Source organism: Cryptomeria japonica, chromosome 9 (genome assembly GCF_030272615.1).
Source record: "Cryptomeria japonica chromosome 9, Sugi_1.0, whole genome shotgun sequence".
Taxonomy (NCBI): Eukaryota; Viridiplantae; Streptophyta; class Pinopsida; order Cupressales; family Cupressaceae; genus Cryptomeria; species Cryptomeria japonica.
This window is the reverse complement of record NC_081413.1, coordinates 519,683,252-519,755,340: the sequence shown is the minus strand read 5'-3', so window position 1 is coordinate 519,755,340 and position 72,089 is coordinate 519,683,252. Positions and strand designations below refer to the sequence as shown.

General features: G+C 35.2%; 1 protein-coding gene across 4 annotated transcripts; it reads right to left on the bottom strand.

Annotated features, from left to right (window-relative positions):
- Positions 1-17,281: 17,281 nt before the first annotated feature.
- Positions 17,282-60,180, bottom strand: LOC131066902 (bifunctional 3-dehydroquinate dehydratase/shikimate dehydrogenase, chloroplastic). Of its 4 annotated transcripts, none has more exons than XM_058001787.2 (11): positions 59,642-60,180; positions 58,578-58,906; positions 45,009-45,114; positions 35,219-35,437; positions 23,388-23,734; positions 19,628-19,691; positions 19,293-19,401; positions 18,969-19,115; positions 18,488-18,636; positions 18,082-18,244; positions 17,282-17,982 (listed from the first exon to the last, which is right to left on the bottom strand). In XM_058001787.2, exons 2-11 carry the CDS (start codon positions 58,784-58,786, stop codon positions 17,939-17,941), a joined length of 1,557 nt encoding a protein of 518 aa, XP_057857770.1. In that variant the 5' UTR covers positions 58,787-58,906; positions 59,642-60,180; the 3' UTR covers positions 17,282-17,938. The 4 variants fall into 4 exon arrangements, with proteins under 4 accessions (XP_057857770.1, XP_057857769.1, XP_057857767.1 ...); XM_058001786.2 differs by having other exon boundaries at positions 58,578-58,901; XM_058001784.2 differs by having other exon boundaries at positions 58,578-58,901; positions 59,581-60,179.
- Between the last annotated feature and the right edge of the window lie 11,909 nt (positions 60,181-72,089).

Genomic DNA, 72,089 nt, shown 5'->3' with positions numbered 1-72,089 from the left:
TTGTCTAAGTAGCACTATATTTGCTTGATCAAATCCTTCTAAGCTTCAATCTGCCTTCACTCAAAGTGCAGATCCATTCACCGGTTTGGCAACTACACACTCAACAGGTTTTCTACCAACCTTGCCAACAACATTTACAAACAACTTCATCGACCTTAAATACAAATCAATTAGGTCGGTAACACAACAAAAAACTTATTCTCATCATTGAGATTACAAACAAGTCGGTTCAATCTTGGCCGTTAGAAATCATGATAATATCTTCACATTCTTCAAGAAAATTCCAACTGCTCCATGATCACCGCTCCAGTGGACTTTGTAACTCATCACACACTGTACATTAGATGCAATCCACTTTGCTCCTTCCCTAGACAATAAGCAAACGCGCCAAAACAACTTTGAATTTATCCTTATCCAATGATCACACGTGTCTCCATCATTACCCCTCATCAGATAATAAACCAACAAACTTGATCAGTTAGGGTTTAACAGTTGATAGGGTTTACCGGTCGTATTACATAGAAATGTTTAATCCTTTACACCGGTTCACCGGTTCAACTCACAAACTTTACATACCACTTTACAACATCTTCCACACAGCTCTTCTTATCGGTTACTAGCCAATATTAAAAACAACAATATCAACAATAACATGAATACCATTTACCGGTTCAATTGACATCAATGACAACATATCATTAATGCACTCTCTATGCAAAATGCCAACAAACTCAAAATGCCAACATTAATGATACATGAATGCATTAGTCATTTTTTATGTTTCTATGAGAACTATAAATATGTTTCCTTTAGAGCCTCTTATTATGTCACCTACTCCTAAGGCCCATAGATTTCCATGAGAGTCTCCTTCAAAATTGAGCTCAACCATTGAAGATGGTGGAAGTTTCCATTTTATGGTTCTTATGTCCATCACTGAAAGATCCCCAACCTGATTCTAACCAAATCTGATCCAAACCAACTATTTGTTTTGCTAATAAGTCTATGGCCAACATATATTTGGATGGTGTTTGAGTGGATTTTGTTTTTGTTTTGATTGGTTTTGAATTTTTATGCAAGATTCTCGAATATGACATAAAGAGACTGTTGATTTAAACTAATACAATGCATAACACACAAGGAAGGTAAATAAGTAATTGTCATTTGCTTAAAAGTGCAGTGTACGTACCATTAACATGAACTCATAAGTTTGATGCAAGTTTCCAACCCATAGAAATATAGAAATCAGCTCCAATTAATGTCAAAACCCTAAATACATTCTAGGGTTTGAAACCCTTATACCCAAAATGGAGCGGCTAACTGAAATAGAGCTGGAAAAAGATGGAAATAACTTCTAAAAGGTCATCCCTACAATTGATTGAAGAAAACCTTCCCTCTAACTGATAAATTTGCTCAAAGATTCCGAAAAGAGGTTGTCATATGCACATTGAAGCTGAAATTTGATGGAAACTAACACGTAGAGAGATGGGTTTTCGTCCAAATCCCCCAATTCTTCCAAGAGTTGGCGTTCTTGGAAGCCCAAGCTGCTGAAGTTCTCATGCAAGCTGCTGATCTGAAAAATGGAGATGTAAAAATGAATCCAAATGATAGGCAAAATGCCTTTTTTTTTTTTCTTTCTATTTTGAGGTTACAATTTGGTCTTAAAATCATAAAATATCTGTGAGGGTCTAATTTTTCATTGTGAACTTGACCCCCTTTTAAAAAACAACTTAAGTTACTAGGTTGGGGGGCACTTTTCACTATTCCTGTTATGTTTCTCTGTTATTATTCACTTTTACTATTCACATAAGGCCAACTTTAATATTTCAATTTTAATTATGGTTTCACCCCAAAAATCAGAACTGAAAGGCTCGTAAAGCTCCCTACTGAGCTCCACAACCCTCGGTTGGGTCCCCAAACTACCTTGCTGACCTACGTGACCCCAATTATAGGCTAGTCCCAGTTCAACTTCCTATCACCTAGGACAGGGACATTACAATCCTCCCTTCCTGGAATTGCTTGCCCACAAGCAATACATCACTGTGCCACCAGGATTCCACAGTAACCGTAGGTACAACACTATATGCTTCCGCTGCTCCATTCTAACATAAATTCCACATAACTTCCATACCTAAAGCAAATCACCAAGATCATTAAATACCAATGCATCGTTGAACCCAGTTCCTAGATCCCAAACCAAAATATCGAACCTGCTAAATGAGATGGAGGGGAAATATCTCAACCAAACACCATGAAACAACCACCCATGGGAGTAGACCAACAAGAAAATGTGGAAATGAACTCCCACAAACCAATAAACCAACATAAATGGCCACTTAGTATCGTTGTTGTAACTCAAACCAACAAATTGAATGATGTCACATATATCAGCATACCAATGCAAACCATGTAACCCCATTTCATACTCCACGTTCATCCAACAAACATACTTCCATACACTCCCAAGTAGCCGAAGTGCTCATGTATTCCATGAAAAATCAGGAAGTACAACATAATTCCAACTAGGACAACTGCTATCCCTTGTAGAATCAAAGAATATAAAGTCACCAATCAACAAAGATATCGTTGCCATATCAAGTGAAATAGGTGACAAACTTAGAGTGGCTGGCCCACTAAGAAAGTCATCAACCATATCACTATCATCACCGAGAGAATGATCAAATGTACCTCAATAGGAAATTCTGAATTAATCAATTCATGTCTCTCATCATCAAATGAATGGTGAACATCACGAACATGTTGAAGGTGAAGCTTGGCTTGTTGAGCCACAATCTTAGCTTTCTTTGCCTTTTCTAACCATCCCTCATTCAACATTTGGGATTGCTCTATAACAACTGCTCCAAAGTGTCTAAAATCAGTCTTATGATGATGAGATGCATCATATAAATTATCATTACCAATGCATGCATCTTTTATTCCAGCACTTATGGACTCTTCTTCACAAGTTTTTCCAAATGTAAGGGTAGCACTATCATAAGAATGAGGAAGAAGAACATCACTATCCAAAATCAAACCTTTAAGATCCTCTTCTATGCTTGCATTGTAGTCATCAAACAACAATGAGTCTCGATTCATCTCATGGTTTTCCCAAGTGATTAGAAATGGAAGTGGCTCAAAGAAGTCTTCATCTCGGATGCTATGATATTCAAAATCAGTCTGCTTGCATTCTAAACTTGTCATTTCATTCTCAAGTGGGAATAGATAGTTGTTGTCTACAAACTGAAAATCATAACCTTTGTCTAGCTCCATTAAATTAATTTCATGTTCCTTAACACAACTTGAATGTTCTTCATCAAATGTTGGCCCAAAATACTGATTTTCTAGACCTCTTGCATTATCATTTTCCTTTATAGAAGTAGCTGTTATAAGTGACTGATTTTCTGAATTTTGCAAAATAAATCAAACATTATCAAAATGCAAGATCTTTGTAGCAAGAAACCTCTTAGTCTGTTTATTCATCTTTTTAAAACAACATGCTTCATAAGATCTTAATAATTGTCCTTCCACTGTAGATGATGCATGAATAACCAAAATGAAATTAAGTATATTCCATTTCACAGACATGGATATATCACTTGTGGCCGGTCCATCAAGTGTGTAAATATTATCATCATTGTTTTGAATCTTTAAAGAACTCTCTAAAAGAGGAAACTCATGATCCTCATGATGAAAACTAGGTAAACATTCTGAATTTTCTAGATAATATCTCTTCTCTTGTTCACAGAGAATAACATGTTCTTCTTGTTTGTTTACCTCGAGAAGTTCTTCCTTTGCATGCTTAGCTTGTATACATTCTTCCCTTGGAAGTAATAAGGATCTAAAGTAGGTTTTCCTCTACTGTCTTCTTTGCTACATGAGAATGCAATGATCTTTGACTTCTTGCAAGTGCTATTTTTTTGGGGCAGCAAGTGTCTTAGCCTTCACTGCTCTTTGTCTCCACTTATTGCACATGTCCTGTGTCTTTTCCACGTCATCCATGCTAGCATACAAAAAATCAAATCTTATGTGACTTATATTCGCATCAATGGAAGATCTTAGGCTTCTCTCATGATTATGTGTTATGGTTGCCATCTCATGATTTAATGAAGGTATGTTGCTGTCATCAAACAAAAAATCAGAAGTATTGTCGTATCTTCTCGTCTTATCTTTATGGAGATCATCATGGGCTATTGTCCCAAGGTATGTACCATGCTGAAATTCTCTCTCACGGGTCGTAGTATCTCCAATCACATTGTGGTCTATTGTACCACTCACTAGTCTATTGTTACAAATGATGAAATTAGTCCTCTCCATTAGGACAACATGATATCCATCCAAAGCATAGGCGGTATCCTCACTAATCAAAATTATTTGGTCCTCCTGTGGGATCACTAAGTGAAGTGTCTCAATCATCTCATGATAATCAATGTGTGAAGGATAAGAAACAACATGCTTGTGTGAGGAGTCCTCATAGATTTCCATCCTCCCTCACTTCATGGGTAGAAGGCCATCAACTAAAAGTGTTCCCAACTGAAGGGTATAGGCATCATGGTTGTGGGTTAACTTGTCCTCTTTCATGGTTCTTGATGCAAATGCAAAAAGGCAATCTCTATCCAAAAGAAGGTGCACATAGTTGTTCTTCCTCTTTGTCAAATCTTCTTGCAACACTTCACGATTCTGGGGTCTATCCTTCCCCCACAAATCTGCCACCAACTAATAAATGTGATCAAAATGGGATAAGGTTGCCATGACCATATCCTCCTTCACCTTCAGCTGATTCATCTACGAATGTGAATGATAGGACTGGTCTTCCTCATGCAAAATATTAGCTCTACCATCATGTTCATCCCAAACAACCTTCTCCATGACATCTTCCTCTTTTCCATGCATGTGAGCTAAGTCATAAACATACTCAAACAAAGGATTATCATGATAAGAGTGAAATGGCATCATAACAATAGACTCATGCCTATCTACAATTGCTGATATAGAATATTGGCAAAATGAATTTCTCATTACATACTTACCTTCCCACTCAACATGAATAGGATCATTATCTCCACAATCTTCATTGGATTCAAACTCACATGAAGACACTATACTACTATTCCAGCTCAGAAAGTATGATTGATGTTCACACTTTTCCAAGTTACCTTGGTTGTCTTCTCTTGCTTCTCTCTTCATGGTGAGTATCTCCTCAAGAAGTATTGGTCTAAGAGGAGTAGCAAGTTGAACATCATATGTCTCCTTAGTTAGTTTAGGTGTCCCAAACTTGTTCGATGCTTCCATCTCTATGGCTGCTCTATTTTTGGATTCCCACCAACTCCATGGTGTAAGGTTCATGACGAACCACACATTGTCAAAGTAGAGAATCTTTCCATTTGGCAATCTCCTAGTCTCTATGAACAACTCTTCAATGCAATGAATCTCAAAAACCCTCATCAAATTCTCTTCTAATGTAAACATGTGTACAAGATCATGGAAGCTAAGGTTATAATAAGCTGCCATACCATGTACAAGGCTAGGAATTATGATCTTTCCTTCACGTTTCTCAAGGCTCGGGGATCCACAAGTTGTTCCACCAACCAATGGACGTGATGTCAAGGTACATAGAGACTCCTTCTCAAGCAGCTGATCCCTAATAGTGTTGTCTTCATCATTGTGATCAATATGAAAACCATGTGATTCTTTTTTCTCCAAGCTAGGGTCTTCATATGTTGACTGAATTTTGCTCTTCTTATTTTCACAGGTAGGCTGCAAGACACATTTGTTCTCTTCTTCTACCATAGGATTGACATAGGCTGATTGATTTTTGTTCTCCTTAAGATGCAAATCAAATGATAACACATCTTATTGCATTTCTTCTACATATCCTACATGTGGCTGATCCAATATGGTATCTTCATTAACCTTGTGGTCCTTATGAATGTTAATACCTTCATCCATCCTAGGGCTTCCACATGACTGAATTTTGTCTTTATCATGATCATTTGTAGGCTGCAAACCGCAAGTAAAAGCTTCCTCTTTCTTCTCCATCCTTTCTTCAATGGTGACTTCTAAATTTTTCCCTTTCAAGAATGTTCCTCCTGGCTGCAATTCCTTACTCTTCTCATTCATTTCAATTTCTGACATCATGCTTAGAATCAAATCCCTCTTGAACTTTCCCTTCTTTTCTTTTTCTTATGTAATACCTATAAGAAGATTCAGTAGCCTTGAACCTCCCCATGGTCACTTAAGTACTCATAAAAAATTATGATAACCTCCTCATTCATAGGAATAATCAACTTTGACAAATTTTGATATTCCTGAAATGTTAGAAGATTCTTCCTCTTTTGATATCTGTTATACCACTTAGCAAATTTAGTGTCAGCAATTTCATTTTCCCATTCTTCTGTTTCTGTAAACAACCTCAACATCCCACAGGCTGGCAGGATTTTGGTTCTGATACCACTGAAAGATCCCCAACCCGATTCTAACCAAATTTGATCCAAACCAACTATTTGTTTTGCTGATAAGTCTTTGGCCAACGTATATTTGGATGGGGTTTGACTGGATTTTGTTTTTGTTTTGATTGGTTTTGAAGTTTTATGCAAGATTCTTGAATATGACATAAAGAGACTGCTGATTTAAACTAATACAATGCATAACACACAAGGAAGGTAAATAAGTAATTGTCATTTGCTTAAAAGTGCAGTGTGCGTACCATTAACATGAACTCATAAGTCTGATGCAAGTTTCCAGCCCATAAAAAAATAGAAAGAAGCTCCAATTAATGTAAAAACCCTAAATACATTCTAGGGTTTGAAACCCTTCTACCCAAAATGGAGCGACTAACTAAAATAGAGCTAGAAAAAGATGGAAATGACCTCTACAAGGTCAACCATGCAACTGATTGAAGAAAACTTGCCCTCTAACTCATAAATTTGCTCAAAGATTCCCAAAAGAGGCTGTCATATGCACATTGAAGTTGAAATTTGATGGAAACTAACACCTGGAGAGATGGGTTTTCGTCCAAATCCCCCAATTCTTCCAAGAGTTGGCATTCCTGGAAGCCCAAGCTGTTGAAGTTCTCATGCAAGCTGCTGATCTGAAAAAATGGAGATGTAAAAATGAATCCAAATGATAGGCAAAATGCCTTTTTATCTATTTTGGGGTTACTATTTGGCCTTAAAATCATAAAATATCCTTGAGGGTCTAATTTCTCATTGTGAACTTGGCCCCCTTTTAAAAAACAACTTAAGTTACTAGGTTGGGGGGTACTTTTCACTATTCCTCTTATGTTTCTTTGTTACTATTCACATAAGGCCAACTATAATATTTCAATTTTAATGATGGTTTCACCCCAAAACTCGAAACTGAAAGGCTCATAAAGCTCCCTGCTGAGCCCCACAAGCCTCCCAAACTACCCTACTGACTTATGGGACCCTGATGATAGACCAATCCTAGCTCAACTACCCCTCACCTAGGAAGGGGACATTACAATCACACTCTTAATAATTTGAGTGGTATTAAGGGAAAGGGGGATATTCATAAAACTTCATTTTTTGCATCCCAATTTGAGAACTTTGAGTTGTTACTTATGTTTTTGTTGGCTTGTGTTACAATGTTCTTAGAAATGAATTTCACTAACTAGTGAGTGAGTTCATTTATGTTTGAAGATTGTTTCCAAAAGATTTTGTTGTTTCTTTTAAGCCAAATATTTCAAATTAGAAGAGAAGGGACAAACTAACAAATGCAATAAAAAAGTCAAACTAGGGTAAAGAAAGGGCCAAGAAACAAAAAGTTGTAGTAAATTATTTGGAAAGGTGCCATGCCATTTAAATTTAGAGATTAAATAATGCCAACAATTATCAAGAAAGGAGAAATATAGGAGTGAATGGTTCATGTCATATATTGTTGATCCACATAGGATATAATTGAAAGTAAGAGAGATGCTCAACTTTTTAAGTCTTCTTCTTATGAAAATCCTATCATTTAGAACAAGCCAAGAGAAGGTGCCTACCTTCAGAATGTAAAACTTATTCCAACACAAACTTGTTAGCCAACTTTTCACTACTACTAAGAAGGTTAGAGCATGGTAATCGAGTTTGACTAAGTACTAGCCTATTTTGGAAGGCATCCATGACAATCCATCAAGCTTGTTGGAGTAAAAAATTTCCTTTCTCAATAATTCTTGTGAGGATATTTTTTTGCTAGAGGTGATAGGATAGTCTTACAGTTTTTTTCATTTTACATTTGATGAAAGAAAATAAACTAATAATTATGTGTAGCCTTTCACCTTTTCACCTCATATTTTTATGAAGACTTACTTTCCTTTCTTTATTTCTTCTATGTTATTCAATAGGGTGTACTCATTCCAAGAGACTTCCCCCAAATGACATTTTCTCCATCATGAATTATCCATGAAAGATGGGGGGATAATGTTGTGTCTGTAGTTAACTATATTCCAATTTTTTAGTTAGTTGGGGGAAATGCCAAAGTGAATATTATTTATTTGACCATGGTAACTATGTACTTTGCATGCATATTTTGCACCATTTGGAATTTAGTTTTGTGAACATAGCTCAAGCAATTTTAGTTCAAAGGGCCATGTTTTAGTTTTAATCTTGTCCCCATCCTATGATTTGGGTTGAAAATCTTGTCCCAAGAGGTTAGTGTAGTATTTTTCTCCTTTTTAGAGCTTCCTTTCCAAATGATTCTCATGCTTTTTCTCTAAGTCTACAATAATACCTTTTAGTATTCTTAAAATAGATATTAAGTAAATTGGAACCACCACTAACACCATCCTCATCACGACTAGATGACCAACCAATGTAAGTCATCTTCATTTTCAAGAGGAAATTAATTTTTGAATGGTTGAAGCCACGTTTTATTTTTCTTCTAAAAGTTTATTTTTTATGCTTCTTGAGAAAAGTGGGACGCCCAAATATTGTGAGGGTAGTTTGTTTTATTTTAAGCCCATAAAATTAGTAACTTTTTGTGACATGTCAAAGAAGTATCATAAAAGAAGATCTTTGAATTGGTAGAGTAGATTGACTAGTCTAAAACTACACAATAGTCTTGTAGTACTTTGTTGATAATTTTAGCTTCCCTTAGAGTGGCCTTGCTTAACAAAATGTCATTAGCAAAGAGAGAATGTATGGTCAAGGATGGAAATCTTGGGATATTAATATCTTTTTAGTCTAATCTTGATACGAACTTATTGTTGACCTACCAAATGTTAGTGTAAATAAGTTCATTTCCAATTAATTAGAATATTACTATTGATAGGTTGACCTGTTCACACTTATTAAGTCTCCACCTAGAGAGTTTTTAATTTTTGTCTGACTTCATGTTTTTGATACACATGTACTCACCATTTGAGACATATATCTCATACACACTTAAAACATTCTCGCATTTGTCATATGAACTAACATGTGTTCCATATTTGGAAGGACAATCGAACATTCAATCCTACTTTAATACCTCTTCTATCTTGCCTTTATATGTAAAGAACTCATTGTACATTTTGACACTCTCATTTTATTTAATAGGTATGCTTGTTTGTGCTCATTATTCACTTGTGAAAGTTATCTTCGTCCTTACATTTTGACCTCACTTCTCCAACATCTTATCATAGTCAGGAATAACAAGTTCCTTCTCACAATACATTATTCCAACATTCATCCCTATAAATGAAGTATCATGGAACCAACATTGAATCCCCCAAAAAACATAATAAACAAAGAATATTCTTACATTAGTCAAATTCAATAACTTACATTATAAATTTTTCTTGTACCATGCAGTACCATATACAAGTTCTCAACTCCTTGGCAATTGCCTTTAGATCAACTACAAAGCCCCTCAGATCTTACTCACCAACTTATGAATTATGTTGGCTAATGATGCTATTGCCAATTATTTGCCAAAACTGTGATCACCGCCGTGAGAAGAACCACCATGATGAGACCCACACACAACTCAAGCAACATATTGTCCATGAAGCCTTTATTTTTTGAATCCCCATTTTTCTCTCTGTTGAGTTGATGGTGTAAAGCAAGTTGTGTATATAAGTGGCCTCTTATTATGGAGAGAATCCTCTAGGACTCACAACGTCAGCCACTCTACTCCATCTATTTTGCAGTGTTTTTCTCTACATCTGTTTCTTGTTGTGTGGTTGAGTCTCAAACATCAATATTGTTTGAAATCATTAACAACATAATAAATATTGTTGTTTAATTTAAAATATAGTTATTATTGTTTCAGATTTTGACTGTGTGTAATTTTTTGTATAAGACATCATGATCTATCATTAGAATAAAAGAGAGCTAAGAGAGACATAAAAAAATGTTATAACACATGTAAGCTTGATCTTCTGAAACCCATTTATTTTGTAGACTTTTCAACGTCTTCAAAACAATTGACATTTAATTTTATCCCCACCATTTCACAAAACTTTGTTGTAATAGTTTGCAAGATGCTTGTTACATTTTAGCTAACTATAAAATTTTGTTAGCAATTCAAATAAATTACCTAGATAACATTTTATGTTAATTGTGACAGTTCACATTTATAAATATGACATTTTTTTTCAAATTGACAATCAATTTTTTAAAAGGAGGGATTTTTTTTTAATTTTGTGATAATTTGTGAAATGGGAGTTGTTTTTTTACAAGTTTATAGTTAACAATTAGCTTGTTGTGTCATAGATGTTGTGGTGAAATCGATTTTTTCAAAATAGTAATATTTTAACTTTCTTTTGGTCTCTAAAGTTCAATGTTTTGATAGTCATAACTTTCACTCTAACTATAAAACATTGATAAATTTTTTTGAAAACTATCAATAATTTTGCAAAGAATTTTTTTTTGCATGTAAAATTAAGATTTGGATAGCCAATTCTATCAAAAATTATAAAAAAGGTATGTGTTATAAATGTCGCCGATCTTAAATCAACTTTAAAAAGATTGCAGTTTTTTGGGGGGGAGGAGGTGGGGCGGGCGTGGGGGGGGGGGGAGGGGGGGGTGGGGTTTGATTTTAGTTATAATTAAATTAAGAGGTAATATAGGTATTTTTCTTTTGATTTTGCTATTCATATGTTCATGTCTCTCGCATTACATCTCTTGCATTTGACTATTATTCATAATCCTCATAATAAATGAAAAATCAAATGTGGATATTTTGTGAAGAAAAGGCATACAACAAAAGATTGTATTTATCATTTAATTAATGAAATAAAGCACTTTCTTATTTATCATGGTATTTCTTTACCTAATCATTTAATTCCAACACATGCAAAAACATCATGTGGTCTTACTTAGACATCTCGCGATACATCAACATCATTTGGAGATGAACAATGTAATAAAGAATACTAGGACATTGACATCATTTTTTCAAATCCACCACATTGGAGATGTAGTTCTACTAGACATATCATCTTTGTTTGTAGAGTCTCACATTACAAAATTAGAAGACAATATTGAAGAAATTTGTCTTCTTTTTTATGATGGCCACATCAACATTGTTATCCCCTCGTATACATCTTTTGATCGAATTCTATATCATCCTTCACATGGACCATTTGAGCAGTATTTGAAGACACCATCTAGGTCTTTGGATCATGTGAAGAATTCAAAGGCATTCATCTTACTTCCTGCACATTCCTGGTATTTGTTTCTTCGTGAGGGGAGAAATATTGTTCATGGATAATCTTTAGCATCCAATGTTGAGCATCTACTATCACTACAAGAGGCATTTTGAGAGGAGGTTGCAAGGATTCTCTTGTCATCTTAGTTTTGATAGGAAGCATTTCCTAGCATGGAGTTTGTAATAGTATAAAAGTGTTCCTACAAAGGGAAGGATTGTGTTCCCTTTAGAGCCAATTCCACAACATACATTTAGATATCTCCAACTAGTGAAACTGGTGAAGATATCTAATTACAAAGATGGAAAGAGTAGACGATAGAGTCTTCAGTCTAAATCTAAGCATCTTGGTCAAGGACACCAACATGATGTGCAAACATCAATGTGACACACTGTAGTCTTGTACAGACCGTGAACAGAAAAGACTCAAAAGCACAAAAACCCAACTCTGTGTTTTAATGACCTACAAAACCTAGGAGTTAGAAATGTAATAGCAAATACAAAGATAAAAGAATAAAATAAATAACAAAATTTAAGGGATTGAATGAGAGGAACAAAATCAATAAATACAACAAACCTTTGTGCATTCGAATGCCTTCAATAAACCTACACACATACAGAAGAGGAAAAATATTGGGGTTGTATAGGGGTTTGCTTCAGTCAAACCCCCACTTTGGTGTTTCCACTTCCATGGACAACCAGATAGATAGATAGATAAAAAAGATAAATAGATAGAATGATAAATGATCAAATAGATAGGGGATGTGATAAATACCAATTTTCTCAAAGATGTGAGAAAGATATTACCAACAAGGCTTGAGAAAGCCAAGAGAGATGCAAAGATTGTTGTAGCAAGCTAGAGATTGTTGTAGCAAATGAGTGAGCAAGAGAAAGTTGTGAGAGCTAAGAGAATACAAGAGATTTCTTGAGAGAACCAAGAGAGATTCAAAGAGTCAGAGAGATTGCTAGAAGTGAGAAGATGGATTGAAAAGAGAGAATAGGAGGGAAAGAAGAGGTTAGCTAGCTGTTTAGGAGAATCTAAGCAGTTTCCATCGGCCAAGGTAGGTGACAAGTGTTGAAATATGCAGAATCAACATTTGAATGTTAAGATATCGTGGAATGAATTCACGGTGCACGAACATTTGTGCGATGCACTAGTGTCCAAATGAATCAAACTCAAAAACGACAAGTGGCAAGAGAAACACATGGTTAATGCAAAATCAATTGTTGAAAGGTAGTTGTTGAAAAGGTGTCTTGCGAATCATGAAAGGGAAAAGGGTTGATGCAAGGGCTTTAATGAGCCTACTCAGATGCTAGGGAAATGGACACTAAAGTGGGTACAAAAGTGTAGGTGGAATCACAAAGGGGTATGCAATTTTCGACACTGCAAAGTTCTTTCCTTCTTTCCTTCTTTTCTCTCCTATGAGGGTTTTTTTTTATTATACATTGTGCTAGAGGTAGTCCTTAGAAGATCACGACGAGTCCTTCCTTCTATCTTCTATCCTCATCACTTGTACATTCACGTTATATTATTTATTTTTTACATAGGAGTTCTTATTTAAAAAATTATCTTCTTTACTCCATTTATGAAAAATTTATTCATGAGTCCCAAACATGGCCTAGTAGCTGAGACCTATCAACATTGTATTTATCCTCCCTATGTTGCACTTAAGGGGGGTTATTACAGTAAATAGGGTCATTTCACAACTAGTTAGCATATCACTCTTTCTAGGTTGACCCATTTGCACTTGTTAAGTCTCCACTTAGGGACTTTTTAATTTTTGTCTCACTTCATGTGGTTCAAACACATGTACACACCTCTTGAGACACATATCTCATGCACACTTAGCACATGCTCTCACACTTGTCATATGAGCTAACATGTGTTGCACATTTGGTGGGGCAGTTAGACATTCAATTCTACCTTCTTACCTCCTCTATTTTGCCTTAATATGCAAGGAACATTGTAGATTTGACACTCATTTTATTTGATAGGCATGTTACTTGTGCTCATCATTCACCTATAGAAGTTATTTTTGTTCTTGCATTTTGATCTTGGTTGCTTCAACACTAAGGGCCTTGACCATTATGATAAAAAGGAAAGGATATATAGAATCTCTTTATCTTATCCCTTGAGTGAAATCAAAGTTATCAATCATGTTTCCAAATTAAAGAATAAAAAACTTCATACTTGAAATAAAATAAAATATTCATTTGCACCAATGGTGAGAAAACCCAAAACTTTTTAATACCAGCATTATAAAAATTTAATTTGCTTTGTCATATGCTTTCATCATATGTAGCTTGATCACCATGGCTAATAGTTTGGTAGACTAAATAGAATAAAGGACTTCATGAGCTATCAAAGCACCCTCTAACATTTCTCTACCAGGAATGAAACCTCCTTGTTTTTAGAGATGATATGAGGGATGATATAAGACAATCTCAGAGGATTGGCTTTAGAAAAGATCTTATAAATGATGTTATAGAGAGAGATGAGTCAAAAATCAGCAAAAGTTTAAGGATTTTGAGACTTTGCAATGAGGGTAATGAAGGTGAAATTCAATTCCTTTAGGATGTTAGGATTTCTTTTGGCTTCTTCAACTACTCACCAAATATCCTTGTTGATAAATCCCAACATTTCTACAAAAATAAAGTAGTAAAATGATCAAGTCCGTGTGCTTTGTCTAGAAGTAAGAAAAAAAGTGCATTTTGAATTCCCTCAAATGAATTTGAAAAGAAGCATCTTATTTTGATCTTGCGAGATTAACATGGGTATATTCTCTACAAGAGAGCAATCAAGATCCAAGACATTTTGAGTAGGAGAAAGAAATAACTTGAACTTGGAAGACCAATTGTGTAGTGAGGAGTTGGCCTTAAGAGGAATTGATAGAAAGAATGGACCCTAATTGCCTTCTTATTTTGAAGGAAGAAAAAGAATTTGATATTCTTGTATCCCTAAAATAGCCACAATTTAGTTCTATGCATAGGTTCAAGTCAACATTTGTAGAAGCGAACTAACATAGTACACAATCAAATTCTTATATCAGTGACAATAGTTTAACATTTAATAAAATATGGCATTATGGTAAAATGAATTCCAAACATCAACATAGTGACATCTTCATCACATTTAGATCCATGCAACTTGCATTTACTTCATTTTATTTCAAGATTTATTGGAACATTTACTTAAAACTCTAATATCACTTCTAGTTCATTTATGTAGGTTAATTATGTGTCTAGTTGACTGCATTACTTAATAAGCCTAGGTATTTATGTAAGTGGTTTATTTTCCCTTACAACATTGTACTTATAAATTTTGGAGTACTAACATTAGATTCCTTTTAAGATTCATGGTTTCCATTGACTTGCCTTGTAAATGATGAATCATTATTTGGTCCATTATTTCCTTGGCTACTTTGTTGAAGGCGTAGAAGGTTCTTATGATGGTCTCATCTTTACTAGGCTCTTGTGTGGGCACCTAAATGTTTTTGCTGTTTTCATCTATGTTCATGATGATGATGATCCCTATTCATGAGATTATTTCCAAGCAACATAATTATCTTCGTTACATTGATAGACTTTGGAAAGTAGAACTTAATCTTGATTGCGACTCCATATGGCTCTTGCCATGGTGATGTGTATTGCTCTATTTATTGAAGTTCAATTATTGCTCCTTGTAGGGTAGGCCTTTGGGCTTTGTCATTATGCAACTTTCAAGTATGTTTTAATATATTAATCTATTTGTAGTGATTCATATATAGCTACTTGTAGTAATCATATTTAGCCATATAAGAATGAGCATGTTTTCCATCTATAGTGATTTAACTTGTTACTTTGCATGTGATGATACTTTGGCCCATTATAGTTGCACAATTTTGGCTCTATGTGATGATTCTTTCAATCTCTAGTAGATAAGAACCTTTGTGCCCTTTGTGATTGGCTACCGTTGGCTACTTAGAGATGACCATCATATGATCCAAGTTTTCCATGTTTGATGATCTATGGATATTTGGTCTTTACACATGTCAATCTATATGGAGTTGTTGTCATACAACTTGAATTGTAGATCATGGTCTCTAGTTTTGGAGACTATCTCAAGACATTTTAAGGCATTTTCTACAATGGACAATGGAATGAAAATTTTTCATTTAGAATTTAGGAAGTTAATTGTAAAGTAGGCTTGGAGTAATGTCATATTCCTTGGATCCCACAAGTTTGGCTAATAAGTGTGTTAGTACAAACATAGCATGTTATAATCCTTACTAATAAAATCCCCTTAATATTTTGAATTGTGTTGATCTTTAGGATTATAACTTTGGATAGAAAACAAATTTTTGTGGTATAGTTTGAATCTAGTTGGGCTTGTGTTGTGTATCTTAGCATCGGTTTACCTTATTGGATCTATTGTAAAACTATATTTAGAATGATAATTCATTGTTAGATATGATCCAACATCCACCTATACCAAGCAAATGGTTAGGTGTGGTAAATTTGTACCATAAATGTTGGGTGTATTTGCCTTATCATCCATTAAATTTCACTTATCTAGAAAGTATAGTAGACCTTGTACTACCAATGTTTTGGTGTTCTTGTATTGCCTTTATATTATAGTTTAGAAACTATTTCATTATTCGATCCAATATGTTTGACGATAGTGCAATAAAGAAATGAATAAATTTCCCTAGTTTTAATCTAAGCTTGGGCAATAAGTGAAGAGGCTTGGTAATCACTAGGTTGTAATATGTATCTATGATGGTTTCCTTTGCATCAAAGATATGAAACTTTTTCTTTTGTATGCTTGTATTCATTTTTTGGTAAACTTTGTCATATCCTACTTCCTATTACATATCCATCCAAAAGCTTGGTGATAGTGATGTGTGTCAATGAGGCCTTGTTGTGTAGATGTTAGGTTCCAATTTGTTTTAGCAATTTTAGAACCAATTTGTTGAGTTGTATACTAAAAATATCCCCTTTTTCCAATAATCCTCCAAAATAATAGGCTTTCTTAGTGCATAATGTATGGATTTAAACCTAAATCACTATTTTTACCAATGTGCCACCTAAACAATTGGACAAAAAATTTCTTTACTTTTTTTTGAAATTTAATTTTAAATGTTCATTTCCAGCCAAAAATTGACTAAACCAAACTCAAAAGGTACATCATGCAGCTTGTGCAACGGAATTACTTAATGCATACATCGTCATTGCAAAACCCAAAAAAATTATGGCATCCACATAAAAGCATTTTGTTAAATTCAAAGTCCTAGTAACATCTTATCCTTTCCTCCCATTGATATGTTAAGGCCATTTACTTTTCTTTTTTGGTGGGTGTTACCAAGACAAAACCACTACCTTATAAGCCATCAATCTCATTGGTTGCATTTAATGGATACATCAATGCATTACGTTCTTTGCATAATACCAAGCAATGCGGATTCACTCCAACCACAAAGGAATGCATCTGGACTACTTTATGCCACACAGTTGCAGATAATATAAAGGATGATAAACAATTTCATCTTTTATTATGAGCTGGTCCTCTATTTAATGCAAAATTGCTTCCATGACAACCTCATACATTTCAATTATTTTGAATTGCTAGTCGTTGTTACGGAAGTGAAATCCTAGAGTGAATTTGTAAACACATGCATGATAATTAAGGAATAGTCTCTTTCGATTGATTTAGGAACCAATAATCCCTTGCATGACTTTTTTTAAATCAGTTTTTTCAAGTTGATGGGTCTATTTTTCTAGCATTCAATCAACAATGCATTTAAGTGACACCATGGTTAATATAATTAGTTATCTCAGAGCTTCTCATCCCACAGAATGATAACTCTATGGGACAATACCATGGAAGTGTCTGCACGATATTTGCAGCTACAAAGAGCTGAGTTTTATCAAAAAGGCTATAGCTACCAACAACTTTATTAAAAGTTCGTAATATACCAGGCAATGCATACCTTGATTTGTCTGCCACATGTGGTCATTCTCTCTAGGGCATTCACAAGGCAATTTCCTGTTGACACAACACTAAAGCCATGTATGGAAAACTAACATAGTGTTCCACTTTTGTCAATTTAACAAAGGTTGCAAATAATTTATTAGGTCATTTCTTGGAGTCAATTTACACACAATCAACAGCAAAAATGCCCTTTGTTTCTAGGACGGGGATCTGTAAATTATGAGCTATAATGGGTCCTCAAGAATAATCACCATCAATTAAAAGAAATTTCGACTGCATTCAGCACAGGAAGTTCAACTTAAAAGCAGTGCAATAGTGCTGTCATCTTTAAAGCTGAAGTACTCAAGTAATATTCATAACTATTTCCCGCATCAATTTTTCTGGTGCTGCATTCAATTCAAGCATCATTGTGACAGTTAATAAACAAGAACTAATTGATATCACTTAATATCTTACACAAATTAAGGGAATAAGAGCTTGCTGACCTTTGCAGCCAGTAAATAGTTCAAACTGCCCCATGGCTTGCCTTATGAACATCTCCAGCCCACTTACAACAGATGCTCCAACTGATTCTGCATCTTGTAAGAGTCTTGTCCATTTTGGTGTATAAACGGCATCAAAAACGACACTATATGACATCAAAGAATCCTGAAAAAACAGCATTCTCTTACAAAACTACAATACTAAGGCACTATAAGGTTGAAACTTTGAAAAAGTAAGAAAAATGAAAAATGCAGGCACAACAAAACATAGCACCATATTAAAAGGGCGTCGGCAATAACAACCTAAGCAATTGCATGGTGATTAAGAATACAAGGATACCCTTTATCTTTCATTGGTGTGAACATGAACAATTATATAACAATTTTGTAACCATAGGTGATGGCAAACCTTAGATATAGGTGTCTGGTCAGTATTTGGATGCATTCCTATTGATGTTGTATTTGCAAGGATCATTCCAGTTTCTGGATGGAAGGTATCCAGTTTGTCCAGAGGAATAGCTTCTCCACCAACTTGGCTTGCTAAAGCCTTGGCTCGTTCTTCAAGTAAGACATTGAAGGAGACAATACAATTAAAACATAGAAAATTATAAACACCAATAAAATTAAAAAGCATATCCATCTGTTATTGGCAGCACTGCTCTCTATGTATCAACCTTATAGAATTACCTACTCTCTCTCTCTCTCTCTCTCTCTGACATGTTAAAATATAGTTATATCTCATTATGCATGATTATACATAGGTTCTACCTGTCAACATTAATATTTGTAGAACCATAAAGACCTGAGTTGCCTAACTCTAGAAAAATGCATATGTCAAGTTATTTATCTTTACTGAAATGTACTTCCAAATATATTAGAGGGGAAAATACCAAAGTTTCGGTTGGAAATTACAACCCTTGCCCCCTTTTGCTTGGCACCAAATGCAAGTGCTTTACCAGCTCCTCCAGCTCCAACAACCACAAACAACTTTCCAGTAAGGGGGGAGATTTGTGTCCAATCTTTGGTAGCATATTTGTCTGAAAAGCAACACAACAGACAGCTCAGAAAGTCCGCCACAGGTTCTCTTTGATGTCTTTTCAAGCATGATTGCTCTTTATGCAAAATAATTAGCATCAATATGATGATAAGGGAAAAGAGAAAAAAACAAAGTAAAGAATGAGATCTGAACAAATTAAAAAAATTCAAATTGGCACCTTTTATGGCATCCTCAATTGCAGAAATTGAACCATCACAGTCAGTATTATAACCAATTAATTTTCCATCACTTTTTCTCCTCACAATTGTATTTACTGCTCCCACAGACTGAATAAGAAACACAAAACCAAGATAAGTTCTAGGAAAACTTTCTTTATCTTCATAGCATATTATTTCCGGTTAATACCCACATGGATCCTACATATTCAAGCTGTATTAAGATAATAAATATTCACTTCCTTAACTACCCAAGTAAAGAAACGTCATTTCTGCCAAAGTAAGCTATTTTTAAGGAATACTACCAGAAAATAATAAAGCTGGTGTGAACAAATACCTGTGCAAGTGGATCAACTTCATCACAACATTTGAGGGCAGCCTCCTTGAAAGGAATGGTAACACTGCAAAAAGAAACAGTATATTAAAATCAAGACTATTATAACTGCATTACAACATTCAAGAGCTCTCCTTGTGATCAATGTGAACACTGGCATAAGGAAGAGCATCTCCAAAAACAATTACTAACACATTTAAACAAATGGAAACACCTGTATTTGAATTTGGGTAGTGGCCAACAAAGATTTCTGTACCTCAAAATGGACAAATATAAACTTGCAATTGTGATTAAATAATTATACAACAGTAAAACAGAATGATTTTATACAGGTGACATTTCCACAGTTCATCATTATGTAATAAGATTTACTTTTCAAGATTCAGCAGCATAGTTTGATGTCAATCTACAGTGAACCATATTTACAATAAGCAATCGCATGAACCCTATTGGACATAGCGTTGTCATTGATATCAAATGTATCAATCATCACCATCAGTCATTGATGTTGCAGTTTTTATAGAACTGAAAGGAGTGTTCACCAAAGGGGGAGATTGTTGTGAAGATATGGAGATGTTTGGCATAACATAGCAGCTGCCATGATGCACTTAGTTTGGATGGATCAGACAGTACTGGCCCTGGATCTTACATACTTAGCATCTTTCAAAAAACCCTAGGTTTCTGTTTTGGGCATATACACTTTATTCTGTTTGAATGTTGGAATGGACTGAAAAAGAGACATTACATAAACAAAGCCTAATCTTGAGGCAATCCTTTAAAAAAATCAAATTTACTCATTGCAAAAAGAATCTAACACTATGGCAGCCTTTCTAGCAAATTAAGGCATGCAACAAGCACCAATAATGGCAATTTAGTCATCGCTCAAAGACATGGCCCAATTTAAATAGTAAATTGTCATTCAGAATATCATAGGTCAAGTGGTGTGTATACTAGAAGTTTATATTTTGTTTTGGAATGTGTATTTTAATCAATTATGAGGCAACCATAAGCATATAATAAGCTGTAAAGGGGATAGGTGCTAAGGGCGGTTAGCATGTGGTAAGTGTGAGGGTGGCATAGAATGATGGTGGTATTTATATGGCACATCATTTTCAATAACTGGTGAGAGGAACTATATTTTCTTTTAATGGGAATCTCAAAGCTATCTCCATTCATTTAGTATACCAGCAAGTTGTCATTATTATTAAGAAGATGGTACCCCAGGGAGCATGCAAAGGATTGAACTCATCAAGTGGGGCTCAATAAGATAGGTATGATTGGTCATTGCGCAGTCCTGTTATTGATTTTTAATAGGGTGGAAATGGTGCTGCTTTGGCAAATGCACTCCAATGTCATACATCGGTAGTATCTCTAATATAGCTGCTGGTTAAGCATGGAAGACTAGCCATTCATGCATCAAGATGGGGTGGTTCTCTTGCAAGGAGGCACATCAAACCAACAACTGCAATACATTTACTCTTGCAAGGACCTGACCATGCTAGGGTTTGTGAAATCCACAATTGCCTCTCCAAAGCAGCTATCAGGGAGGATTTTGTTGCTAATTTAGCTCTCATGTACCACTACAAAAGCCAACAGCTCTCTCATACTGATGATGGATCATGGAGTGTGATATGAAAAATGGATGCAAACAAAAGCCTACACAGTGGAATCCAGAAACTAAGCAGCAATCTTAAAGGACTGTGGAAATCTAATCTCTCTTAGTGTAATACTTCTTTTCAAGGGTGTGGGCCCCTACAGAACCCCCATTATGATATCTTTAAAAAAAATCTATACATTGAAATGTAATTATTCTGAATTGCACCATCTTTCATAGAATTAACCAGCATTTGTCTTTTCTTTTTTATGTATATTTCTTTAAATTTTGAAGATTTTTATTTTATTGATAGTGCACCAAATTGGAATAGAAGTTATAAATTAAAAGAAAAAAGCGAGATCTGTATTGGATTCATCCAGTCAATCTGAAAATATAGATCAGACTAGATCTAGCCAGACCTGTTAACTATTCTACAAAGATGCCAATCACATTTATGAATATCATGGTTCATTATGTTGACTGTGTAAAGCATTTCAATTTCAGTAAAAGAAGAAAAGACAAACAGATTAGTTTGTTTGCAAGCTAAATTCCCACTCCTGTCATCATCACATTAATTTTGATAAAGAACAACATTCTGTTTAACAAACTTGTTTGCATTCATTCTCATTATTTATGTAGAAATTTCTATGATAGATAACAATCATAGTAGGTTTTTAATGTGTTGTTGATGAATGTTATCTGGCGATTCTGCAAGTTTCAGGGATTGCGAACAAAAATCTGCATTTGATGGAAAGTAACATTTTTTTTCCAATTTCAGATTTGGAAGATGGCAGGGGGATGCCTATTAAAATAGCATATAGAATTAATAATATTTGAACTTTTTAAAATACCAATTAACAAAGAACACCTAAAAATAATATGAACCAAAAGAAACTGAAGTTCCATAAGTGAATTGGAAAACAATTCATTGATTCCATAATCCATCTAATAGACTGATAATCATACATAACATAACATTTTTTATGTTGAGAGATGCCAAGTATGATAGTACATAGGTACATTGAGCAACAAGCTCAGAAATTGAAGTCATCATTGCATTGAATCATTGATATCTCCGAAGCAACTCCTCTTGTTTTTCCTCTTCCGCTTCTCTTTTCCTCTCTGTCTCTTTTCATCTTCTCTTTTAGTGAATGCAAAATCGCTATGAGCATGGTTTTTTAAAGTATTTTCTTGGGTTGGAAGGCCTTGGTGGGCCCCTCCATCGTTTTACACTTTTACTTGTTTTGGAATGTTTTTTTTAATTTCCTTTTGTTGTTTTTTAAGCATTGAATGTGGGGGATGCCCTACAGTCCCAGGAACAGCCAGGGAATGCCAGTTAGTCTCCTCAACAAGACCAAAATAAGGAGATGTGCCTCTTTAAGGAGCATCCCCAAAACTTTCAAAACAAGGGGGACAAGGAGGGGACTTCCCCTCCAAGTACCTAAGTCCCCAGCACATCCAAGATGTCACCCAGACCATGGGAACACATCCTCATGAGTGATATTTTTTATATCTCAAGATACATGCTAAAGTTTTTGTTATAACATTTGAATTGTAAGACTTGTATGAGTCACACCAGTAAGCTCAAAGAAACATCATGAAAATTGTTTGGATTTGTTTTAGCTAGAGTTGTGTAATTTGGGTTGTAAAGGGGATCTAAGTGCACACTAGCCTCAGAAACATATCACTAAGGAATATACATGTTTGGATGATTGAAATGTATTCACATTATAACACAATAAATGGAATCAGAATGGCCTAATTTTTGCTACAGGGGCAAAGACTACTTTTAAAAAAATAAAAAATTGCATCACAACGTAGTCCTTCCCTCAGAAAATTGTTATCTTCGAGGAAGCCATAAATAGTGCTTGACATTGCTATAAAGAAAATAATAAATAAACATGAGACTGTTTTTAACTAAATTTATTGGACTATTGACCTTGAAGCCTAAAATTTTTGCCATTTCATTTGGTTGACTTTTATGGTGGAGGACATGAAGAAAACTATTATATGACAATATGTCCCTATTGCTTTAAATTAGCTTGTAAATATCTTGTAAAAAAAAAGTATGGCTATACAATACATATCTCACCCTAACAAATAGGATACAAAGAAAAAAGGAAAATAATTTAACTATGGTGTTTCTTGTAAACAGCAGATGAGTTGCACCTGAAACCTGCGAAGTCTGGTGATGAGTACACTTTGAGAAATTCTGCAATGTTGTCAACTAAAAAGGGCACATATATCCCGTCAACTCCAGTCTCTCTAAGTGCTTGATTGTGCAAAATTGGTCCTTTACTGTGACCAACTGGATTTCCTATAAGTCCAAAAACTTTAGTATCTCTTCCCAAAGATCGTATCTTGTATGTATCTAATAGATCTTTCAATGTTGGCTGTCCAGGAGCTGATTCTTTCCCAGCTCCAAGAGTACCAAACGTAAGATATCCACCAAATTTGGGACACAAAAGCCGACTTATAAGCCCCTTTTCAGTCATCACCAATGCAAGAATGGGCACCTGACAAGCAAGTTCCAATTATTAGAAAATGATTTAAAACTTGTGAGACATAATTAACTGAAAAAAGCATTTCAGTTGCAACTTTGAGTCTACTAATGATTTACTAACAGAATTCATGTCATAGTAAAACTAGAGATCATATATTATTTTGACAAATAAATCCTAAAGAAACCCAAATTTTAAAAAAGCAAATCATTTTGATCGTCCTTATACACAAGTAATTATTGATCCACTAAAATTCAGCATTTTACACCACAACATAAATCATTATTGATCTTTATGAATTGATTTCTCTTAGACAATATTTGTATCCAATGCATAACCATCCTCCACAAAAGGACAGCCCATTGCTTCATACAAAATGTCAGTCCTCCTTCAACAAGCTAGGTGAGAACTCCTATACTAATATCTCAAATGGCAGCTTCCACCAGTGCAAATTGTTATTTTCTTCCCTACACTCTTCGTGATCTTAGTGGATTTGGCACTTACATCATCTCATCGTGCTTTCACTCATTAGTGCTAAAGCAATGCAAGAAGCTTGTGAGTTCTTAAAAAAAAATCATGCTCTTGATGGTGAATCCTACATGTAAGAAAGGCATACTTACAATACAAGATAATAGTGCACCTCCTTCTACAAAAAAGCAATAAATGAATCAAGTATTGGAGGAATACAACAATCTTTTCTAGTCCCCAACTGGAGAGCCTAAACCATAGAAGCACTAATTGCCAATAAATCATGAGAAATAAAGAATCGGGCGGTAGGATGATTTTTTCAAGAAATTATTTGACTTTTTAATTAAATCAGCTGTGCCAAGTTTTTCACATTTGTTAGCGACTAAATCGCCATAAAATTGCAAATAAATTAGCAGACTTGGTAGTATCTGCAATTTTAGGCAATTCATTGACAAATTTTGATCACAATTTTCTGAGTTGACAGATTTTTTTCTATTTTCCAAAAACCTTAACCCTAGCCTTATTTTTCCCCTTTATTCACCAAATTAAATCATGATTATTTAAAAAAAAAAACCATATCTTTCAGTTTGTTAATTTATGCCCATTAATGAGGTTTGCTACCATGGCCTAAACAATGCATTGTAAAGCAAATCGTTGATCTAGTTATCAGACTACCTCTTCATTATACCTCTCTATGCTGTTGTTCATTCCAAGTGAACCAAAAGCTCAAACAGAAGATTCTTGAACTTGAGGGTAAAAGGCCACATCAATCTCAATTCATCACCTTGTGACAGCCCAATTGTGCCCAATTGTGCTCACACCAAATTCACATGGAGGTTGCACATTGACTATAATACCTTGAAAAATATAAGATGGCACATGGAGGTTGTGCATCATCTGTAGAGCCTTGAAAAATAACTATGAAAAAAAATCTACTAAAGTAGCTCCATAGTGCTCACTTCACCAAGAGAGATCTCAAATCGATGTACCATCAAGTTCATGTTGAATCGTCAAATGTTTGGAAGATATGATTTAAAACAAAGAAAAGTTTATTTAAATAGGTTCGTTATGCATTTTGAACAAACCAATCTTCCTATAACATACATATAGAAAAAACATGACATTCTATGGCCATTCACTATTTCATTTGTTATTTGTCTTGATGGCCTACTCATCTTTAGAAGAACATGAGAAGAACAATTAAATTATGATCAACAATTACTCCACAGTTTGGGGCAACACAGGTTGCATGTAAATGTGGGAAAATCTTCTTTTGACATGGAGATATGATATCTAGGATATATGATACATGCACATGAATACATATGGGTCTAGCTAAAATCTACTTCTCTTCTTCAAAGCCACCAAAGACTCACAAAACTTCATAGTTTCATGTGGTTGGTACATTTCTATAGGAAGTTTGTAATTATTTTCTTACGCACCACTTGGCCCTTCAATTAAGTTCCCTAGAAAATTTTAACTTAGGCAATAACACAACAAAAAGCATTCAAGGAACTAAATTCCAGACTCCTATTAGTAGTTGCACTACCTGATTTCAACAACCCTTGAGATCAAGGAGCAATTAATCAATTTGGTCACTCAATTGCTTACCACAATGAGACATGCAGTGCAGTGGGACAACCTTCCACGTGATCAATAATTTACGTCATTGTCCTAGCTTGTAGGCATTGGGAGTAGAAAAAACAACACTAGAGAAAAGAGACCATCAAAATAGTAGAAAAGTGACATCAAAAATTATTTTCATTCATTCAACACTTCCAACTGAACATCAAACATAAGAATGGAAGTGCCAACTCTGTATAAAATTGTTTGAGTAGACTCTTGTTCCATGTTCTCCTCTCTATGATTATACTTACACAATCAAAATTATACAAACCAGATTCAGACTTTGCAAAATTAAACCAACCACTACCTAGTGCTAAGTCAATTCCAAACTTATTCCTTGCAAGATGGATCTTGGGACATGTTGACGTGTTTTTTATGACTACGTCGAACACAAAATAAAGTTACCAACGGTCACCTTACTCTCTCTTGATCAAAGTGCGATTGCATGCTAAGATTGCAAGAAGTTCAAACAAACGACTCCAAGGTTCCTTTATGCTACGGACGTGACTCAATTGGCTGATGTGATTGCTAGTAATCCAAGGGGCCTTACGTTTGGATCATTCTTTCACTTCTTTGTTGTGGCTGGAACTTCATCATCGGATATAGCAATTTTGTGATGCTTTTGCTTCAAATAAACTGAATTGAAATGAACTGAAAAATATAGGGGAAAGGGTTAGAGGATCTAAATCTACTCCTAAGGGCAGTTATATCAAAAGATAGTGCTTTGGTGGACAAATTCCAAATAAACCAAGCTCTGCTTCGCCAAGCTTTACTACAACTCTGCAAGAACCGGTGCAATCTTCTGGGGATGTTAGAGGATTTTCGAATCGAGAAAGTGCATTTGAATACCCAAAATGGCACAATCTAGATGACTATCCACAATTGAGCTTAGCACAAATTTAGGAGCTCAGACTAACTTTACATTGCAACTTACAATCAACAAGATGCAAAAAGTATGAACCATGGAAATTCATCAAACACCATTACATTTTCCATTGAAATCAAAGCACTATACTACTACTCTAAGTGAGGAAGGTGAAACCATGCAAGTCTTGAAAAAATAACTTAAGTGGACACCATTAAAGAACAATGTTTCATTGTTATTATCTCAAAACTTATCGCAACAATTTCATACAAGTCTCCCCCTCCTTACAAATGAGGGGGGTCACCCCTTTATATAGGCCTCAGGCCATGATTACATGCAAAACCCTAATTAGGGTTTTCCCTAAAAGATTCCCCACACATGATGCAACAAGGTGGGAATCAGCAAATAATAACCCATCATGCCCTTATACAATTAATTCAAAAGTATCCAAAATAGCATCCATTTGTGCATTAAAAGAACCATCTTTACCAAATTCGCCCACAGGCACTGAATGTTCTACATGCAAAATTGCCATGTTGTCATAAGTGTCCACCTTTCTCGCATGCGACGACAACATGCAAAGATGCTCCACCACCCCGCCATGCATTGACTCAGCCGCCGTTTGGTCAAACATTCCAGCAATGAATGTGCCACCATGAAACTATAAATGCACCATCATCTCCTGGACGTGACGACTGCATGCAAAAGGAATCTGTCATAATGCCTTAAATGTGACAGCTACATGCAAAAGATGCTCCATTTATTCATCATGCATTGACCCCGCCACCACTTGATCAAGAAACCCAAGGACAGAGAAAACTTCAGGAGAGAGAATCTTTGACTTGGAAAGACTTTCTTTGAAGTTTTTCCAGCTTTCCTTGCTCTAGAGGAGATTTTCAACAATTTTTCACCATCTCCTATTTTTTAGGAACTATCTTAAAATTTAGGACATGGGTCCAAGAGAGACAATTGTAGTACCCCTACCCTGTTCAGACACTTTTTGGCCTCGTTGACCAAGGTTGACTTTTCAGTGGCTTGTGTGGATGGTTGATTTATTGTGATTGTGATGTGTATTCTGGTATTACGCTTTGGAGTGTGTTTGGTGAATATGATTATGCATTATAGTTCATTGAGGAATAGATATTGAATATACATTATTACTTATTGATGAGTAATTGTTAACTCTGCTTCTACATCATATTTTATTAATGAGGAAATGTTAAGCTTATTTATGCGTTACTAAAGATGGACTAACACAATTACTTTACGTGCGAGTTGCTTCATGTATATGTCGTCATGTTGTGTGGAAGTGTATGGGGTGCGAGGAGATGATTTTCCGTCACTCATTTCGGTGAGACACGGAACGTCACGATTCTCCTTCACTAGTGTGTTTACCGTGTTTGTGTATATATATGTATGCGTGGTTTGGTGGTGCAGGGAATTGCAGGTACAAGGTATCGTCTCCACAGGTCTGAGTGTACCTAATTAACCTAATGGAAGTGGAGGAGGTAGATCTAAGGTCCTAATGTTAACCCTAGCCTTGCTCAATTGTGAGCATCGTCAATCTTTTGTTTGCCTTGTCGGTTCGCCAAGTAGGCCACTTTTTTGACATTGATATGTGTGTCATGTTCTTTTTTGGTTTCAGTTGAGTGTTGCGTGTTATGCGTTGTGTTTAATTATTTTCTTCTTGAGTAGTTAATGAGAATTTAATGTGTTGTGTTGATTAAAGGGAATTAAGAATAAATTGTATTAGAATCATTTTTATGATTAATTAATTAATCGATTATTTTTAATTGTCTAAGTTAGAGTGAATGTTGAATTATTAGTGAAAGTTAAATTATATTTGGCTTGAGTAATTGTTTTTAAAAAAAGAAAAATAAGACCATTGTTTTTTATAAATTGATAAATTAAATTCTATTATGCTAGCAAAATTAGAGTATTTATTTATTACCATATGGTGGAATAAAATATGGTTATGCATTTTTGAACAATTAGTATTATTTTCCAAATTTTGGAGATTTCCAACCCTACAATGGATTTTTGAAATTTTGATTGGGAAGGATTTGCTTGGAGAGATTTTGTGGGCAGGAGCTTGTTGGATTCGAGCGGGAAAACTCTTGTTGCTACTCGATTTTCGTGAGTTCTTTCAGAGTCTTTGGCTCCATGTTTCATTTTGAAATTCTTCAACTTGAAGGTGAGTTTTATTTGATTTCTCACTTGATTCTTTATGAAATTGTGTAATTCTTGTTGCAAATGGATAGAAAATGGATTTAAAACATTTCTCCAACTTGAATTTTGGATTTTAGTTTAGATATGAATTTGTATTTTTCAATTTTTAAAATGAGAGTTGCTTTAGGGAAATGCTGCCCAAATTTTTATGTATGCCCAGAAAGTGAATTTTATTGCAAAAGAGTGATGTTGTTCACCCATCAACCAATGGGTTTTAAGAAATGTTTAATTTGGCAAGTTATAATTTTTTGAGTTTTTGGAGGTCCATCAATGGTGGATGGCCTCCAAAACCTGGTTATTGGTCTCAGACTTTTTTGAAAAATGTGAATTTGATGTTTTAAATGTGAAATTATTATGTGGAATAATGATATTATATATGAAAATTTCATTTGTGGATTGAATCGGATCCGTTCTCCTAGCGTTATGGTCAATTGAGTAATTGGATACATGTGCTGGAAATGCAATTATTTGTGTGAATTTAGAAAAAAAAAACTCAGTCAAAACAAAATCACAGTAAATGTTATTTCTTGTCCAATGCGTAAAATTTTATATTGATTTTAAATTCGATATATGTGTGTGTGTGTGTGTGTGTGTGTGTGTGTGTGTGTGTGTGTGTGTGTGTGTGTGTGTGTGTGTGTGTGTGTGTGTGTGTGTGTGTGTGTGTGTGTGTGTGTGTGTGTGTGTGTGTGTGTGTAATTTGTAATTTTTAATTTGTTAATGGTAATTTTCAATTTGTAATTTTTATTTGGAATATGGTATTGGATGAAATTCGGTTTTTTTTAAAGAAATATCAGTTTAGTGATTAATTTATAAATATGTGTATATATTTATACTATGTATTTTGAATTTATTATATGAAGAAAATGTTAAATATTGATTTGATGTAAATGTAAATTAGTTGTGCAAATGAAATTTATATTGTTAGCCATCAATTACGTTTAGTCAATATGACTTTAAATTGGAAAGATTATTTTGATTTATATATCGAATTTAGTTTTCAAAAGTATTTTAAATGTTAATTTCATTATCTTGAAATTTGAAATTCAAGTGATATTTGTTATAGCCAAATTGGCTTAAATTGAAATGATTATATATTTGTTTTTAAATGATGTGTTGTTCCCTAATGTGGATTTTATTATCATGAAAGAGTCAGTTATTGAAATAGCTACAATTAGAGATTGTTAGTTTTAAGTATATTTTGAGTGATTGTTATGATTCCTTAACATGGATGAATTTAGAGTGCAAGTAGATTCGTTTGAGTGTTTACTCTGATTGGTGAATTTTTGGTGTTGATTTGGTAAAGTCATGATGGCATGTTGTTGAATGTAATTTTATTGTGCAAGTTGATTTGGTTAAGTTTTGGGTTGTGTTCGTACTTGCCTTATTGTGGTTTTGGTCTTGTTTTGTGGATAGACCAATTCGTTTCACACCTCCAATTGGTTTAACCATGGTAGAAGGTTTGTTTAATCATATTGTCCTTCATTTTTTTTTTTTTTTAACTCCTTATGTTAGTTGGCTTTTGTGTTTTGCCTTGGGGTTCTTTGGAGGTTGTGTTGTGTCATAAGGAAGAGTGGCTTTCGAGTGGGGGCCGTGCCCAAAGAGGTAACAAGGTAACCCATCGAAAGTTGAGTAATAAGTGATAACTTAATTAAAAAACGGGGGGTTGGGTTTTACAAACATTAATCAAGATAAATTATGCCCCGCTCATGGTTGAGTGCTAGTACAGACTCAGGATGCAGTGGGAAGACTTGGAATGGCAAACCAACTACCTTATCTATACGAAAGGTTTGTTGGGTTCGCATGAGACATGGATGGGGGCCAGAGGTTCGGGAGAGGCTACCAGGGTAACCCAGGATGGGGGTCGGGGCCTATGGAGGCCTACCAGAGTCCATATCAGCTATGCGATGACACTCTTTCCTTATGTTCACTAGTGTATAGTCATGCGTTGGCTTTACTTGGAGCACTCTTGTGAGAGTCATGCTTGTATGCTTATGTCTTGTGTGAGTTCCTCATGTACATGTGAGACCATGTGATGCTTTGTTATGGCTTGCTTGAGGGCCTTAGTTCTATCTCCTAGCATGGAGGGATGGTTCCTTTTTGGGCCACATGGTCGAGTGGTAGTGCCACTTTCCATTGGGTATTTTGTTCGCACCTTCTTGCGATGGATTAGCTTTGCAGGTGCTCCAGTTGTTATTTTTGTATTTACTCCATTCCATGTTTCAGATGGATCCTTTTGTTCTTCTCGGATCATTCATGTATCTCTTGGACCCTATGTGGTCATATGTATCATTTGTTTATGTATGCCTTGATGGCAGGTTGTAATTGATGTAAACTTTATGTATTTTAAATTTTTCATCTTTTATTTATTAGAATGGTCTTGCACTTGAAGCGGACCCGGAGATGTAGCCCATTAGGGGTGAACTCTGATATCAATTGGTGTTGTATGGTGTATGTGTTCATCTAGTTCCTTTTAATTTTGGATGTATGAATGGTATTATGGTCAAATTGTATAATGTAATTTAGGTGATATTAATCTTAATTGTATGTATGAAGTTATCAATTTAAGTGCAATAATATGGATTATGATGAAAGTAGCTTTAGTGACGTAATGTAACAAATGAAAAAAGTATATATTCAATCATGCTTAGTTTAATCTCTTATGGAATTTAATTGCTATGTTAATGTGGTAATCATTCTATCATGAGTAGGTTTAATCAATCTCATTGTTAATTGGATTAATACACCTTAATGTTCATTGGATTAATTGAGTAATCTTCCTTGGAAACCCTTTAGGAGTTTGTGTTAAGTCTTCCGCTTGTGCAACTTCTATTGCAATGTATATCTTGTACATTAGTGTGTTCTTATTAAAAAAAAAATTATTTGCACTCTTTTCGAGTGTTTGTAGTTGTTTCCTTTAGGGTTTCTTGGCGGGGCATTACAAGAATTTTCTCACGAGTCCAAATCTGCAAAAAATTTCAAATTCCGATGAGACTTGGTGTCTAAAAATGGATTTTTCTAAAAAATTCCCGAGGGGATTTCCTGCTTTTCACATTCCATTCCTGACCTTCAAATTCCCCTTTGTCTTGGAGAAAATCTTCATTCTCGACCTTGGACTTGGAATTTTCCTTGATGAAGGAATTTGATCATTTTCATGCCATCGAGGAATCAATGCATCACCTTCTAGTTTTCCCTGAAGTCTTTCATTTTGGTGCTTATGGTCAAGCTTGGGCGGAATTTGTATGTAGGGAAGGAATTCATTTCTTTCATCCATTCCATGATACCCCTTGTTTGGCACCTATGTCTCACCTTGGGCGCTATTCTCCATGAATCAAGGAATTTTATTTTTCTTCATTTTCCATGATGACTTGATTTCAGCGCCCTATCCCAGAAATGGGCGCTATTTTGCCCTGATGGTGGAATTTCCTTCACCTTGGATTTTCCATGCCTCCATAAATTTGGCACACTATATCTTGTCTTGGGCGGAATTTCCACCAAGGCAAGGAATTTGGAGATTTGTAATCTTTCCATGACACCCCTTCCCTAGTGCCCTCTGACTAACTTGGGCGGAAATTTGCACTTTTCAAGGAATTTTAAGTTTCCTGCATTCTCCATGGACACCTTTTCTTGGCGTCTTGTCTCATCCTTGGGCGCCATTCCTCTCTAGGCATGGAATTTGACATTTTCTTCATTATCCTTGGGCATGAGGTTTTAGCACCCATCTTTGTCCTAGGGCGGATTTTCTACTTTGCATGGAATTTTGTGTTTTGGGAACTTTTCCAAGCCTCCATGCATTTGGTGCCCCATCTCTGTGTTGGGTGGATTTTACCCTGGCCAAGGAAATCACACTTTTTTCTTGTTTTCCATGATGATGAGGTTTTAGCGCCTAACTCTACTCATGGGTGCTATTTTGACTCAGGGAGGGATTTTTGACTTTGCTATGAATTCCATGAGACATCAACTTTGGCGCCCTTCCCAATGCATGGGTGTTATTTCCCCCTAGGCATGGAACTTTGATATTTTCATGAATTCCAAGACATGTTGAATTTGGCGCCTTACTCCAAATTTGCATGTGGATTTTACCTTGACATGGAAATTTACTTTCAACCTTCTAGACTTAACCACCTTTGACCTCCTCCGGACTGAAGTGCCATTTTGGGTTTTGAAGTGGATTTCTCCAGAATTAGAACATTTTACGCCTTCCACTTTTGGAATGGAATACCAAACTTAGCCATTTTTGATCCAGTTTGTCTGCTTTTGACTTTCTGGATTTGTACAGATCTTCAAGAATGCTCGTCAAAAATGAACTTTTCAAAAATAGAAACTTTTCAAAATGACAGAGTTAGACCCCAAAATAGGACGTAAGATGACTTACTATAAATAGAAACAATAGAAATTACTAAAAATAGTAAGTTTGATTTTTCGCCAAAAGAAGACATTTCGGGATGCAGTAAAATCCCTAAAAAATAGGAACTTTCTAAAAATAAGAAGTTACTCCAATTTCACTCAAATTTACTGGGAGGTTCCTCAAAAGGCCCTGATTCCAGTTCTATGTTCAGTTTTTCGAAAAACCCTAAAAGGAACCCCTAAAATCTAGGATTGAAGGCATAAACCCTAAAATCGACAAAACGAGCCCTAGACTTAACCAAATTTGCTCAAACGAAAAGCAAACTTGATCAATATGACCCCCAAACACTTGCAAAGTAGATAGACTGACGAGACCACTGCGAAAAGACCCAAAAAACAAAGCCAAAAGACCAAAAGGGCCTAAAAAGTAGGGGGTCCCCATTTGCAATGGGGCGATATGTGAAAACATCACAATAGGACAATCAACCACACAAAGCAAAATGTCAAAAGTTGATCTTGTAGGCTAACTTCAACAACGTTTTGGGGCATTCTGGAATTCTAAAAATATTTCTAATATTTTAAAAAGTACTTATTTTGGCCACATTTAAAGTCAAGTGTTGCAAAATACATCAAATCTTGAAACATGTGTGCTATAGCCAAGCTGACCAGCAGAAAAAGAGGAATATTAGCTCCATTGTAATACAACACAGCTTGGGAAACAGTTTCCATGAATTCTTTTTAAAGGTTTCCTACCAACAAGCATTAAAATGATTGTGTGTATGTTCTGGCAGATAGTCTCAAAGTTGGCAATTGTCATGCCATGTAAAATAGGCTATCTAACAACCTAGGAAACAACTCAGCTATTCTTCCAAAATGTTTGGGTTCACTTTGGATTACCATCCATCATCATATATTACAGACATGCAAGATTCTTGAGCTATCTCTAGAAAGAATATGGGTAAATGATGGACACAGTGCCACCATAATCCACCGCATTCCATCCTCAAAGCAATAAATAGGATGGTTGTGCATCTTCAAAGAATGTACAAATTTCAAGAAACATCACACTTGGGTTGAAAATATATAAGTATCCATGTGCCCCAAACCCCTAAAATAGAAAAATTGCTTTAAAAATCAGAGAAAACCCTAACCCTAAACTCAGAAACTGATTTTTTGACTGATTTTCTAGAAAAAAAAAGCGATTTTCAAATAAAAAATTGCCCAGCCAACTGAGATAATTTCTAGAAATTAATAACAATTTAATAAAGATTTTTGCTTCTATAGTGTTAATTAAAAAAAAATTGTTTATTCAGAAAAGCTTACACAGCAAACAAACTGGAAGAAGAAAGTTCAGTACAAGAATCAGGTCAGTATCATAATCTGGCCTTTCCATGTACTTACTGAGAAATACTAGTTTATGAGACTTCCTAAAGAATAGCATTTATTTCCATAAATGTCATCGCCTCATGAAAATGGCACATTTTGCTCTTATCAAGAACTATTGCATTATATCTTGAATATTTATTATGTTACTGGATCATAGGCCAAGCTGATGCATCCGGGTCCAGTTCGAACTAGATTTGGGATCCAGTCCAATGTGGCAGGGATCCCTTGAAAAATTGTATAACTTATATTGTTGATATTTATATATTATTATATTTATACATTATAATATTATATTATTAATATATTAATATTATATTTATATGTTTTAATATTCTAAATATTATAATCTTATATTTATATTGGTATATTATAATATTATATTACTACATTAATAATTATTAAATTAATAATTGAAATGAAAGAATGAGGAGATTGGAATGAGAAATGAAATTGAGAACTTGAGAAGAACCAACATAACATTCAAATTGTCCCTTGTTCATATGCAAGTATTAATTTAAACTTGGTGAGATATAAAGGAACAGAAACAGCAAAAAACCTTCTCTTTATTTCTGCAAACTCACTTGACAGTGTGCAAGAACTTGGAATATTCGAGCAACATCGGTAATATCAGTCGCAGTTGTTGCAATCTTCACTATGTCAGCTCCTGTAGATTGTATCCTTGCCACGAGAACACTAAGATCCTCAAGTGATGGAGTAAACTTGTAATTATGATTTGAAACAATGATCTTGCTGTTTTCTGGCTTCTTGTTGGAAATACTACTAAGAAAATCAGGAGCGGCCTGGAAAGAAACCAACAGAACTTGCATCAGTGACATATAGTGACTCTCTCAACTCCATAACCTTTATCAAATAAAGCACAGAAATCTAAAAAGTAATGTAAATGCAGACAAGACTTCCTATTATTAAAATCATATCAGCAAAATCTGAACACCCCTAATTCATGAATATGTGTCTTTCACATTGATGGTAGGAAGTTATAAATTTTCAAATGATGTATTCTCCAAAAAAGAAGGAAATCCATGTTGAAACTGGACAATAGAGCAAAAGCATCAACAACACAACTCATACTAACAATCGACACACTTAAGTCAGCTACTTCTTTGTTTAATGCATGTCCCGCACTAGTGGGAGAAGCTATACAGATTATTAAGTATACAAAATCCTAGATGCTAAGAATAGTTCAAACTATGTCTAAGTATACAATATGCTTGGTGAAGAACAAACAACTAGAACATAATCAGTTGATTGAAAGGGAGATATAGAGTATCTGATGGAGACTAGAGTTCATTCCATCCAATTTTCTCAGTAAATTCTGTTCAAGGAAATATAATATTGGCAGTTGATATTTCCCTACAATAGTAAAAGGAAATTACAGAAAAAACTACTAGGATTTGCAAAATGTTCATAAATGCATTAATCAGAGTGTTGTTAGTGGTAAAAGTACTGGTATGTAGACATGAGGTCCCAAAGAGGCCTGCTTTAATCATGATCGTTATTTTAAGATTAACACTAAAACAACCAAATAGTTGGCTAGGTCTCCCATATAATCATGTATGTGTTGGGAAGGGGCTGGAGAAGGATGTATCATCACACTTATAATGACTTGCATCATTGTGCATTATCTAATTGATTTATAATTTTGAATATTGTAGTTAAACCCTCCAGATGCCATGTGCCTATTCTTGTACACTTTGCTGTGCATATCTTGAATATTAATCCTAAATGACTTATCAATAAGTTTCACCATGGTATCAAATCCACAAAGTTAGCCTTGACACATTTGTGCCCCATATCCATAAACAGAAATTCAAATTATCAGTTCAAATGTCTAAAGAGCAACTTGTGTGCAGAATTGTATTTCTAAAGGATCCACTCCAAAAGACTTTATTAAAAAGCTTGTTGACGTACATATAGGAGCTCACATATATTGTCCTTTTGTTTAAGAAAAAAGTGGTGCCTTTATGACCATTTTGCTCTGTCTCCTACAACTTTTTGTTTGTAGTATCTTGAACATTGATTATTAGGCACAACACAATGATCCACTGACTGGTTAAAACCTGCAAAATGTATCTACAATACCAACTTTATCTTTCAGATCTCTAATTTACATGAAACTGTACAGCCAGCTCCAAAACCAAAATGCTCATAGCTTTCACCAAGGGCCATATTTCTAACTTCTGCTTGTGGAAACATAATAATTCATAAATTGGGAGGAGGTGTTACAAGTACAATGGTGATTTTAGCCGACTTGCATACAGAACAAACAAACAAAAATGAATGATGTAGAACATCTAGAGATATACTTGCAATATTAAGTTGTAGATCAAGAAACTATATGGTAAAAATGGCTTGGTCCTTTCAAAATCTGACACATCTGTGAAGATAATACTGTAATATCCCCCTTCGGGAATGCGCTAAATCTTGCTTAAAATCACAAGTTTCATTAAAATAAGCAATGTAATATAGTTCGAGTTATAACTTTACCAATTAAAATGTTTTAAGTAAGATAAATCCTGGTTTAGGTCTTGCAATCATGTTAGACAATATTGGAAATGTAATTCATAAGACCAATTTATTTCATTAGGGTTAGTGTTTAATAACAAATAAATGCATATATAATCCATTGCATTATTGATCATTTGTCATGACATTAAATCATATTGAGCTTAAAGAATAAATAGGCAACATACTCAAATATAGTAATCAACCATATTGTTGGGTTGAATGAAGGAAACACGATAGGCCGCCCAAAACATCCCTCATCTAAGCCCAAGGGCGTATCTTTGCACCCCTTGGCCCCAAATGGTAGGCACTTTGGACATCCGACATGGGGTGGCCTACGTAGTGGGGGAGCTTGTCTTTGTCTTCCCTATTTGTGCCACTTCATTAACCCACATATAAGTGTGTCCACAATCAATCATCGTAGAGGTTGGAGAGGAAGCCCCGATAGAGGGCCTAGAACATCTCATCTAAAGCCCAAGGGCATGTCTTTGCACTCCTTTGCCCCAAGTGGTAGGCACTTTGGACATCCAACATTGGGTGGCCTACTTAGAAGGACGTTCCATCTCTACTCTCCCTCCTTGTACTCCCTTACTAAGCTCGTCATGATTGATTGCAGCAATTTGATGAGTAGACTAGGAATCTAGATATTACACATTATTGCCTATATCCAATATATGAGAGGTTATGCATCAAATATATTATCATGTTGCATATATATTATTGCCTATATCAATATGTGAGGAATTATGCATAAAAACTCGTGCTGCATACCACAAAGATGAATAGGACACAAGACTACTGTATATGAATGCTGATGCTTGGTACCAACTGATCCCTTTAAGATGAGTGCAGATTACATATAATGTTTTCTGTTCTGATCGATATCCTTGATCTTGTTTGATGTATAAGTAGTTCTGCTCTTCTTTGATTGCCTGATTGATGCTCATTCCTATTTGTTGTCTTGTATATTAATCTCTTATTCCCTATCATATTTTCACAATTGAACTCACTAGTTCTAGGTTGATAATAACAGCTCAGATTTCTGATATAATTTATTTATTTTCTGCTCTTACTGAGTTCTGCACTTATCTGCTTGATCTTTTATGGATGCCCTTTTTCCAAATGAATGCATTTTCCTTTTATATCCTTCTCTTTAGATGAAGGGTCACTTCTTTTCATAAATAATCTCTTTACAAGGGATGCATCCCCTCTTGCTTCAAGTGTTGTTTGGATCAGCCCTTTATTATGCTCCCCTTGGTTGGCCCCTGAATTTTACCCTTCTCCCTTGGTTGGCCTCCCTCATCCAATTGCTAATATCTAGTGCTTAAAACCTAGGTTGGCCCTTAACAGGGACTTAACTGGGGTCGGCCCTTTTAGGTAAATAATATTATTATTATTTTTATTTCAATTTGAATGCCTAGGTTTTAAATTATTAATACTGCTGCAATTAGTTTGTCTAAGTCTCCATGACAGGGGCATGACAAACACATACCAGCTTCTTGTCTAGATGGTACCTATCTACCCTTACCTTACAACGAACAGTTTCAAGAACATTTCAACCCTTAAGATTGCAGGATCTTCTTTTTTGTGTGTTGTGTTTCCCTTTACTGTACTACCATTCATGATGTTGTAATGTTTTTCCCATTAGCTTAATGTGTTTACAAATCGTTTTGGATGTTTTATTTAGGTTGGTTTTCAATATAAGCTCAACCCTATTGCCCAATCGATAATAAACAAGACAAATGTTTTTACTAGAAAATCTAAAATTGTCCTATGGCCCACATTTATTCCATGGTCCTCAGAAAGAGACGATGTTAGTACCCGTACGAATACCAGTCTTGTAGCCTCTTTTTTTTTTTTTTTTTTGAGAAGTAAATCCTCAAATCAAATGCCAATGCCAAGTCAACTGTGGTCTTCCCAATCAATTTGGGAATGTTTGTCTACTCCTAGTCTTTTCTTCTAACACCTTTTTGGGGATAAAGTATTGTGATCATCAATAAGTATGACCAAACAAAAGATGACCTTCCAAGAACAACATGCAATTATAAGAAAATGATGGAATTCTGGATCAATGGTGGATATAGCCAAGGCATGGAATCAAGATCTGCAAGCATAAAAAATGGCAAAGTCAATCATAGCTGCACAAAGGGTAAACTTGGGAAAATGGAGATATTCCAAGGTAGCAACAACGAGTTGAAATCGTGCCAATGTTTTAAGGGTTGCAAGCACCCCCTAATCTCCACCCGACAAATAACTTAAGTAAAAGAATGACAACTTTTTCGCTAGCCAAGCTAGGGAGAAATTGTGGCCAAGGTGGCAACGTCATGATAAGACTGTGGTTGATCTATAAGGAGGACAAGTAATTAAACTTGGCACCATTTTGAGGTGGCAAGGCAAGAAGAAAATCACACCAAGGATCAAGGGTAGCAAAGAGCTAACATAATTATTCCAAGAATGAGATAGTTTAAGTGAAATGACAATATGGCACCATTTTGACATAGCATAGCCAATTATAAACCACACCATGAATACAGAGGTTAAAAATAACATGAAAATGGTATACTTTTCTGGTGGCAACGCCACTTCCAATTTTTGCCTTAATCTAAAAATATGGCAAAGTCATTATGAAATAGTACCAAGGGTGTGGCAAGTGTTTTCGTGAGTTGCATCAAAGCAAATAAGGCTAAAAACTAAAACATTAAAGTTTAACACAATAATGAAATGGCACACCTAGCACAAATCTATGCTTAAGTGACAAGGAAGTAAAGAAATCGTGGCTAAAGAAGAAGACACTCATGTCACATTTTGGGGGTGGTGACACCACTCGAGGATTCCACAATTTAAAAATAGTTGGCTAAGTCCAATCTAAATGCCTTTGGTAAAAGCATTTTTTTTTAAAACAGATGGTGTTATCTCAAGCTCACGGGCCTCCATTAAGAAGAATGCAGATTTAAAGCTTGAATGAGCCTATTTTAGGCTCATTGAATGTTTAATTGTCTCTTTTCAAAGGTTGATTTAAAGGAAAGCTTTGTTGAGATTATTTTATTATTATCTGATCCCTAAAAGCTGCCACTGATGATCTTATAAATAAATGCCTTCAACACAATCTGTAACAAGAGTTTATGAAAGACTTATGCTAGAAAAGTTTTCATTCAAATTGTTAAGTCAACTTATCAAGTTCTATTGGGAGATTTGATATGTCAAATAAATTTGTGTTCAACTTTGCTTAGCACATCATAAGTATCTTTGTATGCTTTTAAGGAATCACTGCCTTCAATCTAAAATTTTATTTCATATCGTTAGTAGAATGTTGCTTGTGTTAAATCTACCCTGTTGTTAATACAAATTTGTTGGCCTCAAATTTTAACCAATGAATAGTATTTGTTTACAATTCATGTTGCTGTTGAATTGCCTAACAAGAAATTCTCATGGTGAGATAAAAAAATCTTTTCAAGCCTTGTGCTCTCAGTTCTTTTTTCAAAATGATAAGTCTAATTTACTTTCGAGTATTTACTTTCGTGCAGAATTCCAAATGATAATATTGGGCAATGCACATAAGTAGCAAACTTGTTTAATGTTTCTATTTTAGGAGTAATTCAAATCCAGGAGCTTCCCCTGTGAATTTGCAGAGAGGATTTCCTCACGCACTATTCCAATTTGAGTTGTCGTAGAAAGGACAAATTAAAATGCTAACAGGAATTATATTGTATTCTTTATGAGATTGTTTCATGCTTGATCTGTTCTTTATGTCATTAATGAGAGTTAGAACACACTTGGCTCTTGAAAAGAAGGTGTTGGAAAAGAGATAAAATCATGATGTACCAATTGAAGTAGAGTGTTGGCTCTCCAAACTTTTCACTTCTTAAACTTTCACAATGATGCTTGCCAAGAATACAACCATGACTAACACCATCTTTGCAAGAAGATTTAGAAAGGCCCAATACCATAGTTTATGTGCTTAATTTTAGCAAGTACCTACAACTAAGGTGACCAAATCATTCACGCCATCACTTGCTCTAAAATCAACTACATGTGCAATAACAATGTGAGGAAAAAATGATGGCTCAAAAGAATCAAACCTGTAAAATTGATCTGAGATTCTGAATCATCAACAAACCTAGAGGCTATCACAAACTTCAAGTTCCTACAAATCTGTAATGACAACATTATTGATGCAAGGGCATCATGGAGATCAAGGAATCAGCATCAACAAAAAAATCTTTCATTTTATTTTTCTTTGCTTGGGAAAAAAAAGGCACTTGAATTCTCATGGGGGTCAACAAAAAAATATTTCATTTTATTTTTCTATGCTTGGGAAAAAAAAGGCACTTGAAATCTACTGGGGGTGGGCTTGGATGTTTCCTACAAGGAAAACCTTGTCTTGAAATTTTAAATTTTTAAAAATGGGGCCTCATTTATTTTGAAACACTTGGAGATAATCTTGGGATTGCCTTCTTGAAGAGAAAACTCACCACTTGTGCTCCATTGTAAATCCATGACATCCTCATAATGTGAGGGTTATGATGCCTCATTAAGTGGAAAGTTACTTTGTAAGGTGTCTATGATGCCTCACTAAGTCAGGAATTACTTATGGAGCATCCATAATGTTTCATAGAGTGGTGAGGTTACATTTCTCAAAACACTTCTTATTCTGTTTAAGTGCAGGATAGATTTAGTGAATGAGAAAGAAGTCTTGTTTCTATGCATTTCATCTTTAGTACTTTTCCAACCTTTGGGTGGTATCTTGCCTTTCTTATTGTCCTTTGATGATTGGGCTATTAAAGCTTGATTTTGTGTGCCCGTAGAGAATATTGCCTCAACTTGAATTAGCTTGGTTTGTTCCTATGCACGGCACTCACAAAATATCTCAAAGGGGGAGCATTTGGAATGATGTACCAAAGCATCCATTGTAGAGTCAAAGGTGGACACAAACATTTGATAGGACCCCTTCAACATGGACAAATGGTAGAGTGAGGTGCTTATCTTTTTTCCCAATTCCACAATCTTGCAACTAAAATCAAAGAAATTTAAACTTGGTAAAGAAGTCTTCAGTGGAAGGCAAATCACTTGCATCCAAAAAGGTCAAGTCATTCTCCAATTGAAAGGGTCTGATATCATCGATTTGCTCTAATCACTCTTCAAGCTCTGCCATGCTGCTTGTGGAGTTGTACAGTTTTGGAGATGAAAACTTTCAGAAACACTCATGCCAATGAGGCCTTGTGCCATCACAATGGAGAAGGCTAGAATTTTAACCTCCCTTGTTAAACATTTGAATGCTGATGTGGCAAGCAGCTGAGTGAATAATAATCAAGGGTAAAAATATTCCTTGTTATCTTCCCCCCTTTTTTTGGATTTTGAGAGCTCAGAACACCACAATGAAACTTAATTTTGCATTCACTCCTTTCACCATAGCTCTGATCAAGATGAAACTGAATTTCAAGCATTCCAGACACGATGTATGGTCAGAATTTTCCAGCATGCCAAGAAACTATGCAATCTGAAAGCATCCCCTCTTTAATGTTTCTACAATTTAGAAACACAACAAATAAGATGAAAGATTAAAAAAGAGGAAGGCATAAGGTTATGTCTCTGGTAACATATTGAAATCTGACATCAACTTGTCATAATCACCAAGAATAGCCTCACCCACAAATCCTTCTGTGCTCAAATTCAAGTAGAATCTTGACAGCACTTTGGTAGTCAAAAATAAAAGACAGCTTAGAAAGAGACTCTATATGCATCAAAAATAAAAATTAGAGAGTTACATAATGTATGCACTTTAAATAGACAAATGAACTAAGAATCTAACTAAGAAACTAGATGAGATGTCAAGTAAACCTCCAAGTTAAGCTTACGATTCACTAGAGTGACACTCCGTCTAACCAACCAATAAACCTAGTTTAGCAACTAATAATAATTTCTAATCAAAGTAGTGCCATCAACAAGTTACGTATATCTCAAGTAGTTATTCAACCTAACTAGATGACTAAAATATTTAGGATAACTGCAATTTAAAATTTTAATTATTAGAAATAATCCTAAATTATTACAAACTAAGGTGCGTGTAATACAACAACAAATTGTAGGGGATATGAATTAATCGATCTAAGTAGAGCTTTATTGTTAACAGAGATCCAAGCTCCAACCTAAAAATAACTAAAACCAAGTGGAAGCAAGCACAAATGTTAATTCCATCCTGCTTGATTTCAGATTAACTATAAGGCTGATAAAGGACTACTTGTCATAGTATATCAATAAGCACTATCTGTCCCAATACTTCTTATGGATGGATTGACAAAGACTCATGGTGTTAAGTGTTTCACTTCACCATCTAGAAGCTTCCTATTATAGTTTGTGTCAGCTTTTAGATGTTCAATTCTTCATTTTTGCGCCTTGAACATTTAATTTATGCTGATTCACTACCCATTCAAATCACGTCTGGCTTCTGAAATGATGGCACCTCGTACATATCAGTTGCATCTCTCCACTTAATTTACCACAAACTTCATGGATTGAACCACCTTGAAACCCTTTTCTTCATAATTCCAACCAAAATATCTTGCATATAAATATATACAAAGCCAAATAAAGAATATCTCCAAATAAAAGTGTAAACAAAATCTCAGCACTGAAGGCATTGTAGCTTGCACAAGAATTGTAGGGCATATGAACTAACAAATCTAAAAAAGACTCATTATTAGTTTACCACCCAACTAAAAATAACTAAAATCAAGTGGTAACCAAGAAAAGATGCTAATATCATCCCGCTTTATTACAAATTAACTAACAAAGCGATAAACGTCTACGTTGCCTTGCCTTAGCATATTAATGAGCATTATTTGTTCTAATCTTTCTTTGGATGGATTGACTATGACTCGTGATGGCAGGTGCTTTTCTACACCCTGTAGAAGCTTCCTCTTATAGCATGCATTGGCTTTTAGATGTTCAAATCTTCATTTTTGAGGCCTGATAATCTTTATAGCTTGCACAAGAATTGTAGGGCATATAAATTAAGAAATCCAATTAAAGATTTATTGTTAACTGAGCTCAAAACTAAAAATAACTAAACCAAGTACAAATCAAGCAAAAACGCTAATACCATTCTACTATGATTACAAATTATTAATTAACTATGAGGCCAATAAAGGTCTACAACACCATGTCATTACATATTAATCAGCACTAGTTGTTCTAATCCTTCTAAGGATAAATTGACAACGACTCATGGTGGTGAGTGCTTCTCTACACCATCTAGAAGCTTTCTCTTATAGCATGCAATGGCTTTTAGATGTTCAATTCTTCATTTTTTAGGCTTGAACTTTTCATTAATACTGATCCATTACCCATTTGAATCAGATTTGGCTTCTAGAATGATGGATCAGATACATTTTAGTTACACCTCTCCACTTAATTTGCCACAAACATAGCAGATTGAACCACCTTGAAATTTTTTTTTCACAACAGCCTCCAAAAAAGTTCATATGTTTATAACTTTATATATACAAGGCTAGATAAAGAATCTCTCCAATTAAAGTGTAAACAAAAATCTCAGCACTGGAATCATCATACCTTGCACAAGAATTGGTGAATATAAGACAAATCTAAGCAAAACTTCCTTGTTAATTGAACTTCGAACTAAAAATAACTATAACCACATCGTAGCCAAAGCAACATGTTAATTCCATCCTGCTTGATTACAGATTAACTATAAGACACATAAAGGACTACTCCACTTTGTCATAGCAGATCAATGAGCACTATTGGTTAATTAAAAAACTAGGTTTAACAAAAGCTTGATACACATAGTTATCAACCATTAAATAAAAACGTATAAAACGCTAGAGTAACCTGAAGCTCCACATCAACGTAATCAGCTCCCAATTCCACAGCTAAACGAAGTGCATTAAGGCGATTTTCTTCATTGCCTTCATACTCTCCACCTTCCCATTTTGGCCTGAAAAGTAACGAGCATATGAAAGAAAAGTCAATAAAGAATATAAGACTGAATCATTAAAGAATATATCATATATACAAACAATGCATTCAGTTTTCTGATTTCTCTAATAAGTTGAACTATTTTGAGGTAGGAGTTTGCATTGGAGATAAAAGTCACAATCAGTCGTAAATATGTAGTTCATGGAATACTATCTCATAAAGTGTCTTTTCTAATTTGAATATATGTTCTGAAACAAACTTTTAATCTTTGTCAGATTCAAGCCTGGGCTGCAGTGGTAACGTGCTGCCCTAATAACAGTGATTTCCCCAGTTCTAAACCCAGGGGTGCATACCCGCTCGCACCCAAATTGTGGAAAAAAATGAAGAGAGCACTACATGGAATGCGATGTGAAACAGGCCCATGCCTCCCAGGGGAAAATCATTTGCCCAATAATCAGAAAAAGAAAAAGAAAATCTTATAATGGTCAAATGCTCTAATCCCTATTTTGACATAATCTAGTTCATTATGCAATACAAAAAGGACTAATCTCTTGCATTTTTCTTTCCATTCAGTAGTTACCATCCATACTTGATTGCACATAATGATACTCATATAATTTATATGAGATCAGTTAATATGGATACAAATGCCATATTCTCAAAATCATGACATTGCTCTGATAGTCAAAATCACATCTGCCATATATGTTTCTATGTACTTGTAATGTCCAAGGCATAAGTATCCATCAATGAATAACTTGATCTTCTAATTCCTTTTGGAGGCCTACGTTCCTGCAGTTCCATCTTGCACATAACTTATTTCCTCAGCAACGAATGGAACTTCAATCCCTCTGATGGTATCAAAAATACTGTAAATTATAACTACATTGAGTGTGCCAGCTTGGCAAAAGTTCTTTAAGGAAATATACAAATCTCAATGATTGACACCAAATTTGGGAATGTAATCCTCATGCTTTCAGATTTTCAACCACTTAATAAATACTAAAAGTAACTGTTTAAAAAGGTCACATGTTTCTTGCAATTCAATCGGAAACATGATTGGAACACTACTTTTCCCAAATAGAAAATATTTTGACAGTAAACCTTTAAGAGTTGTACAAGAGACCAACCAATAGAATTGCAACAGAAAGCAAAGAATATAAAGTCTATGGCCTTCCAGGTACTGGTCTAGTTAGTAACTGTCCAAATGATAAGAGTTGAAAAAATCAAAGGAAATCTACAATATCTTGGTTCTATCAGTTCGTTTCCCTTTTTAGGAAATATTGTTCCTGACAAAAAGAAAAAGGTAAAAAAGAAAATAAGAGAAAAAGACCCAACTCATTGAACCCTAGACTTCCCAGACTCCTGGAAATCCATTTCCTGTTTTTTACTCTCCAAAACAAAATAGTTTCATGTGATACTTAATGGTCGAAAACACGATCCCTCACTATTTCATGCATGCATTTCAGTTATTTTGTACAAACTATTCAATGCATAGAAAATTTAAACGATGCAGAGATGAAGAGTTACAAAAAGAGAAAAGATGTTTTCCTGTGTCATTTAGAATCTAGAAGTGATTAAGACCAGAAGAAATACCATTGCAGAGAATAAAACAACTTCAGAGTCATAATGCCATTTCAAATTTTTAAGTTTCTTTAACTTCAATTGCCACAGGCCAAGTGATAAGAAATAGATCAAGATGAACTAAGGAACCAGAAATGATGTCTTTTTTAAAATTTGAAAATGTGCAAGTAGCCACTGTTTTGTGATGGACTAATTTGTTTCCTAAAGCAGCAAATGCCCCGTCTACCATGGTCAACGACTGTGTCCTGTAGAAAATGATTGATATACTGCAGCATATGACAAAATACCATGGCTAATGGGAAACTACCACACCAAAAGAAATACTATGGAAAGTGGCAAAAACCCATGGCACAAGTAACAGTCAGTGACATGAACAGTCATAGCTTTTGACACTTCATTTTTTATCTTGGCAGTTTCATGTTTAGCAGATTAAAATGGAGAGTTGGAAGTTAATTTGAAACTCTTGGAAGTTTTGAAAACTGTTTTGACACCATTGAAGCACAAGGAAGGTCAGTTCCAGTTCACAGAGAAACAGACAGAGAGTACAAAACAGCTTGGAGTTGTAAACACTCCTCTTTATACTTGTTTTCAATTAAACAAATAAGTAGTCATCCTATTGGCACCTACCAAGTTGGTTTTTCCTCGATAAGTAGGGGTTTCCAGGCTAAACCTGTGTTTTCCAGTGTGTTTGTTTTGATGAATGTTTTTCTAGTTGAAGCCATCTTATTTACATAGCTTCCAATGAGCAACAACAGTTCTAAAACAAAGCATGACAATATTTTGCTGATTTGTAATTCACAAAGTGCAGTTTTTGTAGGCAGTTGTGGATCATTTTGGTATCAGAGCAAGATAAAACTTATGCGGACTAGAGTGGAAAGTGCAATCATATGACCATGGCAAGGTCCTCAGGTGACCATGCCAAGTTTTTGTAGGCAGTTTTTGAAATTCACAAAGCGCAATTTTGTAGGCAGTTGTGGATCATTTTGGTATCAGAGCAAGATAAAACTTATGTGCACTAGAGTGGAAAGTGCAATTGTATGACCATGGCAAGGTCCTCAGGTGGAGACATAAGCCCAATACATCTGGAGATTGGAATATGTCATTCAAATGAAGAAGTAAGAATGGATGCCATGAATGCAGGAGTTTCAGCTCTACAGAATCACATGGAACAAGTGATGAAGAACCACTGGTAGGTTACTCAACAACAAGAGCACATGACCAAACAAAAAGCTCAAATTACCGAAGAGTGCTAATCATAAACCAATACTCTAGTGTGGGCTCTAGCTAGGAGCTATGGCATTCGAAGAAGATGAGAAGGGTACCTGTTGTGCGTATAGCACACACACCCCGTCATTGACAGGGACCCCGTTTTGAGTCTGGTCTTCCCGCGTAGTAGGAGAGAAATGAAGGAAGCGTTCAATGCTTTATAGTAAACCTCGCATGAGTTGCCTTAGAAACCCAATTTCGCTTAGCAGAATGAGCAAAAGGATAAAGTTCGGAAGTTTCATGCCCTCTAAAAATCTCGCAAAATAGTTAAATCGTCGAAAATGATAAAGCTTCATAGTCTTGCAAACTCGGCTTGTAAGCCGAAAATGAAACAACAGTTGAAAGTTGCGCAAATGATACCTTTGGGCCCAAAATGTCATAAGTCCCGAAAATCATTAAAATCGTGAAAATATGCTTTTGGGCTGAAAATGACCTTCTAACCCGAAAACGCAAAAATGAGAAGTAAAGGCATTTTAACTCAAGTTTGCAAAAAGGCCTTTTAGGCCGAAATCACTTAAAAGTTTGCAAAAAGGCCTTTAAGGCTGAAATCACTTAAAAGTTTGCAAAAAGGCCTTTTAGGCCAAAATCACTTAAAATTTGGCAAAATGGCCTTTTAAGCCGAAATCACTTAAAATTTGGCAAAATGGCCTTTTAGGCCGAAATCGTGAAGATGTTAGAAGAGAGGCGTTTTAATAACTTTGCAAAAGGCCTTTTTGGCCAAAAATCTAATAAGTCGAAATCCTCATAGGCCGAAATTCAAAAAATGCTTAGAGGTTTCAAATTGCCTAATATGCCCAAAGTTCCAAAGAGAGAGGCAAATGAGCATTTAAAATAAAATCTCACATTTCACCTCTATCAAGCGAAAAACATTTAAAGATCATCTCACAAAGAGCTTCTCGAGCCAAATGTTAAAATTTAATGTTTGTCAAATTAATATTAATTTTTCAAATTGATTTATTAAAGTGAGATTGATTGTTCGCAGGTCGAAGGCATCGTCCCAAAGAACCAGGAGAAGGTTTGAAACGTCAAGGAGCCAGGCATTGAAAGCTGAAGAAGAAGATGCAAGAACGCGCTGCAGGAGTGCGAGATCTGAACTGAGCATTGGGAAGCGTGTCGTTGTGCCACCAGACCACAAAGCTGAAGTCCACCACTGGGACCAAAGACCGAAGAACACTCCGAATGCGGCAAGTCTATGCATTCTCAAGAAATACACAGCTGGATTTAATTCCAAAAGTTCAGTTTCTGAAAACTGAAACTGTTTTATTGTAAAACTACCTATGGGCCCCACTCAAGATATTTTGAAACAAAGGGGAAACAGGTCAGTTGTGGATAGTTATGTCCAACTACCGGATAGACTCAAATTGAATCCAGACAGTTGCAGGTAGTTGAGATAGTGGTTGGATAGATGACTGAGAGTTTAATGGGCATGGGTTAAGGCTGCCAGCTTTTGGATGGTAGGTTGCAGCCCTTGGATGCAGTCAATCCTGCCCTTCGATTCAAAATTGTAAATTCTATAAAAGTCAGAGGCCTTTCTTTTGTAAAGGGTTAGAATTTTGTTGGTTAGAATTTTGTAGTTAGATTTTAGAGTTAGAATAGGTTAGATTTTAGGCATAGCATAGAGATGCTGCAAAAATTGTTGTAATGGCAGCTGAAGCAAATATATGAACATTGAAATATAGTGTTTGTTGTCTTTGTTTTAGTCTATTTGCATGGTTTCTTTCAGCTAGTTAATTTTAGAGTACAGGGATTTTAATGGTGAAGTGTGGAGGGGTATTTGATGCATTTCTGGTTCATACCATTGGGGATCTGTTGATTGTAGGTCACCGTGCATAGTTAGTCTGAACCCAAACTGTGCTTAGTTCAACTGCAGGTGTTCGTCTTAGGCTATGCCGGAATTGGGTGCCTAAAACGAGTGTCTCCGATCTGAAAAATCCTTCATCCCTTGGAGCTTGCACCATTCTTGTCTAGTTGTGAGGGTGTCTCTGGCAAAACAAGAACTGGCTTATCAAAATATGTCTACCCGCTGCATCAACTGTTATCATCCTTGTCTTTAGGTCTCCTATCCCTTCCCCTTTGCTTTTTATTTCGCAATCTGAGAATCGCAGCAGATCAGCTTGTTGCAAAACGTAAGTCCCCTTGTGCTCCCAACAAATCACATCGATCACTAGCTATCCTGCAGTCAAGACCTGACAATCGAAACCTTGAGGTCATCCCCCATTGATCAATTTAAAACAGCATTAGGGATTTCCTTATCTCAAGAGAGGATAGGATACTTAGCATTCTATTCTACGTTGGTCGGATGGAGTCGTAGCAATGCGATTTTAGCCACATCAACAATACCCATGACTGCCACTACGAAGAAAGAGAACCCAAGCTAAAATATGCTACAACTCCATTTAAAGTTTAAATCAATGTAGACATCAAAATTGAAGGTCAAGTTAATATAGAAATTTTAGACAGTTGGATAATACAAATGGAGGTGTATTCTAGTGTCCATAAGATGAGTGAATGTCAAAATATTTATTTTGCTTGCTTGAAAATGAGTGGACATATTCTTGTATGGTGGAAATGCTGTTTTTCTTGATATGAAAAGAAAAAGAAACCAGAAATCTACAATTGTGGTGGTTTTGAAGACCTGCTAAGGAAGAATTTCTATCCAATTGGCCATGAAACCGATCAATGATAAAGTGGCTCTACTATAGGCAAGGAACAAGTTAAAGTGTCCAAAATTATACAACCAAATTTTTTGGGCAAGCCATTTCTATGGACTTGGAGGAAGAAGATACCCTTACCAATACCTTGCTGAATTGCATTCAAATCTTAAGAGGAGAGTCATCACTGCTAAGCCAACTCATTTAGATGAGGCTTGTGTATGGCATACTACATAAATGAGGAAAGGAAGAAGGATAAGAAAGAACCATCAAAGGAAAAGAAAAGCAAATCTACCAATGAAAGGAAAGGTAAGAAGACTAACGTTACTGTTCACCAATGCAAGGATCCCAAAAATCATTATTCGCATTGCAATATTGATGGTCAAGCGCTAAAAACAAGTGTTGAAGGTTGCGTACCAGGTTTTGCCCAAAAAATGAGCCCAAGGAGGACTCAAAAAAGCCCATGGCTGCCATCTAGGAAAAGGTAGAAATAGAGTATAGCTAGGATATTAATGATAAATTGCGAAGCATAGCTACAAGGATCATTGTGAGTGAACAAAAAATTGATGCAGTGAACCAACTATTTGGTTGAAAACTCCAAGTGAAGAAAAAAAGGGTTAAAGCACTTGCAAATCCCAATTCCCAGTTCAATTTAATTACAGCTAAGATGGTTAGAAAGCTGGGTTTGAAGACTTATGATCATCCTCAACCTTACCTTTTGGGTTGGGTCAAGAAGGGTGTTAAGGTTCGAGTAAAGAGATGCAAATTTCAGTTTGCTATTAATGCCCAATATGTGGATGAAGTAGAGGTAGATTTGATTTCACTTGATGCATTTGATATTGTACTTGAAAGTGCATATTTGTTCATGAGAGATGCTGCATTCATGAAGAGGGCTAACAAGTACCAATGGATTGATGGAGGAGTCAAATACATCTTCAAGCAAAGCAAAGCAAGGATTGCCATCAGAAATCCAATCAAGCACTCAAGCAAATTCAAAAGACCAAAGAATCATCATGAGTGAACAAAAACTTGAGGCAATGAACCAACTATTCACACTTAACTCCAAGTGAAGAAAGCAAGGGCAAAAGCACTTATAGACCCCAATTCCCAATGTAATTTAATTTCAGCTAAGATGTTTAGGAAACTCAGTTAGAAGACTTCTGATCATCCTCACTCTTATCCTTTGGGTTAACTTGAAAAGAGTTTTGAGGCTACAGTAAAGAAGAGGTGCAAACTTCAGTTTGCGATTAATGCTCAATATGTTGATGAAGTAAAGGTGGATGTAATTTCACTTGATGCATTTGATATTGTACTTGAGAGTCCATATTTGTATGTGAGTGAGGACTATATTCATGAAGAGGGTAACAATTAGCAATGGGCCAAGGAAGGAATCAAATACATTGTCAAGGGACACCAAAACAAAGCAAGGATTGCCATCATAAGTTCCACTCAAGCCCTTGAGCAAATTCAAAGGACCACACAGTTTTGTTTATTTCTTTTGAAAGATAAACAAGAGGAAAAAATTGAGATTTCTTCTACATCTCATACCAGCAAGAATACCAAGGGGATAGATGAGATGTTGGCATTATTTGAAGAGGATTTCATGAGCTTAAAGGGCTGCCTCCCAAAAAAGAGGTACAGCATGATATTCACTTGCTTCCCAAATCTCCTCCACCCAACATAGCATTGTATAGATAATCATTAATGTAGAGCAATGAGATGAACTAACTGCTTCAAGAGTTATAGTATCACAGTGTGACACGTCCAAGTACTTAACCATGCAATTCACCCATTGTAACAGTAAGAAAGAAGGATGGATCTTGGGAATGTACATATATTATTAAGCTTTCAACAAGATCACCATAGAAAACCATCATTCACTTCCACAAATAGATGACTTGTTGGATCAGCTGCAACATGCAAAATATTTTACCAAATTGGATCTAAAATCAGATTGGCATCAAGTACGAATGGAGGAAGATACATAGAAAACCCCTTTCAAAACCAAGCAAGACTCTATGAATAGTGAGTTCTTTCTTTTGGTTTATGTAATGCACCAGCTATGAATGGTTTTTTGAGACAGCTCATAAATACATGTCTCATATTGTATCTGGATAACGTTCTTATTTTCAATGCAACATGGGAAGAACATTTAGTTCACTTACAGCCATTTTTGGAAGTCTCTAAGGAAATGGCTCTTGTGCATTTTGTTTAAGTGTGCGTTTATAAAATAATCATTAACATATGAATGGTTAGTTCCTCCTTTTGGTTTATGTAAGGCACCAACTATGAATAATGTTTTGAGAGAGTTAATAGATACATGTCTCATAGTTTATCAGATGACATTCTTATATATAGTGCAACATGGGAAGAACATTTAGTTCACTTACAGAAAGTTTTGGAAATCTTGAAAGAAAAAGAGCTCTTGTGCAATGTGAAGAAGTGTGAGTTTGTAAAAGAATCGTTAGCATATCTGGGTTGTGGTTGGATGAGGTGAGTTTATAGTGGATCCCACGAAGGTAGATGCTATCAAGAATTGGCCCATGTCAGAGAGTGCCACACAGAGAAGGAGCTTTGTAGGTGCCGCTCAATATGTGTAAACTCATTCCAGCTTTCTTTCCTATAGCTGCTCCTTTACACAGTTGAAGCATTCAGTAAGAATTTCTATTGGGGCAAGATACAAGACAATGGTTCTGATACATTGAAGAACAAGATTTGTAATGCTCCTGTGTTTGCCTTGCCTAATTTGCAGCTGCACTTAGAGGTTGAGAAAAATGCTAGTGAGGGAGGTACATACCTCCAAAGTGGTGGGTCATTTTGGTATTAGAAAAATGGTGTCTTCATTTGCAAAGGTATGACCGTACATGTATTGACCTAGAATGCAAGTAGAAGTAGCAAAGTTTATTAGGGGATGAAAGTTATGTTGAAAATCCAAGATATAAAATGAAGGATTATACATGCCTCTTCTGGTGCACACTAAAGTGGGAAAGAATTCCATGGATTTTGTGGGTGGTTTGCTACTGGGAAAGCATGGCAATGATTATGACTTTGTTGTTGTTGATAGGTTCAGCAAGACCTGTGTTCTAGCCCCATGCAAGGAAACAATTAATGGAAAAAAGTCCGCATATATTATCTTTGCTAATGTGTGGGTGTATTAAGGGTTACCAAAGTCAATTGTCTTGCATAGAGATACTCAGTTTGTTGATAAGTTTTGGTCACCTTGTGGGAGAAAATGGACACCAAGCTCTGAAAGAATACAATTTTCCATCCTCAAAGGAATGGGCAAACGGAGTTGGTAAATAGGACCCTATTACAGCTCATAATAGGTTACCACAAGAAGTTTCCAAAGGCTTCGGATGAGTCTTTACCTTACATACAACACTCATACAACAAAGCAAATACATTCCTCTACAGGACAGTCACCTTTTGAAGTGTGTTTGGGTTATGTAGGTACCAGTTCACTTGATGTTGCACTTGATTGGCAAGATATGCAAGAAGGATTGGATTTAGAGGTGACAAAAACAACAAAATTAATTGAGCGGATTCGTCAAATCCCACTCAAGGTGAGAACACAACTAGAGAAAACTTGGTTAAAATAAAAGGAAAGGCATGATCAGCATTGTGTGGAGCATAGTCTCAAGGTCAGAGACAAAGTATGGTTAACCCTAGAGAAAGAGTGGATGCAAGGACAAGCCAAAAAAACTAGACCTCTAAGGTACGGCCTTCCACCATCTCAGAGGCAGCTGGGGAGAATGGGTTCAAATTGGACCTACCTCTTTTCATAAAAATCCATCCAATGACCAATTGTGCATACCTCCAGCTGTATAAACCATCCATGTTCAATGAAGAAGAAGAGGATTTGGTGCTACCTTTGTTAAAATATTTGGTCTATGACAAGCAACTGATATTTCCCGAGGATGTGGTGCTACAAAGGAAACAAAGAGAGACTAGAAGGGGAGTCCAAGAGTCTTGGGCCTTGGCAAGTGGAACTCAAACGACAAATGATCAATCAAGCCCAATGGTACTCCAAGGAAAAGGTATGGGCAATGTTTCCTCACTTGATGTCTCACTAAGCTTTTGTGCTAAGTTACCGGGTTCGCCTCTGGGCCCCCCTGGTACGGGTCCGGGTTCGACCGGGTCCGTGGTACGGGTCCGGTTCGACCTGGGTTCGACCAGGGTTCGAAAAACCCAGAGTGGGTTCGACCCTGGTCGAACCCAGTCGAACCCGGGGTCGAACCCAGTTGAACCCGGGCAGACCCAGTCGAACTTGGGTGGCTGGGCGGCCTGTAAAGTCAAAAAACAATGCAAATTTAATTTTTTTTTCAATTCCGCCTTGTAAAAAGTGAAAGTTATAACCTTAATAAGCAGAAAATTAGACGTTTTAAAAAAACAGAAAACTGATGCACGCCATGGAGTTCTGTGTGGGTTTGAAGGTTGTGATTTGGTGTTGGCGGCGGGGGCGCTGCCCCTCGACCCCGCCCTGTACCGCGACAGGGAGCGCGCCCTGGGCGCTGCCCCGGGACCCTGCAAGGGGCGCTGCCCCTCGACCCCGCAAGGGGCTCTGCCCCTTGACCCCGCTGGGGGCGCTGCCCCCAGACCCCCGCAAGGGGCGCTGCCCCTTGACCCCGTTGGGGGCGCTGCCCCCAGACCCCCGCAAGGGGCGCTGCCCCTTGACCCCGTTGGGGGTGTTGCCGGCAAAATCCAGGTCCTCAGTTTGAAAAATTAAACTTGGATGTTCTTAGTTTGAATCCATTTAATGATCAAACTTTAAATTGTTGAAAGTTGAAACAATGATACTTGAATATTTTATCATTTTGATATTAGACTTGATGTATATGATGCTGTTATGGTATGATCATGATGCTACGATTACAAGTTTATGTTGGTTTTGTTGTTTATATGATGCTATGTGACATGCTAATCTTAATTCATGCTTATAGGTTGCATATATATATAATTTACATGTTTTTGTACTAACGAACCCAAACGAACCCAAACCCCTTTTCAAAATTTTGCCGTACCGGCGTACCGGGTTCTTCGAACCCGAACCGGTACCCGAACCCGAACCGGTAACTTAGCTTTTGTGGAACAAAAAGCCTCTCTCAATGAAAGGAGGTATGATCCAAAAGGATCAAGATGAACTAAAGAACAAGAATGATGTTTTGTTTTTAAATTTTGAAACTGTGCAAGTACCCATTGTTTTGCAAAAGCAGCAAAAACATCTGAATACCACAGCAATGCTCCATCTACCATCCTAGACAACTATCTATCACATGGAATGATTGATCTATCACAGTAAATGATTGATATATTGCAGCAGATGACAGAATACCATAGCAAAAGAAATGTTGAGGAAAGAAGCAAAAACGCAACAACGCATGCACAGCTGGGGACATGAACAGTAATGGCTTTTGATGCTTCATTTTTTATCGCAGATGCTTCCAAAGCATTGGGGAGCCACAACATAGATTGAAAAGGGGAGTTAGAAGTTCATTTGATACTCTTGGAAATTTCGCTAAGTGTTTTGACACTATTGAACCACAAGGAAGGTCAGTTCCACTTAACAGAGAACCAAACAGATAGTAGTAAGCAGCTTGAAGTTCTAAAGACCCCTATATGTACATGATTATATAATTAATACAGATAGGTAATCCTGCTATTGGCACTTACCAAGCTGCTTTTTCCTCCATTAGTGAAGCTTTCCACAATAACACTTTGTTTTCCAAAGTGTTTGAGATGACGAAATGCTCTTCTAATTGAGAAAAAATCTTAATCACGTAGCTTCCAAAGGAGTAACAACAGTTCTAATAAAACAGAGAATAACAATATTTGGTGAATTGTATATCACAAAGCACAGTTTGTGTAGGCCAATATGGATCAACAAACATGACAACACAGAAAACAATAAGTTTTAGACAGATATTTCTGCTGTTATTAAAACACTCATGTACATTGATGAATTACTGAAGATAGAAACTTGGACTATTGGAGATGAATCAGAGTTATGTAGTGGCAAGTAGACTGCAGGAGAATAGAAAATTAACATTGGCTAGTAAGTAGCATCGTATGAGAATTTTAGAACATTATCAAGTGAAGCTTGAAGGCAAGAAGACACTTAAATAAACAGACATGAGAGGCTTTTAAAAAAGTCACAAAAATTATAACTCTACTTAGGTTGGCATTGTGCTATATTTAAGCATTGATTGAAAGTAATGTAATGTCAACCTAGAATGCATAAATTTCCTGCTGTTCATCTAAAAGATAAGTCCACCCAAAATGTTATGCACTACTAATATTACCCAAGATATAGAAAAGAGTAAAGAATGCATGAATTTCTTGCTGTTCAACTGAAAGATAAGCCCACCCAAAATGCTGTGCACTAGTAATATTACCCAAAATATAGACAAGCATAACGGAACTTCTTACAGGTATATTATAGGACTATCATGTTGTGTGAATATAGCATGCTAATGATGTTTCAAAACTTTGTGTCCATTAAGTTACAGAAGTCACAAATGCAGAACAATAAACCAAAAAATGTGCTTGTTGTGAAATCAGTGTTCAAATCCATATATACACAATAAATGAAAATGAAAAAAGAAAGAAGTTACAGGAACCAGCTAGTGGCATCCTTTTATTACCCCATCTCACTCCTACCTTTCCCCTGCAATCATGGCTTCAGTAGTTATACTGATCATAGAGCAATAGTGTGCTATATCCCACCCATGACACTTAGCTAGGAACAGTACATGGCATATAAGAGCAACAGAATTTCCTAGAGGCATATTATAAAACTATCATGTTGTGTGAATGTAGCATGCTAATGATGTTTCAAAACTTTGTAAGCATTCAATTACAAATCTCACAAATACGACACAATCAACCAAACAATGTGCTTGTTGGGAAACAAGTCCTCAGCTTCACAGTATACAAAGTTTTGAAATGTCATTAGCATGCTAAATTCCCACAACGTGATAGCTTTATAATATGCCTCTAGTGTCGTCCTTTTACCCCATCTCACTTCTACCTTTCCCCTGCGGTCATGGCTTCAGTGACTATACTGAACATCGAGCAATAGTGAGCTATATCCCACCCATGCACTGAGCCGGGAAGAGTACCATGGCATATAAGAGCAAAACAATTACCCAGAGGCATATTCTAAAACTATCACGTGGTGTGAATGTAGCATGCTAATGACGTTTCAAAACATTGTATGCATTCAGTTACAAATGTCACAAATGCAAGACAATCAACCAAACTATGTGTTTGTTAGGAAACCAGTCCTCAGCTGCATATTATACACAATAAATGAGAAAGAAAAGGGATAAAAGCTACAGGAACCACGTAGTGGCATCCTTTTACCCCATATCAGTCCTGCCTTGTCACTGCAATCATAGCTAAGTGCTTATACTGATCATAGAGCAATAGTTGGCTATATCCTACCCATCACAAGTAGTCAAGAAGAGTAACATGGTATTTTAAAACACTTCAAAGAAAACCAGAAATGCCTTAATACAAGGAAAAAGTAAATGGGTATAGCAAAAGAGAATTGTCAATGGTTGAAGGAAGCAGGATCAATTATTAATTCAAACATTAAAATGTGTTTCAACTTTCAAGCTCTTATAGGATTGTTCTTATTATTAAGATTCTATACATATAACTTGTGTTACGTTTAAGATCACCATCCTCACCCGCCTTCAGTTTTAGTTTTAGTTTTAGTTCCATTGACCTGAGTGATTCAAAAAAAATTCTTTATTTTCTTCAACAAAATGGATCAATCCAGCTTTCTAGTTTAATTTTTAGGTACTGCATCGTTTTTTGAGTTTCCTTTTGTACTCCTGATGAGAGATTTTAACTTTTATACTTTTGTACCCATTGGCCCGTTTGATTTGAAATAATCTTTTTCTTTCTTCCAACAGCAATATTGGATAATGATATTTAATAAACTATGTAACGTTTATTGAAGGAAAAAAAGGTATACCTGTAAGTAACAATAATAGGCAAAATGCTGGATTTTACAAGGGTATGTAAATCCACTTGAGGATTAAAAGATTTCAGATGATCAATGCGAAGCTCTACGCAGTCTGCACCTTGAGTATGCGCCTGCTGCATTTGAGACACCATCTCTTCAACAGAATGAGCCACAATGGGGATACAGAGGAAACAACCATTTTGGGCCATTCCTAACATTGTCACTTATCTTACTCGGATTTATTCACAAAATCCACAACTATCTTTGAAGATTTTAGCGAAAGCAGTGCTCCATACTTGAACGTGACTGGTACGATGCAAGATTAGGTAGACCCTGTCCTGTTCACAAACAAATAGCTCAATAAGAATTTGCTCACCACTGAACTCAAAATCTTCTAGTTCTATCTTCCAAAGAAGAAGAATGATATTATTGCAAGATCTTAATAGCTTGTTATGTGCACATTAAATCTACCGAAATCTTTGGTGTCAGCAATTGGACAAATATGTACCCCACAACGCGATTTCCCAATACAGATATATACAGCTACGCAAACTAGTCTATGCCTGTCGTTACAAGATATTGATACCCTATGCATCAGATTGCCTTAACGCCATGATGGTCCCTAATTTGGGTTAATCTGAATCGTATGTATGGCAGGTTTAGGCTATGAATCGACTAATTACTGTCATTCCGCACTCAACTCCGATTCGCCTACCATTCTCAATTCCGTTTACACTCAAATTAGTAGCAAGTTTTATGTGAGAAATGATTTTTTGTATTAAACAATTATGATATTAATTTGCTTCTGCACCCAAATCAAAAGATATTCTAATCTACAGCAGAGAACGCCCTAAAATTGGAAAGACATCTGAGAGAATGGTTTATCATAGAATGAAAGATGACTCTAGAATAGAACCCTGTAAATATAGACCAGCAGGTAAACAATATTAGATACACCCAAATCATGACTATACATGGAAGAATATAGAACAAACCAAATCGATTGACTTACAGAAAACTTTTATAAAAGCCTGAGACAAGAAGAAGTTTGCAAGCTTAGTTTGCAAGCTTACACATTCTACCAGATGCTAAATCAATCTCCTTGTTTATTTCCAAATTTGAGTTTAACCCCACGCGACTCCTCGTTGTGAGTGTCCACTCAATACATGTATAATAAAATAATGTATTTATATCACTGCCAACTATGCAATCGTGGGCAGTAAGCCGGTCAAACTGGATGTTTGAAGGCAGAAAAAGACCACGGATTTGCGATTGAACTGGAAGAAGAAGAAAGAAGAAGTAGATACACAGACATGAGTGACCGCTAAATCTGACAACTGGTCTGACAATGAAATGCTCCGAAGATTCTGGTTTTCCCCAACTGTCCCCAGTCGTCAAGAAATGGGTAAAGACTGAAGAACCCGAAAACCCCGTGGAGCGAAGAATGGACGGTGAAAGGAATCATGCTGTTTCCTGTATGAACCAGCTGATAAAGTTTTGGGGTTGGTGATTTGGTGGGCTAGGTGAGCATGAGATTTGACGGCCACTGGTTCTTGTTAGGTGGATCCTAATTAGTAGGTGGCACATAATTTTTCCAATTCTCCAAGTGTGCTGCACTTCATCCATGAAAATGAGATGCTCTAAACAACAAAATATTCTGTCGTTGTTGGTTTTTCGCATTTGGTACGCCTAACGAGAGGGCTGACCCCACACACAAGTTGCTGGCACTGGCTAGGGGGGCGAAAATTTGGGTCGCGGCTACAGATCTTTCGTGCAGTTTGTTAGTGATAGGTTAGTCAATCGTAGCGGTTAACACCTCCCTCATGTCAGACTGGTACCTGTCTGCCAGGGCCTGTCAGCCTGACACTTTTGTCTATGTAGCATTCATATTGTATCATTGATCCTATTTTCTAATTAATAAATTATTGATTGAGGAATCTTGGTACGATTTTTTCAGCGAGAATTTTGTAGAGAGGTTGGAGTCACTTGTCATCATTTTATACAGAAAGAGGGAGATTTAAAGATTTTTTTTTTTTTTCATTTTTTTTTAAATTTATAATTAATAGCAATATAATAAATTAATAGTTAATTATATATTTAAATTTTTTTAATAATAATTTATATGTTTACATTTTTATTTTATTTATTTTAATAAAAATGATATATATATATATATATATATATATAATCAATGTTAAAATCAAATATAGCTTAAATTTAACTAATTTTTAATAATAATTTATATATTTAAATTTTTAATTTTTATTCATTTTAATAAAAATAATATATATAAATTATAGTGATTCTAAGATATATATAATTATCATTTTTATATTATCAATGTTAAAATCAATTTATCTTAAATTAACTAAGTAATTTTAACATACAAATTTTTATATTCAAGGTTGGTTATGATTTTTTAACATATATAAATTTAACATAAGAAATAAAAATTTGTATGTTAAAATTACTAATAAAATTACATTGATTTTTTTTTCAAGATACATAAATTTAACATAGAAAATAAAAATTTGTATGTATGTTAAATTTTTGTATGCTAAAAAAATTTCTATGTTAAAATCACTTAGTTAAAATTTAACATAGAAAATAAAAATTTATATGTTAAAATCACTTATGTTAAATTTAACTTAACTATATATTAAGCTATATATCATGTATGTTTAAAAAAAAACTATGTTAAAATCACTTAGTTATTTTAAGTAATTTTCAGATATTGAGAAAAAATTCAATGTTAAAATCATCTAGTTATTAGTAATTTTAACAAATAATTTTTTATTTCTTATGTTAAATTTATGTATGTTAAAAAATCATAACCAGCCTTGAAAGTAAAAATTTGTATGTTAAAATTACTTAGTTAAATTTAAGATAAATTGATTTTAATATTGATAATATAAAAATGATAATTATATATATCTTAGAATCACTATATATTTTTTATATGTTATTTTTATTAAAATAAATAAAATTTTAAAATTTAAACATATAAATTATTATTAATTTTTTTAAATATATAGTTTATTATTATTTTATTATATTATTATTAATTATAAAATTTAAAAAGTAAAAATATAATAAAAAATCTTAGAAAAATATTAAAACCAGACTTGGCTGGCGATAGTTTCACAGAAGCAACAGTCAAATCCCCGTCAGATTGGCAGGTTGCACGGCGAAGGGGCCCTCACGGACAAATTGCAGGTACGAGCCTGGCATGGGGGCGGTGCAAATTTTTGCCCCCATAGCCATCAGCCAAGTTGCTTCCACTTTTGAGTCATAGCAGGTAAAGGTAGTGAGTAGTTCATGTAGAAGTTCAATTCCAATTGTCTTCTTCTTTGAGTGTCAATGATGTATTGTTGTTGTCAATTATGAGGAGATAGATGGCCTAAGGTTGTTGTCAATGATTTATTGTGCAAAAGGAAGAAGTCATGGATGCAGCAAAACATTAAATGGTTGAAAAAATGGAACATCTATTTGAGTGTGTGTCTCACTAACAACAAGGAGTTAAAGGTATTCGTTATGGATAAGTTCTACAAAAAAATATGGGGTAGTGGGTTAGGTAGAAAGAAACAGTACAATATCAACGAGTTCAACCCCACTTATGATCATCTCCAAAAAGTCTATATAGGGGCTAATATATCCTGGGGAGCTAAAATTATCATTGCTCAGCTTAGAACCAACTCTCACCAACTTCAATGTGAGACCGGGCAGTGGAAAAGACCAAAAGAAACTTGGGAAGAAAGAGTTTGCCTATTTTGCAACACCGAGAGGGTCGAAACTGAAAAACATTTTATGTTGGAGTGTGAAGCACTTAAAGACAATAGGGGTAAGTTTGTCAATATCTTAGGTGATAACACATGGTATAATTTATTCAGCAAGGAACATATAGAGAAGCTAAGTGCACTCATCATCGACTTGCATAGGCAAAGATCTTCTCTTCAGAAGTTGGTTCAGATTGGAGAGGTTGTCCCATAGGCTATTCTTGGCCTCATGGATGTTAAAATTCATTCTTTTTTTTTCTTTCTTCTTCCAATTGAGGTCTAACCAATGAAAATGGGAAACGAAATTGAACACCATTATTTTGGAAGGAAGGTTTGTTTTAGCATTTTTCCCATATTTGAGTTGGAGGGTAGTTTATATGGCGTTGCCATCCATTGTCATGAAGTGTTTGGTATAAAGACATCATGTAAGTTTAATTTGAGATTCTTGTCCAAGGTTGAAGATTTGATCCTAAGAGAAGTTTACAAATTTTGTAAGATTTAGGTGTAAACTTATAATATTAGGATGTTCTTTGTGTATTTTTGGGTATTCTTGAGTTTGTAAGATTTAGGTGCAATCTTATAATACTTGGATGTTCTTTATGTACTCTTGGGTATTATTGGGTTTGTTTTGGCCTCGTGGACATTATTATCATATGTTACTTTGGTCTCATGGACGTTATTAATAATCTTTAATTTAATTTCTTAATTGCATTTTCATTTCAATCTAAATGAATTTTTAGTTGGAAGATTATATTAGTTGAATGTTTATCCAAGAATTGTTATTAATAGTTTGAATTACACTTTATGGTCTAATATTGCATTCTAATGCTCTTGGTCTCCTTATCTTAATAAAAGAAATTTGATGTACTTAAAGAATATTTAAAAAACTTATTTGTTATAGATTCATTTGTGAAATAATTACTTAAAGGATGATACTAAGTTAACCTATCCATATTCTTTATTTCCAAAGGACAATTGAGAAAGAGTTGTGTTTTATCCTCGAATATTTTAATAACTTTTTGTCTTATCAATTAAAAAATAATGACAATAAAACAACCAACATTACATATATGAAAGGCTTATCCGTTACATAATTTTTTAATCCTCATCTCCCCACTTCCATTCCTTGTATTATTTTATATTTGATGTTGAAATGTGTGTTTTTTTAAACTTACATGCTATCTTCTTAAGTGAACATATATACTATTTCTTTCCAAAAGATGCTCATGAAGAGATGTGTGTTATCTTGGAACATTTTAATAATTTCTTATGTCTTATTAATAAAAAATGATGTCAATAAAACAACCAGCATTATATGTAGCAAAGGCTTATCTATTTTATTTTTTTTAAATCCCTGTCTCCCATCTTGCATTGTTTGTGATTTTTATATTTGATATTGAAATGTGTGTGTTTTGAACTTTATATTATAGTTATTAGTTATTTTATTATATATTATTTTATGTGATAAAATAAGAAACTTAATTACCATGTATCAATTGAATTTTTATTCATAGGTTTCTATAAGCTTAAAAGCAATCCACACTTCGTCATATATATCATTTTATTTAAAACTTTGATTTCAAGATTCAAATAGATTCATGATCTCATTCTCATACATGGCCTAAATTTGATGGTCATTTGATCAAATTTAGAGATTCAAAATTTTGAGTTGTTATTACATGAAAGCGAAGATTTTGAAAAGACCATGATAAATCATATAGAAGTATAGTTAAATACATATCTAACTTATGATACCCATTTAAAAAAAATAAAATGTCCTCACATTTGAAAACCAACTTTGAATGGACAGTTGTCACAAAAAAATTAATTGATTGACAAGGTGATTTGTGAAAATTTTATTCACCACATCTTTGTGTAATCAAAATCATTATGATTTTTGGTTTTTCCCACTAGAGTTGCATATGTTACAACATTTATGTTGATATAATGTATTATTTTTTATTTAACTATAAATAAATTATTAAGCAACAAATTAGCTTATTAGATAATCCATAGAGTAAAGTGGTTAACTCATTTTATGAGAGTACCCATTGAATAAAACTAACGTAAAAAAGATATATATGACCATATCCCCATAGATTTGATTGTTGAAAAACATTTGTATAGGTGTTGAGGAAAATCAACTCTACAGCTCCCAAGGATCACCTGCATGCAAACTTGTCACAGAAGGAGAGAAGCAAAAACAAAGCTATGGAAGCCAAAATTCAATGATCTAGAAAAGAGGAGTCATATTGATTGTGCAAGAATAATGCAATACAGCTACTTAAATTACAAAGAGAGGATCCTTATAAAAGGATACTAGAAATCCTAAAGGAGAAAACCCTAAAGAATTATAAGATGCCTAAGTTTAGCTTAAGCATAGAGTATAATAGACTAATAATTAAATAAATAATTATTAGCCACAACATGATAACTCTAACACCCCCCCTTAAGATGAAATTAGGGAGTAGCTATATAAGGACTAAAAAATGAATGTAAACAAAATGCATGAAAGTAACAATGGGTCCCAACAACTAGGCCTGATGAGGTACCCAAGTACAAAAGATCTCTCACAACTGGAGAAAAGGAGAAAACCTCATGGGAAAAACTCCTCTCCTAAAGAGAGAAATACAAGTGAAGGATTGAAGAAGCCTCCAAACAAGAGAATGTCCCAGAAAAAAGGAACAAAGGATGAACATGAAGAACACCACTAAAGCATGAAGCTGCAAACATTGTCGAAGAATAATTGTCGATCTGAAGAACCTCCACTGAAATAGAAGATGATCAGGTAGAGAAGATTGTAATCTGCATGAGTGCCCTCAAATAACAATACTTGAATCAGATGGCAAACAAAGGCAAACAACTGGACTCAAAGATACAAATGGCAAAAACAACAAAGTCTCAAGAGTTGATCAATCGAAGATGGAAGGTTTCCTCCAAAAATAGGAATGAAAGAGTGTCCACGTGGTAAATGATCCATCTCACCGAAATGCATAGGTAACCAGCCACTGCATCCGCCTAGTACATAGGAACAAATACTGAATACATAGCTCACTCCAATGAACCAAGGAAGCATTAGAACCAACAAACAACAAGAGAACCCCCCCCATAATGTTGACAAGGGAGAGTTGACAAGTACACTGAAACTGAATGCCAAGAAAAACTGCATGAAGAAGAACCAAGAACGTTGAGAGTGCCGCAGAAAGTACAAACACATATAAAGGCTAGCTTCGTGGAAGGAACACTCACTTGACACACATCATGAGGATAATGTCATGGAAGGAAGACTCATGTGACAAAGGTAGATGGTAAACAAAGGCAAACATCAAACCCCCCATGCCACTTTAAAATGCAGTGCAAGTACAATAAGGCACAAGATGTGCAAGATCCCAAGCATGCAAAGCATAGTGGCACTTTATCTCAGTGCGTTTGCAAAACGGAAAATGCTTATAAAATGGTGTATACAATGCTCAAAGAAGACAAAAGGCTGGAAATACAAAAATAATAGCCAAAGATGAGTCATCGCGCACAAAGAAAAAGATCCCAGGAGCTGAAACATCCAAGATATTCACCATAGTGCATTTAAACGCAAAACACTGAATAAAATGTACCTAGAAGAATCTGGAAAGAAGACCCATACCAATGGAAAGTGCATAGAACCAGATTTCTAATGATATCTCGTGTGCCAAAAACGGAGTCCGGATGCTCAAGATATGCCTTCTGGAGTGCAAAAAAGAACTTATGGCTTTGACGTAAAAAAAAACATCAAAACAACAAAAACAGAAGATCAAACCTTCAGATTTGAAATGCAGAGATTAATTTGGTGGCGAATATTTTCCAATGGCGAATGTTTCACTTTGACGACTTGGGAAATGGCGAATATTTTGTACCGATTGGGGGTGGCCATGTCGCTAGAACATTATCAATTTTCGTCAAATTCACGATCCGATCGCCATATGTTTTATGTAATTAAATGTTTCTATGCGAGTATTTCGCCAATACAATATACGGTGGACACACGGTAAATTTATTTTTTTCGCCTACACTCTCTGAGGTTGCTTTAATAGATGACCATAATTCGCCTATAGGCATATGAAGATTTGTTAGCCAGGAGGACCAAATTCGCTCGACATTTTGTCGATGCGTGTCTCCATTCACCCCAATTTTTGCCAACTATATTGTATTTACCAATTATTTGGACGACCCATAATCGCCTCAAAAATTACATAAGTCGTGTTATAGTTAAGCGGGATTCGCCAAATATTTGTATACCATACAAAATTCTTGTGGAATTTGCCATATAAGGATTGGTATAAATACATTCGAAGATCATATCTATCTCTACACAATCTGGTGGATTCTAGGCTTTGAATTCGGATCAATAGCGAAGTTTCAGACCAAGGAAAATCATTGTTGTTGATTGCATTGACGACTGCTAGTGACCTAAAGGTGAGCAATCATATTTTTGAAGTGTTATAATATTATTTTGAATTTATCTATATCTATTTGCACTCTTGAGTTCATTCTTATTCAATGGGGACCCGTCAGTGCCAAGTGGTCATTCGGGAGATTCAGACCTCAGACATCTAGATTGTAGGTTGTAGGGCCAATGAAACATATATTATACTTTACAGTCTATTATTGCTTCTTCAACAAATTGATATTTTTTTGCAGCCTTTATTTTGTTGGAGATGTCAAACAAGAAGAAGGGTAGGAAACTTGAATGTGGGGAAGGCTATGAGAGGCCAACAAAACGCAAAACGTTGTCTTCGTACTTTGGATTTGGAAAATATTGTGGTAAAAATCAGGAAGGTCCATCATCACAAGTACAAGTACAAAATTCACAACCTACATCGCATGTTGAAGACGACGGCGAACCTGATATCTTAGATCAGGATGGTCTTGAAGAAGATTATCTGGTAGATGCCCAAGTTAGCCAGAATGATATAATCGACTTGGGTGATTGATGATAATGCACGGAAGGGGAAAAGAAAAGCCAGATCAAAAAAGGATCAACCACAATCAAAAAAGGATCAGGAGTGGGATATGTCAGTGAGGAATTTTCAAATTAATTGGGCATCAAAGTATCCATTCATTGAACCAGTGGAGAATCCAATTGAAGGTGAGCCTCCAATAGAATGCAGGTGTAAGATTTTCACTTGGAAACATAACAAGGAAATTAGGTTGCAGCTAAAATTTGACACCATAGAAAAACATATGGGTAAAGTTTATGAAAAACAAATGATAGACGAAGTTGAAAAATCAGTGATAAGATGGAAAATGAAGGAGGAATGTAAGCATGTGAGGAATGTCGAAGAGTATTATTTTCATGAGAAAATACAAACGAAGCCTGTTGAAGTTAAAGGTTCTATTGAAGCTAGTTTTGGAAAAGCAATGCAAATAGAACAACTGGGAAAAGTTGTTCAGTTAAGTGTTATTTTTTATATTTTGAGCAGAGGGCATGCTATGACAAATTTCCCATCAATTAGTGGTTTATTACACTTTTTTAAAGTTCTTTTTGAAAGTTCCTAAGTATCCTAATAGTCATTGGTTAGTAAACAGTGGATGGGAATGGGCAAGTTGTCTTGTTGAGGTTGAAAAAGAAGATGTAAAGGAAAAAATAAGAGAGTCAAAATTTATTGCATTTTCTTTAGATGAAGTTACGATAGTAGACAATACTTCATGGGTATGCATGCATGTTTATACTGTACAGAATCATGCCCGCCAACCTCATCTACTATCTGTTGCTAAAATGAAGGATAGTGTGACAATGGAAAATTTATTTCAACTAGTAAAGAGATGTTTAATTGAATATGGAGGAATGGATGACATGACGGTTACCAAAAAAATGGTGTGTTGGAGCAAATGGAGCTTCAGTAATGCAAGGTCACATGAACGGTCTTTGTACAAAGATTGAAACTTCTTTTGCACCATACATTAGTGCAATTCATTGCATGGCTCACAAAATTAATCTAGCTTTTGGAATTGTGAGCAAGTATGCTTCAGTAAAAAAAATTGAAATTTTAATCAGAGAGCTCTACTCACACTTATGTCGAAGTCCCAAGTGATTTATGGAATTTCAACACTTTGTTGATGGAATAACTGATGGGAACAAGCTTCTCAAGGATAATGATACCAGATGGATCTCTTTGGATGGTCCAGCACATTGATTTTTTTAGAATATACATCCTTGATTGGACTATTTCACACAACTCATGACAAATCAAAGCAATCAAAATTTCCTGACCTTCTTCAGAGGTTAAGTAATCTAGAGACACTCTTAACTTTAGCAACTCTTATGCCCATGCTAGAGGAAATGAGGAATATTATGAAGGCTGCCCAAAAAAGAGCTCTGTATATTGCAGAATATGCTACGCTATGTAAGATGACATGCATGACATTCAACAATCTCTATCGAAATCAACCAACACTATCTAATGAAAAAATTGTTAAGTGGCAGACACTCGTAGATTTGAAAAATCTTGATAACTTTTTACAAATCAGTGCAAATGGGGAGGTATGTGCCAATGTATAGGGAGTTGAGATACCAATGCACTTGTATGCCATGGTCGACCCCAAGGAATTAGGAAGCAACTAGCAAGAGTTACAAGGGAAGATTTCGACAAGATTGTTGAATCTGTAACTACTTTTGTGAAGAAAATTGCCTATGATCTTTCCTCACAGATTAGAAGCAGATTCCCTCCTAACAACCTACTCGAAGCCATGTCTATTGTGTTTCCTCAATATTGGAGCCTCAACAGTGCAACTGATTTTTTAAGTAAGCTACTAACTTTGATAAAATAATTTTGCATATCCACATAATTGAATGGAGTAACTATAAATGGAATATTAGACGAAACTCATCTTAGAGAGAAATCATCTCGTTTTGCATACAATATGAGGGAACAATCTGGCAGAATGGAGAACCCCCGTGAAGAGGGATCAGTAACAAGGCTTTGGAAATATATAGCTGAGAACGCAGCGTTGCGTGATTCAATACCAGAATATTTGAAGCTTGTTGATTTATGTCTTACCATGATATTGGGTTCGATGGAAGATGAGAGAGTTCTCAGTGATTTGGGGTTCCTAAAATCAAAGCTAAGAAATAAACTAGACAAAATTTGGAAAATTGCTTGAGTCTCTATACATCTAGGTATGATGTCCACACTTTTCCTTACGATAGGGCACTGAAAATATGGAGGTCCAAATGTGAAAGAAGAGGTTTGGTAAACACTTAAAACCAAAGTGTCAGTGGGACTATTGACTCATGTATTGGACCTACTAGTAGCATTGAGATGCAGTTCAATGAAGTTATGCAGACTTAGAGTGAAGAAAACACAGACAAGAATCAAGAAATCTCTGAATTTGATGAGGATGAATGGCAACTGTAAGAGATTGGTATTTATTAATCTTATTACCGTATCTCATCATTCATATTACAAAAGCATATTATGATGGTTGATAACTTGATGATATTTTATGAGTCTGTCAACTTTTTGCAATTAGAATTTAATATTGATTTGTAATTGTATTTTTCATCTTTCTATTTCCAGATTTAAAATAGCATAATAAAAGACCATAATGTGTTTATTGATACAGAAATTTTTATTTAGACATGTTGAGAAATTAGATTTTCTTTAATTCTTTCAAAATATAGCCATATGATACAATTCATTCAATACACCACTCTGTGTGATTCTCCATGCAAAAGTCAATACAAAGTTTCAGAACCCTTTGCAAATGACCCTGAATTCCCTTTTATAGAAACAAGGGAGCAACAACAGTTTCAGATCGATTCGCAACATTTGAAGACTCAACATCAAAATCAATTACTAAGGCACTAAACATTGAATATATCATCCCGACTACCATCAGTATCACAAACTCAGCACAAATTTACATGGCCATCACAGGCCGGATTAGCAATTTAGCAATTTAACAACTGCTACATGTTTGATGTCTCTTGTTCAAAAAATAGAGTTTAAAATTAAATATCAATTCAATCCATGACAGATTAAATATAGATAATAGCAGTGCCCAAAACCTAGTAATCAGAAATAGAGAAATGTAGAAATGTTAAAACTTGGGAGAATTTGAGAATACAAAATTATAGGCTGAAGGTTTGCACTGTGCATCATAGATTCATAGGATGGATTAGCAATAGTGAGTGCTGGTTTTTTCATGTTCATAAAATAGATTTATTTCAAGCGATGCCAAATTCCAAACAGAAAAAATACAAAACCCTGAAATTAAGAGTAAAAGCATAAAATTGTGCAATACATACTATGATTCTTGAGATTTATGTGCCAATTTTTGTAGGGTGCTCCACTCTTCGTCTGATGGAAGGTCAATATTCTTTAAACTATGGAAAGTCAACTGTAGCTTCATCAACAATCCATATTTAGAAGAGTGACTTGGCATCATTGTTTCACCCAATACCACATTCAGAGTTGTAAATGGTTTGATGAATTCCAAAAAGCTTTGGGGAGTTGTGTTCTTAGGAATCAAGTCTAAATCAAACTTCATTTTATCTCCATGTTTTTTTTGTAAGCTTCTTTTCCAATGAATTTATTTGATGGGTCAACGATCTTAGGCAAACCAAGTTTAAGCAAAGTAGTTTTCTTTTCTTGCAGCTTCAATATCTTTTTGCCACATTTATCCATAACTTCTGATGTTTCCCTTAGTTTCTGGAATTTTTGAAGGATGGATGATGTCTTAACTATGGCATCAATGCGGTTGTTAATTCCCTTGGATGCCAAATAGTTGTCACCAGTACTATAGGCTACTTGCAAAATTTGTTTTGCCATATCCTCTTTTGAATAAACATGTATGCTCTTCTCAATGTGCCCTTTGATTTTCATATAAATTAATCTCAGACTTTCATTCAATTCAAACCATTCACACAACTTGTCACTCCTCTGCATTATTTGCCCCCAAATATTTTCTTGTATATACTTCATTGTATTTTTCATATTATCTTTCAATCTATCCTCTGAAGTTTTAATTTTATCATTTGCATTGTGCAGGTCTTCTTTCATTTGTGCACATTTTTTTCTTTCTTCCTCTACTTCCTCTTCCGAATGTTTTGCTTTTTCCTTCTCATGATCCAAGAGGTCCTGTATTTTTCTTATTTTGGCAATAGCAAACTCATAACTTTTGTATAATTTTTGAAAATTGGCTCTTTCATCATCAATTTTTTTTACTACTTTTAGCCATTTTTCACTCGGGTCCTTCAATTTTGCATCCATCTTTTCCTGCTCTGCAATTTCTACTACATAGCCCAAATTTTTTATCCTTTTTCTGTAAATCATTGCACTTGTTATCTATTGCTTTCCTCTTTGATTTTTCATTTGCCAAGTCTGCCTATAACTTTTCTATTTGTTTTTCTAGTTTATTTTTTTCTCTCTCCACCTTTAGTAGTGAAGTGTAGACCACTTCATTAGTCCTTTTTGACACACTAATTTTGTCCACATTTTGTACTTTTGAAAAATCCATTTGGAGGGTGATAACTTGAAATTCAGAGGGATCTATTTGATTGTGTGGTGTATTTTTATCTTTATTTGGGGCATAACAATCATGAACTCCATGGTATCTTTGTGTGGGTCATATGTTGGAAATACCTTGTTCCTTGCAGGTTGTTTGTCTAAAACTTTAGTCAAGGCAACCCTATGCAATGCTCTCTTTTTTTCTTTATTTGCATTTGTTGTGTGTTCAATTTTTTTAAGTAATCATGAAATTGAAAATA

Bases quoted from the DNA above. Each gene is read 5' to 3' on its own strand.
- LOC131066902 (XM_058001787.2), bottom strand. From the start codon at position 58,786: ATGTTAGGAATGGCCCAAAATGGTTGTTTCCTCTGTATCCCCATTGTG. The intron at 19,692-23,387 runs GTGCAACTCATC...TTCTTTTTGCAG, and splicing joins CCAGACTTCGCAGGTTTCAG to TGTTACCATTCCTTTCAAGG. The intron at 18,245-18,487 runs GTTTGCCATCAC...CTGTTTTTTCAG, and splicing joins ACCAGACACCTATATCTAAG to GATTCTTTGATGTCATATAG.